This window comes from Brachyhypopomus gauderio, chromosome 1, assembly GCF_052324685.1.
Source record: "Brachyhypopomus gauderio isolate BG-103 chromosome 1, BGAUD_0.2, whole genome shotgun sequence".
NCBI classification, from domain to species: Eukaryota; Metazoa; Chordata; class Actinopteri; order Gymnotiformes; family Hypopomidae; genus Brachyhypopomus; species Brachyhypopomus gauderio.
The window spans coordinates 19,662,810-19,734,898 of record NC_135211.1 but is presented as its reverse complement, the minus strand read 5'-3'; the positions used below and the strand labels follow the sequence as shown (position 1 = coordinate 19,734,898).

The window sequence follows — 72,089 nt, the reverse complement described above, 5'->3', positions numbered from 1 at the left end:
TGATTGTAGGCTTATTGTGTAAATCTCTGTTTTTTTTCTGTTGATTGCTTATTGTGTAAATCTCCATGTCTTTCTCTATTGATTGTATGCTTATTGTGTAAATCTCCGTGTTGTCTCCGTGTTGAATGTATGCTTAAATCTCTGTGCCGTTTCTCTGATGAGTGTATGCCTATCGTTTAATTCTACATGTTTCTTTATTCTTTTGTAATGTTTCGTTGAGCATGTTCCTAGTCTGTATGTTGGTTATGTGACCCTTTTGTTCTGACCATGATAATGTAGTTCCCTGTTTGTTTAATAAACCCCTGTTTAATAAACCCCCCACTCTCCCTGCATTTGTGTCTGCTGCCCGCCTCACTTGACCGTGTTTCATTACACATTATTGTAGTTAACAACATTACTGTAGTTTACAACATTGGGGTTAGGGTCATTTCTAGGGTTAATTACTGTGACATTACATTACATTACTGTTGTTAACATTTTTGTAGTTAACAGCATTACTGTAGTTTACAACATTAGGGTTAGAGTTATTTACCAGGATTAACAACTGTAATTAACATTACTGTTACTATTATTAGGGTTAGGATTATTTACTGGGGTTAATTACTGTATTTATTAGATGTACAGTATTTTACAAAGTGCACTCATCATTTCTTTCCACAGTTCTTTCCACAAAGACAAGATACAATTTCCTCATTTTGTTTTGTTGATTTATTTATTTTTTTATGAACCTGAAGATTTAAACGAACTGAAGCCCAACAGTTTGTTAATATTAATGTAAAATAAACCATCAATCTGTCTAACTTGAAGACAAAATACAAACCCCCCAAAAAAGTCATGGTCCTGTGTTAGGGAACTGGTGTTGTGACCGGAGGGTCGTGGGTTCGATTCCCAGGCCTGAGGCCATGACGGAGGTGCCCTTGAGCAAGGCATCTAACCCCAACTGCTCCTCGGGCTTCAGGCTAGGGCTGCCCACCGCTCTGGGCATGTGTGCACCACAGCCCCCTAGTAATCACAAGTGTGTGTTTGTGTGTGTGTTCTAATTGCATAGATGGGTAAATGCGGAGGATAAATTTCGATTGCGGTGAAAAATCACAATTAACAAAATATGAGAAAAATAAATAAATGCTAACACTTTACATTGTGTTGACTAACCAACGTGAAGTAATGCATTAGTTAACATGAACAACACATGATGTAACACATTAACAATAATTAACTAATGTTAATTAAACATGTAACAGTTGCGGCTCCTGATTTGGCTCTTTGTTGCTCACACCTTTTTAGAGCTTTAGTTTGGTGCAAAAGGGACTAAAAACAGTATGGACACACTTCAGTTCCTATGCTGATAGATTCTGGATATTTCCAAGTTGCCCATTACTTATGTATGTAAATCAGTACAATGTAATATATTCCTTTAAGTTCGCACACAACAAGGTGCAAGCAACAAAGAGCCAAAACAGGAGACGCAAGTGTTACATATATACTTAACATTAGTTAATTATTGTTAATGTGTTACTTCATGTGTTGTTCATGTTAAATAATGCATTACTTGATGTTAGTTAGTCAACGCTTAATGTAAAGTGTTACCAAATAAAAAATAAAAATGTAACGTCATATTTGACTAATCAGGCAGAAACAATGTCAAACTCAAGATTTCTGTGTTATTGGGCAGTGAGTTTTGGGGTCACGGACATATATTCTAATATTTCCATTAGTTTAGCACTGTCCTCTCTTTCCATGAAATTGTTAAGAAGAAGAAAATCACTCCAAATATCAAGAGACAAGTGGGTTAATTTCTTATTATGTGAATCTATCAGCTGAGAATGTGTATGTTTATATGTGTGTGTTTTTGTGGTGTGAATGCGTGTGTCTGTGTGTATGCCTGTGTGTGTGTTGGGGTGGAGTGTGTGTGTGTGTGTGTGTATATGTGTGTGTGTGTGTGTGTGTGTGTGTGTGTGTGTGTGTGTGTGTGTCTGGATGTGTGTGTTGGGGTGGAGTGTGTGTGCACGTGTGTGTGGGGGCAGTGTATGTGTGTAGGGGCGGGGTGTGTCTGTGTGTTGGGGAGCTGGGCTGTGTGTGCTGGGGTGGGGTGTGATTGTTATAGACTTCATATAGACAATCATATATGTAGTAGATTGCTGTGAATGTATTTATGTTTGTGTGTGTGTTTGCGTACTTTGGTACATATTATACATGGCTGTTAGTGAATGAGGGAGAGATAGATAGATAGAGCGAGAGAGAGAGAGAGAGAGAGAGAGAAACAAAGGCCAACCTACTTTTGTAGATGGTTGTGTATGTGTACAATTTGGTACTTGTTGTAGATGGCTGAGTGTGTGAGTGACAGAAATAGAGAGAGAGAGAGAGAGAGAGAGAGAGAGAGAGAGAGAGAGAGAGAGAGTGTGTGTGTGTGTGTGTGTGTGTGTGTGTGTGTGTGTGTACATTGGCACTTGTTGTAGGCTGTGTGTGTCTGTATACTCTGGCACTCATGGATAACTCTACGTGTGTGTGTGTGGGGGGGGTGAGAGAGAGAGTGTGTGTGTGTGTGTGTGTGTGTGTGTGAGAGAGAGAGAGAGAGAGAGAGAGAGAGAGAGAGAGAGAGTAAGAGAGCATGTATGCATGTTCTTGTAGATGGCTGTGTGTGTGTGTGTGTGTGTGTGTGTGTGTGTGTGTGTGTGTGTGTGTGTGTGTGTGTGTGTGTGTGTGTGTGTGTGTGTGTGTGTGTGTGATGGCAAATATGACTGTAACATATTCCCCTGCACTCAGCAGTGGTGGCTGCGTAGGTTGGGACAGTGTGTGAGTGTGAAACTTGAATTGTTCCTGGGGCTTAGAGGTCACTCGGCAGCTTTTACTGTGGTATTAGTGGTATATGGGCTACAAGAGTCTTAATAGTGTTATTGAAACAGACATGAGCTCGGAGACACTCTGTTCTCCTTTATGGGATTATGTGTGTCAGACAATACTCCCTTCCACAACCAGAGAACAGAAGATTCTGTCTCACCAATCAGTCAGTAAAATGTTCACATTCAGTAAAATGGTACCATGGATCTCAATGTTTAGCATGTGTATTTAGTGTGTTCAACTTGACCACCAAAGGTAAACAATGATAATTTTACATATATAATTATACAAACAGACATTCACATATACAGTTTTTTCCTTAAAACCTAACACTTAAAAATCATATAGAAGTGTATTGTATTCTTTATTACCTGAACATTTAATTTATTTGTGATGTATGAACAGTAAATACCTGCCTGAGAGAGAGAGAGAGCGTGTGGGAGAGATTGTACCGATATTTTATCTTACAATAACCTATTTTATGCAAAGAATATGGTAATTAGTAGTGTCTCATAGAAAATGTTCTTACAATAGTTCAATTTACCCTACTTTTATCGTACGCAAAGAAATGATAGCATAGCATTCATTGTCTCATAGAAAATGTGCTCACAAGACTCAGAGAAGATGTTGACAGGCACAAGATTGGAGACAGAAGATGTACATATATGTACAGTATACATTCAAGTACGTGTTTACATGTACATTATCTTACTGTATGTACTTTATAGACTTTATAGTACAGTACTGTATATGTTTACTTTTACCTGTGAAATTTTAAAGGGTTATGTAAAATATAACATCAGTTTTTTAAATGAATTTGAAGTGTTTGGGGAACATATTTAAGGTTTAACATATGAAGATAGGTATATATAGGCCCTTGTCAGTTGTCCTTCCAAAATTCCTTCCATTTTTAAAATTTGCAGGGGATCTAGGGAAATAACCCCCATGAATTCTGGGGTATTACTGTACATGCATGTATCTGTGAGTGTGTCTGCAGCTCATTAAAGTGTGGATATGGTGCTGTCTTATGAATGGAACACTCTGAATGACAGGGAACAATCACTTTATCATGTCCTCGACAAGGCCCTGCTGCTCTGCACTCAGGACACTAATGAGAAGAATGAAGGCATAGAAACAGCTAATGTCAGGAGTGACACTGCACATTAGACACAGCACACACAGTTTGGAGAGTGGAGGTGATACAGGGGTGACACAGCAGACACAGTGTGGAGAGTGGGGGTGACAGCATACACAGTGTGGAAAGTGGGGATGACACAGGGGTGACACAGCAGACACAGTGTGGAGAGTGGGGTTGACACAGGGGTGACACAGCAGACACAGTGTGGAGAGTGGGGGTGACAGCATACACAGTGTGGAAAGTGGGGATGACACAGGGATGACACAGCATACACAGTGTGGAAAGTGGGGATGACACAGGGGTGACACAGCAGACACAGTGTGGAAAGTGGGGATGACACAGGGGTGACACAGCAGACACAGTGTGGAGAGTGGGGTTGACACAGGGGTGACACAGCAGACACAGTGTGGAAAGTGGGGATGACACAGGGGTGACACAGCAGACACAGTGTGGAGAGTGGGGTTGACACAGGGGTGACACAGCAGACACAGTGTGGAGAGTGGGGTTGACACAGGGGTGACACAGCAGACACAGTGTGGAGAGTGGGGGTGACAGCATACACAGTGTGGAAAGTGGGGATGACACAGGGATGACACAGCAGACACAGTGTGGAAAGTGGGGATGACACAGGGGTGACACAGCAGACACAGTGTGGAGAGTGGGGGTGACACAGGGGTGACACAGCAGACACAGTGTGGAGAGTGGGGTTGACACAGGGGTGACACAGCAGACACAGTGTGGAGAGTGGTGTTGACACAGGGGTGACACAGCAGACACAGTGTGGAGAGTGCTCAAGACAAGCTGCTCTCTCATAGATTACAAATGTCAATAGACTTTATTTTTAGTAGGAGAGAAGTGCTATCTCAAACAGCCAAGACTTAGAAGCGGGGAGACTGCATCACATTAATCAAAGCAAATGCTTTGAAATTAAACATAACTACTGGATTTATTAAAAAGGCTGGTGAAAAGTGATGATGGCCCTAAACTAAATGAAATATAAAAGTCTAGACTGTAGAGTTCAATAAACTGTAACATAGAAACCTCAACCTACATAATCTATGTAACAGGAATCTATAGTTGTGACGGGCATGGTGAGCAAAACAAAATGGAAGCGATCATGCCAAGTCTCAGGGAAAATGTATGAAAAGTGCGCAAACCAAAAACCTGTGACTTGATCCAAATTAAGGATACATATATATATATGACCAGCGGTCAACTGGTACAAAGACAAGACATATATAGACAAACAAACGATCCTCAGGTGAGACGGATCGCGGGCTCCACCCACCTGAGGGATGAACACCACAACAACAACAACAACTTCCGCTGTGGACAGAGGCGACCGGTAGGGGGCTGCCGTACCATGAAAATAGTTCCATGACATAGAAACCTCAACCTATATAATCTGTATATACAAATGTAGATCTACAGTATATTTGCTATATAATAAAAACTGGGAAATTAGATTTTCCAAAAATTATTTAAATTTATTTAATAATTTAAGATATTTAAATGGACTTATTTTAATATCATTTGCATTCAAATCAAATGCATAAATTTTCTGTATGTCGTGTAACCCTTAGGTTGTGTTCCTGACCTTCTCCAGTGTAAAGGTTAATGTATATCCAGACCTGCTCTAGTGTAGAGGTAAACATATAGTTGCAGAAAGTAAGAATTCACATAAACTTTGCAAAAGATTCCAAATCAAATAGTTAGAAAATAACTACAGTCATGTGAAAACACTACAGTCATATATGTCAGTGTTCAGTGTGTAGTGTGCTGTAAATGTCTATCAGAGTACTCCCATATACATGTATATTCACAAATATACAGGTTTTTATGCATATACAGAAAATTTACACCATAAAGAAAAAAACACAATTACAAGGGGAAGATGTATTTGGTTTTGCATGAACACTACAGCAAAACATGCAGTATATACTGTAAACACATGAATAAGAAAAACTACCACCCCTCTTATGCTTCTCATCAATGTCACCTCAAGCTCCCTCCATTGCCTGCTTGCATCGGTGGGGTTGGTGACCACCTCCATGCCAAAAAGAACGGCTGTTCAGTGAACCAGTTTGTGCTTTGAGTAGCTCGGTGCTAACTTACATTGTCCCAGATGACAACAAACCAAGACTGTTCTGGTTCATCCCTCTAGTGATGGAGAATGAGTATGTTGTGCTCTGTGTTGAGGAAGGTGATCATGTGTGCAGTGCAGAGTGGTATAATGATGAACACCACCACTTTAACAAATGGATGTACACATTATGATCTTGCTGCCAGGTACTTTGACAATGGCATGGTGTCCTATGATGTTCAAGTATTGTTTGACAGTATGAAATAGGAATAAAGTTGTCAATGATGTGTGGCACAGGACACTGGACCATGAGTGAGTGGATAGCAAACTTGTGCAAATTCATAGCGCAGTTGTTTCACACTGTCACTGGCCCGATGCTGATAGCCTCACTGAATGGATGTTGCTGATGGTGATGTTGTTAGTAATGATGTGCTGATGTAGTTGTTGTAAAAGTATGCAATTGTTTGATCTGACCATATTGACCATGGCCTCTTTCTGTTCTGAGGTGGATAGCCATCTTTGCCCCCCAGTGGGTAGTCTAGTAGTGCTAAAACATGATATAGTATGAGGATACATCTACTTATCTATTCTCATTTTGAAATGTCTGGATGATTCTACAGTGTAACAGCACAGATTATGCTGGACATATGTGAGAACTCTGACAGACCTTAACAGCAGACTACAAGCTAAACACTCAAACACACGGTAGTAGTGTTTTCCATTTGTCACATCAGTGTGTAGTTGTCATATGGGAAAGAAATTGCGTTTTAGCGCCTACAAAAAATTAAACAGGGATTAAGCTCTAAAGATTGTAAAAAAAAAAAATAGCTAAGTGGGTTACAGTAATCTTTGAGGACTGGGTTTGGGTTTTGGTAGGTGGGCGTAGCAGTTGTGTGGCAGTGTTTTCTAAAATAAATACATGGTTTTCCGTTTTGAATGGCGTGTCTTATGTAAAGAACTCAGTTTAATGTTTTGCAAAAAATGTGTTTTAGAATTTCAAAATGAGTGTATGACAAAGAATGTGCTTAAGGTTAAGTGCACCAGGTTAATAAATAGGCAATATGGGTTAGTGGTTTCCAAAACTGTGCTGTAAGTATGACTTTTTTAGGTCTTAGCAGCTGCAAAAAACTGTAAGGTCATTATACTTCCCTATGTATCGGCCTCAATCATCTGAAGCGTCTGAAGTGTTTGAGGAAGCAGCGTCGACTTCGCTTGACGTGTCTCGAGCGCGGTGACGTCGTCTCGAGCGTGGTTCGCGCTACAAGGTCGCTCTGTCCGCGAGCTGCTCCCGCGGTAAACATGATGTCCGTTGTTACTCGTTCGGGGACGTTTTCCCCGTACCTGCAAGCTACGAATTTTGCCGTGGCCGGGCCACTAAAAGCTCTAATCCCAGCTGTTGTTGTGAAGAACGACAAAGTACTGCTGGACACAAAGAGGCCCTTTCTATGCCGAGAGTCTTTGAGTGGCCAGAGCCCCCGCACAGGGCCTGCGGTCTTCGCCGGATTAAGTGGTGAGTCTGCCGTTCTGGTTTCACTTGAGCGTCCCGGTCTCGAAGGCCTAGTTAGCTAACGTAATACTCAAGGACACTCTGTGTTCTAGGGTTATGTCGCAGGTACTTTCAAACTTGTATTATTATTTTGGTCAAACTCACTTACACCAATACCTTTTATTGAGTAGGTTAGCTACCACGGTTATCCATGCGTTATTTATTCTATTACGTTTGGTAGCATGCTAACGCTAGCTGTATAAAGCCGGTACTGTGAAGCTAGTTGACTCACTAGCATTAGCTAGCTTGCTAATCTTGTCAATGTTAACCGCAGTATTGGGATTGAAGATTGATATGATCTGTTAAGAATAATTTAATAGGGGTTAGGCCTGCTGTTTTATATGCCGACTAGCTGTAGCTAATAGTTCCCTCTCCAAAGTTAGTTACCTATGCTAGCTAGCTAGGTAGTTAGCTGGTGAAATCTTAAGTGCTAATAATGTGGTAATAGTCTTGTTATTGTAACTTATTTTAACAGGTAAACGAAGTTTAGCCTGCCACAAACCGTTATGCATACGATTCTCTTGTATCTTTTTGAAACTTGGCTGCTACATTGGTTGTTTTTTATGTAACCTTCAGCAATGGATTTTGTTCCAGCATTCTCTGTATACAGTTTTTGTAAATACTTGTTTGCGGATTATTGTCACAACTTTGTGTTTCTTCTTAAGCTTCTGCAGGAGTCCGTTTTGCCCACACAGACATCAAGGTCCCAGATTTCTCAGATTACCGTCGACCTGAGGTGATGGACCCAAAGAGGTCAGCACAGGACAGTAGCGATGCCAGAAGGGTATTCTCCTACCTGATGACGGGTACCACAGCTGTAATATCTGTGTACGCAGCCAAGACAGTTGTGACACAGTTTGTGTCTACCATGAGCGCTTCAGCAGATGTGCTGGCCCTGTCAAAGATTGAGATCAAGCTGACCGACATCCCAGAAGGCAAGAACGTGACCTTCAAGTGGCGAGGGAAACCCTTGTTCATCCGCCACCGCACAGAGAAGGAGATCGCTACTGAATCCAGCGTTGACCTGTCTGTTCTCCGGGACCCCCAGCATGACAAAGATCGTGTGATTAACCCTAAATGGGTTATTGTCATTGGAGTGTGCACTCACTTGGGCTGCGTGCCCATTGCCAACGCTGGGGAATATGGGGGCTATTACTGTCCCTGCCATGGCTCGCATTATGATGCATCGGGTCGCATCAGAAAGGGTCCTGCTCCTCTCAATCTGGAGGTGCCCTACTACGAATTCCCTGATGACGACACAGTGATTGTTGGTTAAAGAGCTCGTGTGCTCCTGTTTATTTTCAGCATCTTCTGTTTGAGATCTGTTGATCATGATTGAAGGCTAGCAAAGGCTGAAATGTAATAAATGTATATTTTATTGGATGAGAAATAAAGGTGTTCCTCTAACCTTCCTCTTCCTCTCAAAGTGGTTCACTTACCATAACTTCTATAAATCTGTCTCTGAAATAACACTGGTTTTAGATCATTGTGTGATTATTTTGGGGACAGTTTTCCAGTCACATGTGAAAACTTGGTCTGTAGCTTAAGATTCTGTTTAATCCAGTTCTGGCATAGCCTGAGCATGGAACAGGAGCAGGATTGAGCCTTTTGTCAGTTTTCATTGGATACAAAACTCATTCAAATAAATGATTTGTGTCTGGGAATCTGGCTCATGGACTGTTATTTGTATGAAACAACTGGAATTATTAAAGTTAGGATATTTTGGTTAAATAATTTTGAACTGAATGCTTTAGTGGATGAAGATATTTATGTTGTTAAAGAAATGTGCCATGTTGCTTTCATTCATAATTAAACGAGGATCTTTTAGGCCACTTAAATGTGTATATCCATGGTATGAATGCATTATTGAGCATATACATTATTGCTGAAGGTGTCCATGGGAGTGTAATTTCAAACTATGAAAATGACTGTGAGCATCATGACAGTGGCTCAGAATTGAGATGCTTTACTAATGCTTACACATGCAGAGTTTAGCTTTCTAATGTATGGATAAAGCATAATCTAATTTGCTATTGTGTTTGAAAAACCTTTTATGGTTTAAAAGGAATTGCAGCAGTTGTTGCCTGAAGGAACCAAGTAATAACTTATTAGATTGATGGCTTTGCACAGTAGATGCTGCTAATGCAGAAGCCCTACACCAGCTCTTCCTGATTCCAGACATGCAGCTCTGCCCTCCTGCAGGGTGTATCCAACACAGTTCTTCTAATGAATGCTTTCATTATCATGTGAACATGGCGTATGTTCAGTGGGGTATTACACAGAGTGTGTTCAGTGTAAACACGGTGTAGCTGTTTATCTTCAGGACCTGCACACATCTGGCTTAATCAGTATGCCTTTGACAAAGTCATCATTGGGGTGACCAACTTAAATTTGAAAATGTAAATCATTCTGAGGAACAATTAAACTTTCTTAGACAGTATTTAGCTGTGAATTGCCAAACAGGTGTACTAAGGAACAATCTGTAGTATTCATCTGAGTATGTTTTGTTCTTGTACTAGCTGTTTGACTACAGCTGGAGTAAATGTTACTGCACTTACAGTGATGAAGCTGAAAATTTAAAATAGTAGTGAAGTCTATAAACATACCACTATAATCACATATGCTAAACACACATGCAGAATATTTGTCCACAGATAAATTCTCAACACCAAAATGCTCTTTTGTTTTGTTTAGAGATTAAAGGTCTGTTTAGTTTTAACATCCCCAACAGTAAAATCCGAGGTGGAAGGAAGGCCATGCTGAATATTTCTACAGATATTGAAGCATTACTGCAGTGTCCAAACAAGCATGGAGCCATGAGAGAAGTTCCGATGGCATTGTACATGGTTTAAGAGTTCACTGCTCCTATGGTGTTACACTTAAGACGATTTACATGCAGGTGTAGAATCTAGCATAACCAAGCTCCTTACCCAGAACCAGATTTCTCAGTACTGATACTTTGTTTAATATTAATAATACAGAATATTTCAATTTATAATATAGTAGTAGATTATAATTTGAAGTGCTAGACAGGATTTATAAATTGACTTGCAAAAATGTTATGCTCCGTAACGATGTATGGAACATCACATTTGGCTTCAGATGAACTTCAATGCTGTGACTATGTACAAAACATGATTTGTTAAATCTTTTAAAAGGCTGACCTTAAGCTATAAGCTTAAATAGTAATTTTGTCATTTCAAGCTCAAAGTGCCAGTGTACCAAGTTAAGACTGCAAATAAGTGTGCTGGCAGTCTTACCATGGCTCTCTGACAGTAGCGGTGTTCTGGCTGTAGCTGCTCAAAAGACTTCATGTCATTGTCCCAGTATGCAGATGAATGGTTTTAATGGCTGGTCAAGTTGTCTGCCTTTCCCACGCACCACTGAATAATAACATAAGAATACAACTACATGTTCTGCTTCTGTCTCTGGCCAAAGAAAATCCTACACATTGAATTGTTTCTGAATCAGAATATTGTGCATTCCTGCACAGTAGATGGGTTAGGCATGATATGATAAACTGTGGGTCACTGATTTGCTGAGACATCCAGTGGAGTCTATAACTTGTTTTGACAGCCAGATAAAAGGACCACACAGAAAACAGAAAAAGCTCCCCTCCTGATTTTAATCTGACATTTTTGTAAAAAAAAAGTGCTGTACTAACAGCTCAGATAGAGTGTACTGGTGATAGCTGTACTAACAGCTCAGAAAGGGTGTACTGGCAGAGCTGGAGTGGCTAATCGGGAGATTCGGGAGGATTCCCGATGGGCCGGCTCATGTCAATCTCTAGTTTGGGCCGATTGGGAGGGAAAAATAATTTTGGGCCGGATTTGGACATGAAATTCCCAGACTGAAAAAGTGGCCCACTCCGGCCCTGTGTACTGGTGATAGCTGTACTAACAGCACAGATGGGGTTTACTGGTGATCTTACCATATGTTTCACTTCTCTGGGTTTAATATACTCATACAGTTGTGGTGTTGCGAAACATGTCCCCAGCTTCATACACAGTAAGGTTTTCACTAAGTAGCATGTATACTGCTCAAAATAACTAAAATAACACATCCTAGATCTCAAAATATTCCAATTGAAAATCTTTATTAGTGGATTTAGTTGAGAACAAAATAACATAACAATGATCAATGTAAATCAATATTATTATCCCATGGAAGTTCTGGATTTGGAATCATACTTAAAATCAAAATCATCATGCCCCATGAGGCCTAGCATTGTTATGCATCAGAAGGAACCCACAACAGCAGCATATGGTCTTACAATGGGTCTGTGGATCTCATCTCGGTACCTAATGGCTGTCAGGGTACCTCTGGCTAGCACAAGGAGGTCTGTGCGACCCTCCAAAGAAATGCCTCCCCACACCATTACTGACCTACTGCCAAACCGTTCATGCTGGAGAATGTTGCAGGATGCAGAACATTCTCCACGGTGTCTCCAGACTGTCACGTCTCCAGACTCATGTGCTCAGTGTGAACCTGCTCTCATCCGTGAAGAGCACAGGAATCTGCCAATCTTGGTGTTCTCTGGGAAATGCCAATAGCCCTGCATGGTGTTGGGCTGTAAGCACAAGCCCCACTGGTGGACGTCGGGCCCTCATACTTCATGGAGTCTGTTTCTGACAGTTTGATCTGAAACATGGATATTAGTGACCTGCTGAAGGTCATTTTGCAGGGCTCTGGAATTGCTCTTCCTGTTCCTCCTTAATAATCCTGCTACTGGGTTGTTGCCCTCCTATGGCCCCCTCCATGTCTCCTAGTGTACTGCTCCATGATCAGGACACTGCTGACAGACACAGCAAACCTTCTTGCCACAGCTCGCATTGATTTGCCATCCTGGATGAGCTGCACTACCTGAGCAACTTCTGTGGGTTGTAGACACAGCCTCATGCTACCTCTATGGTGAGAGGACTGACAAAATGCCAAAGTGACCAAAACATCAGCCAGAAAAGATGAGACCAGAAAAAAGGTCTGTGGTCACCACCTGCAGAACCACTCCTTTATTCACCGTATTTCACCACGCCCACTTTCAAGTGTGTGTTTCTTCCGCCTTTGTGTTAGAACTTCCGGTCAGCTATTTTTGCATTAGTGTACACTACTACATTTTAATGATTTTTTTCATAAAATAGGCATTCTTGTCTATTTACTTCTTTACTTAACTACTTAAAATTACAAAATGAATGCAAGGAAAAGATGTGGCCACTGATAAAATAGTTACTTATCTGATAGCCTCACAAGCACCCAACGCGTTTGCTTCATCGGAGCTTCATAACCGAGCCATTTCTCAGGATAAGGATGATCTGGTGTTGGTTTTCCCTCCACAAAATGATAAGAGCAGACGTATGGACGTTTGGGTGGATGTTTTAAATTTAGCGCCTTCAGCCTTAGACGCAGGTCCTCTTCTTTGGAAGGCGGTGGATATAAGTTATAAGGTGCCCCACAACACTCAGATCTTTTCGAGCTGTGTTCGTAACACTGTTGGTCAAGCACTGCTACATCTTCATGCTGCGCGGTTTGTTTACAAGCCCAGCGAGCCGCTAATACTTTTAAAACCGGCGTAGTGGAAAACTGGAGACTAGCGGTATGAAGTATCTGTGATATTGTGATTGTGATTTGAGTCTCGTTGGTGAGACGCGGTTCTTCTGTCACACGTTTGGAATAAACCACATACGAGGTTCAGCAAAGGCACCGCACACGACTGAGGGAGGTTTAAAAACTACTGACACTGTCTGTTATTTTCTTCCTAAAAGTGAGCGCAGGTCAGTGGCGTTGTAACGAGTGTTGATAACGGAGTTTATCCACTTTTTACCTAGAAAACAACAGTTGTGTACATAACAGAGCTCGTAGTGTGCTCCAAACGTGACAAAGTCCTGAAGCATATCACAACTTATGTTTATATCGAAGTTTGTGCTTGTTTTAGGGCTGTCGCGGTGTAAGAATTTCCACTGCGGTAAATTAACAGGGCTCCACACCGCGATATGCGGTATTATCGCCATTTTTGTTGTTTTCACAAACATATCCTGATTTAAGTGCTATTATAAACACGTTTTTATTGCAGTTGTTATTAAGAATATTATATTTTTATAACAAAGCCGACACAGTTGTAGGACAAATTAAACAGTCCTTATTGTTAAATGCAGAGCACGTAAGGCTAATGACGCGCAATAAGAACGCTCCTTTACTCTTTCATGGAAACAAAGTCCAGCTTATAGCCTACGATTGATCTGCGCTGTGCAAAGAAGGCAAAAAAACTTGAGCACATGAGATCAGAATTCGTTTAAAAAAAGAAGGAAAACGAAACCCTTCCTTTAGTAATAAAGTCTAGGTTTAGTTCGGCGTTATCATGTCCTTGTTACGTGCTAGGAAACCAACATGTTCACCTTATGTGGTTTCAGAGAGGATCTAAGTGGGGTAACAATGTTTCCGGCAGCACTAAAAACTCTCTCTGGTGGTGTGGTCGTTGCACAAATACACATGTACTTGCGGGACACTTTAGAAAGCAGAGGAAATCTAACCTGGTTGTCGCGCCACCAGGCGATGGGATCTGCGTTAGGGCTCGTGCAGGCAGCTCGAGCTCGGCATGTGCGCGAGCTCTCTTAGTTTCCCCGTTTCACAACAACCTTTCGCGCACAGATTTTGCATATTGCCTCGTCTAAATTGTCCGGCTCTCTCTTTTCATTCGGTTGAAAGCCGAAATGCTCCCAAACTGGCGAAGTCACATTTGGTTTTGCGACCAGAGTAGCCGCAATTGTTTCCATAAAAAGGCCACTCAGAAGCAACGGATACGAAAGTTTTTAAATAGTAATTAACATCCACCACACACGCAGCGAAGTGGCTTACGTGTAAAACAAGAAGAACCTTGTGGAAAAAAAGAAAACACGAACATCGCGGTGTGACGGTTGCTTGGAATTCCCTGCGGTTGGCAGGTGAATATCGCGGTATTACAATATTGCGGTTATTGCGACAGCCCTAGCTTGTTTTTTTACTTAATACTTAATTTGTGTCCATTTTACATCCCCCCCCCCCCGCTAATAATTTACACTCGCCACCCCCCCTCTTGTGGCTCTTGGTCTCTGACGGGTTGGCCACCTCTGCTCTAACTGAACATATTATGCTAGTCATTTTGTGTTTTTGTCGTTTTGCTTGTAATCGGTATCAGCGTATCCGTAGCACCGGAAGTTCCAACACAAAGTCAACCAAGATGGCCCTGCCCAGCGTTGTCATGGAAAATAGCGTGAATAGGAGGTGTTTTGCTAATCGTTAAAATTTGAATTTCAATAATTACACAGGCTTTGAAATATAGTTCACTTTGAAATTGTTTCCCTCTTTTACTCTTATCTATGGTTCAGATAAATGATAATTCTATGGGTAATGCCATGTCATGCTACCTGAGCACTCCCATGAGCCTATGGGGCTCCACTGCAGTACCACTTAATGCTCTGCAATGTTTACACCATCACTCCACCATTACTGAAGGACTTCACCACATGGTCTTGGATGTAAAAGCAGTCTCTCTTATAACTGGGCAGAACTTTTAGGGGGCATGACATTTCTCAAAAACTGTAAAACAGTTCCTCAAGTGCCCCTTTCAGTTCAGAATATTCTACCAGGTAGATACTACTGGCCACATTCTGGTAAAAGGCCAAATGTCCAACCAGTGTGTCCTGCATGTTTTTCATTCACAGGAATGGACAATTCAGCCTGAAAATTTGTGACATGTGTAAGTCTTTTCACAGATCGTTTGTCAAAGGTAGATGACACCAACCAGGTAAAAGAAAGTTGTGTGTTCTTGTGCTGGACTGAAGATGTGTAATACAAAAACTAATCCTGTAGCCTCAGGCGTCGAGGATTGAAGATGTGGACACGAATGCTGAGAAGAGCAAGATTTAATAATCCATAATCAGGGTTGTAAAGGCAGGCAGTGGTCAGATCATTAAGGGAATCCGAACACGAAACATAGCCAAAACGTACAATACAAACAATGATCAGCACCAGACAAGACCAAACATAGGGTTTAAATAGACCAGACGAAACGAGCATCACATGAATATAATAACAAGGGGGCTGGCTACAAAGCACGAAGAGGAACAAGAACATGCACATGGTTAAATATATATATATATATATATATATATATATATATATATATATATATATATATATATATATATATATATATATATATACACACACATGTATGTACTACACAAGTATATATTTGTGTGTCATTCCTCAGGATTGGGTTTATGACACCAATGTCTAAGACCACACACTCAGACAAATACCTCAGGAAATACCACACAAATGTCCCATACACAGGTTCCACACAGTTTTTTTTCTGAAACTGAACATAAAGTGATGCTCATCTTTCACTCCAGATGGCAGGGAAATCACATATTTAAAACTACAAACGTTTAATTTATTGAAGCTCTTTGGCTTGTAATGCACTTAACTTTCGTACCTTAGGTGTAACCGAGTGGGAGGGTTACTGCTTCTTGGACAAAGGATAAAGTAATTGTTTGTTTTTAAGATTCTTTTAAATAAGCTTTCTATGTGCATGTGTTTTAAAGGCATGGTGATTTATGGAGACCAGGTGCTGTGCAGCACAGCTTTGTGAGTCTTTGTGCTGTGCTCTGATTGCTCTGTATGGAAGTGAATAGATGTTAAAGGAGGAATCATATGAAGTCTGTCGGGTCATTAGGGGACATTGATGGCTGCTTTTCATATCAGACTGCAGCTGGATCTTTCTAAAGCAGGCCCCTCCTGTACCGTCCCCATCACACACACACACGCACACACACCCCTTCACACACACGCACACACCTCTTCACACACGCGCACACACCACTTCACATGGTGCCAAGAATGGAATCAAAACGACTCTTCACTTTGGAATTAAGCGAAGAACTGAGACAGATATGGAGGACTAGAGAATAATCAAGCCTTTTCCTGTGGGTGTAGATACGTAAGTGTCTTTTCCTGTGGGTGCGCTGGGATGTTTTGTGCTCTAACAAGCAGCCGTTGATGTATACTTAGGGCTGCGTGACTCCCGTAAAGGGCTTCATTATGCCCGTCAGTCAACAACAAACAGTGCTGCGTCATGCTCTCCATGTCGAGCAGAGGAGAGGCGTGACGCCCCGGGTCACCCTCAGGCCCGCACATCACTGAATGAGCAATCACTGCGCCAGGCTGCTCCACTTTATACAAGTTTATTCTCCTATTCATCTCCCTCTCTCCCTCTGTCTCCCTCTTTCTCTTCCTCCCTCTCTCCATGTCTCTCTCCTTATTCCGCATTTATCTCCCACTGATATACGCTGGGTTATCCATGCGTCCTGTCTTTCCTTGTTCTTGTCCTATTGAGAACCTGCTCTCATCTGTCTGTGTGGCTTGACTCTGTCATTTCAGTGTTATTTCTTCTTTTTGCTCTCGATCATTACTCCTCATTCTCTAGCACTTTCTGTCCATGGAGGAAGAGGGCAGCGTTTGCTCTGACGGGTGGGGCCATGACTCCCAGCAGGGCCCATAATCTCATTTATATCAGAGTAATTAGCACTTCTTTGAACTCACTGCAGATAGCACATCCAATTAGTCGCCTCTCCCGTTCTTCAAACATCATATAATGTATTTCCGCCTGTAGACTCATAAACAATGGATTCAGCAGGCGTAGTTTAAGTGGGAGGCATAGCCCGTGTGAGACAGGGCATATGAAGCAGGGCTGTGTCACATTCATCACACCCTCCAGCTGATGCTTTGATCTTAGCCTCTGTGAGGCGTCTGTGTCTGTCATGTGTGCTTGTAATTATTGTCCATTTGACAGGAGATTCTGAAATTCACACTTATAATAGTAAGTTAAATGTTTGCTTTGTGAGGAATTTTTAGTTTAGTTTATTAAATTCCTGTACATAAGTCATTAAGTCAGTCAATGACTTTATAATTAAAAATAACAAAAATAGTTAAAACTGGAACCCATGTTGTTAATCACTCTGACTGATGACCACTGAGCTGAAAAGTGATGTTTGCCATATTTTACAGGCTAACAAAAACATTGCTCTGTTAGTTGATAATCCACCTGGTTGTATATCCTCTTTTAAAGCCTTGTTAGGAAAGGTAGGAAAAGCTGAATCAGTGGTGCAGATACCCCAGCAAAGGCCCAGCGTTACAAACAGATTCAGACTTTGTCTGTGGTGACCCCAGCTAGTTCAGATTAAGAACAGATCCTTTGGGGCACAAAGCAGAGTTTATCAGATACTTTGGTGAGCCCAGTTAATCCTGGTTTTTGTATTCTGTTACAGTTCTTCCACAGGTAATCAGGAGCAGATATTTACCTGGTGTAGCTGTGCTGAAAACTGCAGTGGTATTGAAATCTGGACCTTGAATCCAAATCTGGTCCAGGATTTTTGCAATCCCTTACAGTAGATTACATGGTTAACATAACACTAACATCACACTGAAGTCCCAGGTAAAGGGAGAGTGCAGGTCCTGGACCCAGAGCACTATGACCTAAAGAGTTCAGTTTAATGGGGGGCTATCTGAAATGACATGTTCTACCCAAATATACATTGTTTCATATTATAGTTTGTCTTGCTTATTTTATAAAAAAAAATATTGATGTGATTAGAGATGAAAAAGCTGTGCAGAAAAGAAACAACAGATACAACAGATACAACAAACAACAGACACAACAAACAACAGACATAACAGACAACAAATACAACAGAAACAACAAATATAAAATATACAACAGAAATAACAGATACAACAACAGATGCAAACAGAAACAATAGACACAATGCATTAACCACATTATATTACAAGAATATATGTAATAAACACAAACAGAACATTTGTACATTATCTGTTTTTTTCTAAGACACATTAAATAGCATTAATGAAGTTCCACACCAACCCATTACATCTGAAACAGATGTCACATTTTTTGGCCTTTTATGGAGTGACAAATCAGACCCAGCTCAGGGGACCAAAGAGACAGAATGACTGTGTAATGTCAGTCATGGAAGCATAGCTGAGGTGAAGTGAATGAAAGCTGTGTGGGAGTGAACCTTTGCCCTGGGTCGATAGAGATCAGGGTTAGGGTCAGCACGATCAGCTCTGATACCCTGGATGCACTAAAACCTGACGTCCAATTTTCTTTTGCTGGCCAGACAGAGCCAGGTTTACAACCACTGAGAGAGCAGCCCAGTGCCTGCAGACCTGATGCCGCTACCAGCTCAAAACACGGCAGCTGGACAGGGTCAAAGGGGACAAGGGTAAGATGAATGCAGGCGTCAGAGGGAAACCCACAGCACTCACACATCTGCTGGTTCTACAGCAGTGTCTGCAGTGTAAAATATCTCCCCATGAATGAAGGCTGGCAGAGCCGATCTACCCTCTATGATCTGCAGTGAAACCAGCCAGATTCATCACAGGAATGGAGTATTCTGTTCATGGCATCTCCGACAATCTAGAGCACAGAGACGCAGCAGACGGTTCTCCAGACAAGCAGACAACACTGTCCTCCTCCCGTCCCGGTGAACAGGACATAGCATTCATGTGATTGTATTCAGTTTGTCTTCATTGTCTCATTAATGAAAATCAGTACATCCTGATCAGAAAGAGGCTTACTGCTGAAACTACTTTGCTATTTCTTGTAGGAGAATTCAGGTTTACCATATGCAAGTGCTTTTATATCTAACAAACATACGTATGCTACTAATTCAGTTAGTGGAGACCAGGTCATTATTCTGAGTACTCAATCTGGTCAGTTGGTATGATTAGTTTGTCTTGTTATATGAGTTGCTGTTGTATTTCAATCAGCTCAAACCTGTCTGTCCATTCTCCTTTGACCTCTGGCAAAAAAAGTCATTTTCACCCAGGGAATATAAAAATCCAGATAATATATAAGTGTTATAATCTGGGATTATGGTGGTGCCTTATGTGCTTATTTGTGTTCTCTTTGAGTATTCTAACAAATGAAGTAGAGGAGAAGTACATACTGAAAGCATGACTGGACAGTGATAGTCTGACAGTTTAGTCATGTGGGGAAAGGGGTTCAATTTGCAAGTGCTTTGATATCTGAAAAACATATTTATGCTACTAATTTAATGAGTAGAATATCATTCTGAGTGAAGTGAACGAGTAGTCTGGTCAATTGGTCTGATTAGTTTAATTAATTTGTCTGCTTTCATCTTTTGCAGAATGAAACGGAGCTAATGCAAGATATGACACATTTTTCACAGATTGTCCATAGTTTTGTAGTGACAACAGGTGTGAGAGGTTCCCCATGATGCTTCACTTACTGCTCAAAACACAAAGACAAGGAGTGAGAAAAGGGAACACATTTTCAAACAGACTGTTACTTAAAAAATGTAGAACACAAAAAGTTTAAAGTGCATTACAGCAGTCAGACTGTCATACCAGTAAAACACAACAAACGTTATGCTGAGAGAGAAATATGGCTCCTCCTGTCTGTACGGCTATGCATCCCAGCATCAGCGGGTCTGACGTTATCAGTTATACTCTAATGGAATACATGCTGCGGTGCCCTTTGAAAAACAGACATGATATTGATCAATTCAAAAACCTTTTACCACAAAATGATTTAGTCTTTTTAGCAATAATGCAGATGATCATTTGCTCTGGTCTGGTCATGTCTTACAGTTTTTGACGACTGCTAACGTGCATTTCCCAATACTTGTGATACATTGTCAAAACTCTAAACACAGCAACACATTGACCTCACACAAACAGCCAAATAGTTTATATTGTGTTCAAAAGCGCATTTTCTTAACTAAATAACAACTCTGCATTTCACAATGCAAACAACTTTGTTAAAACACAGCAAACCTGGTTTAGTATCCAATCATTCTTTCAAACACTAGCACATATTCTCTTTTCGAGATGAACATAGTCAATCACTGCACAACCACTGTAAAAAAACTAACATTTGATGGCAATACAGAAACAGTATTACATGTAATATTTTACCCTCTCCCAACAAACAACAGACATTTTACAGTAACATCTGTTGTTTTCTTAGTCAGTTCATGTTTACTGTAATCCGATCTATTTGGACTTTTTTTTCAAATGTGTGCAACATACTGTCTACACAATGAGTGATATTTACTGTTAGGTACTATATGGAATGTAGATTAGACAAAAAAGGAGTCAGTAACAGTTTTGCAGTAAAGGGTATATTTTACTGTATTAGGGACATTACTGTAAATTGTGGCCTAACCTAAAAAATAATTATCGTAATTGTAAACATAATTAGCCATGGTCCCATATGTGTAAAAATACACATATACAAAAAAAGCCACACAAGGGGGAAAAAACAGAATACAAAACTGAACAGTCTTGTTATGTGTAATGTAAGTGGTCTTCTGCAGTTGACCACATGTTTTCAGCCACATCACATCTGATGTTGGCCCTTGCCATGCACCTGGGATAGAAAAGCTTGGTATGCCTTATTCACCCCTGGCAGTCTTCAGCTGAAATGTCTCTGCAGTCGGGATCCATTGCATCCAGGAGGGACATTTGGTCATGGGACCGATGATCATACACCTTCAACCTCCAGACTGAAAAAAGTTCCTTAGTGGTGTTGAGGAAAGGTGAGATGGGCGGGAGGAAAAGGGACATCACTCTTGGATGGTCTATAAACCAGTTTGTGATGACATGAGAATGACAAAATGCTACATTGTCCCATCACAAATGTCCTCGTGTTTCCTCCCACCTGTTCCATTTCTGCTTCTGGAACCAGTTGTTGGTAGAGTTCATTCAAAAACGAAAGAAGGAGGTCACTGTTATAGGGACCAATCTGGCATTTGTGAAGGACCAAACTAGCACTTGAGATTGCAGGACAAATTGCTATATTTGCTCCTCTCTGACCTGGTACATTACTGTACTTCATTTTATTTCATTGATCTATATGTGCAAAAAAATATGTATTACAGTAATAGCTTTTCAGCTCACTTTGTTTTTGCAGAACTTTGCATTTTACACAGTATTTAAGGTTTTGAACCTTAGGTTTTCATTTTTGACATGCTGTGTGCAAGCAATTGTAAATAAGGCAAAAATGATCCAGAATTTTGTTATTGGATAACCTTGTGTGTATAGAAAATTTAAGCATTAATAAAACATGTAAAATTACTGCATTTTGTGCCATAACAACATGAATTGAACTAATAGTATAGCCACTGAAGACTGATGTTGTGTTCAATGTGTTTAGAGTTTTGAAAATGTGACTACAGATTGGACAAATGCACGTTAGCAGTCGTCAAAAACTGTAAAGAGTAGAGTAAAACTATTCCCTTCATGTCCATTTGAACCAGTGTGCGCACACACCAATACAAGCTGACCACATTCTCAGTTCTCTCATTCTCAATTTGACTCCTTATTGTATAATTGTCTAAAGTGAGGGAAACATCTGTATGACTGCTGCAGGTTCTGTATGACAGCTGCAGGTTCTGTATGACAGCTGTAGGTTGTGTATGACAGCTGTAGGTTCTGTATGACAGCTGTAGGTTCTGTATGACAGCTGTAGGTTCTATATGACTGCTGTAGGTTCTGTATGCACGCTGTAGGTTGTGTATGACTGCTGTAGGTTCTGTATGACTGCTGTAGGTTCTGTATGACAGCTGTAGGTTCTGTATGACAGCTGTAGGTTCTGTATGACAGCTGTAGGTTCTATATGACTGCTGTAGGTTCTGTATGACAGCTGTAGGTTCTGTATGACTGCTGTAGGTTGTGTATGACAGCTGTAGGTTCTGTATGACAGCTGTAGGTTCTATATGACTGCTGTAGGTTCTGTATGACAGCTGTAGGTTCTGTATGACAGCTGCAGGTTCTGTATGACTGCTGCAGGTTCTGTATGACTGCTGCAGGTTCTGTATGACTGCTGTAGATTCTGTATGACAGCTGCAGGTTCTGTATGACTGCTGCAGGTTATGTATGACTGCTGCAGGTTCTGTATGACTGCTGCAGGTTGTGTATGACTACTGTAGATTATTTATGACAGCTGTAGGTTCTGTATGACTGCTGCAGGTTTGGTACGACTGCTGTAGGTTCTGGATGACAGCTGTAGGTTCTGTATGACAGCTGTAGGTTCTGTATGACTGCTGCAGGTTCTGTATGACAGCTGCAGGTTGTGTATGACTGATGCAGGTTCTGTATGACTGATGCAGGTTCTGTATGACAGCTGCAGGTTGTGTATGACTGCTGCAGGTTCTGTATGACAGCTCCAGGTTGTGTATGACTACTGTAGGATCTGGATGACAGCTGTAGGTTCTGTATGACTGCTGTAGGTTCTGTAATTGATCAATGCCTCAGATGATCTGAAAAGGTCAGTAAACCAATTACCAGTTATTGTGCAAACAGAGTGATGCAGGGCTGTAAGCTCAGGGACTTTCACACACCTCAGCCTGCTAACACCTGCTCACACTGCTCATTATGAAGTAACATCATTAGTCACCTGCTTCAAACTCAACTGCTCTTAACTACCACCCCCCCCCCATGAACATTTTTAGACTAGAAACTGTATTGTGTGTTCCAGCTGTTGGAGCAGTTTGGTGTTAAATGGTGGCAAGTTATCATGACGCCCGTGTCAGCAGCACATGTTACACATTTAATAAGGCCCAGCGCTACACATTTATTATTTGCACATTTAATAAGGCCCAGCGCTACATGTGTTTATTAATTACATGTTTAATAAGACCCAGCATCTACTGTTCATAGGAGTGTTTGTTTGCTTTGTCTCTCTCTGCTATCTTGTGTGGTTGTTACTGCATTAACCTGTTCTCGTACCTGTTTGGTTTATTTCATTTAATTGTATATGAATAAAAGAATCAGATTCAGATGAAACACTGTCACTGTTTGTCCACTCCTAGCAACTGGTCCCTATAGTAACCTTGCTCCATTTGGGTTTTGCTGTATTTGAAATGTGCCATATTTGTCAATTGTGAACTTACACCCCAATCGAAATTTGTCCTCCGCATTTACCCATCTGTGCAATTACAACACACACACAAGGTCAGGTGTCCATGGCTGTTCTCCCGTGTGTCTGTTCTCACTTGTCTGTTATCACCTGTATCTTATTTATTATTCATCCGTCAGTAGTTCACATATTTAAGCCCAGTGTGTTCTTCCTTAAAGTGCTGCTCACTGCCTGTGTTTTAGCCTCTGTTGTTTAATGCTGCCTGTGTCTTACCCTCTGTTGAGTAACACTGCTTGTGTTTAGTGTCCTAGTCCACACCATAGAACATGTTTAAATGTTAAACCTTATAAATACAGAAGTCTGCCCATCATGAGAAAAGCTTGTACAGGAAAATATTATTTTTCCTCGAATTGATTCCATTTTTATTGGAGAAACCTGTTCAAAGTTTACATAGATGTTTTTGCCTTAAAAGATAAGGCCATTACCGTAAATACATTAAATCTCTGTTGCCATGTAAGACACAATTTGTGGTGTCTTCAGTTTGGATTGTTGCCTCATATTTGGTGGTCCATGACAGTCCATTACACATGTGGAAAAATTTGAGATTATGAACAAGGCTATAAGGAAGTGGTTAGAGATGAGAGAAGATTATGAACAAGGCTATAAAGAAGTGGTTAGAGATGAGAGAAGATAATGAACAAGGCTATAAATAAGTGGTTAGAGATGAGAAAAGATTATGAACAAGGCTATAAAGAAGTGGTTAGAGATTAGAGAAGATTATGAACAAGGCTATAAGGAACTGGTTCAAGATTAGAGAAGATTATGAACAAGGCTATAAAGAAGTGGTTAGATATTAGATAAGATTATGAACAAGGCTATAAAGAAGTGGTTCGAGATCAGAGAAGATAATGAACAAGGCTATAAGGAAGTGGTTAGAGATGAGAGAAGATTATGAACAAGGCTATAAAGAATGGTAAGAGATTAGAGAAGATTATGAACAAGGCTATAAGGAAATGGTTAGAGATTAGAGAAGACTATGAACAAGGCTATAAGGAAGTGGTCAAAGATTAGAGAAGTTAATGAACGAGGCTATAAGGAAATGGTTAGAGATTAGAGAAGATTATGAACAAGGCTATAAGGAAGTGGTTATGTGTATTATGTTGTCTCATTTGTGTGGCCTGTATGGTAAAGGAATACAAGAGCTTGAAAATGAGAAGGCAGGATTTGGCTCAGGTGATTGAAGGCATTAAGAAAGACGGCCCTACCAGAGAAGGAGGGTTAGAGTTAGAATTAGTATTAGGATTATGGTGGTTACTAGCTACACTCGAGAGCAGGAAGAGATGAGCAGGTGGGCAGCAGCAACCCTGTAATCCAGTGGCTGAAGTGTTAAGTTGTTGAGAAGCTAAAGAGACTTGGGTAATAAGTAACAAACCTAAGTCACATCAAACATATTAGGTCGGTGAAGGGAATTGCAGAATATAAGTGGGCAAACCCGTTAGCCGTAGATGGGATAAAGCATCAGGCAGGAATTTTGTAGTGGATGTACAAAACGGATTCCAAAAAAGTTGGGACACTAAACTAATTGGTAATAAAAACTGAATTCAATGATGTGAAGTTGCCAACATCTAATATTTTATTCAGAATAGAACACAAATCACAGATTTTTTAAACCAAGTTTAAACCAAGAGAACGTATCATTTTAGCGGAAAAATATGTTGTTTCAAAATTTCATGGCGTCAACAAATCCCAAAAAAGTTGGGACAAGGCCACTTTAACCACTGTGTGACTGTCACGGTACAGCCCCTGACCCCTCCCCTTTGGGTGTGTTTATGACGTCTACATCTAGACGTCTGCGTCTGTGGATCTTTGTGGGTGTGGTTGTGTCCGAGTGTGTTCATCAGTCTCACCTGTGGCTCGTCTCATGATCACTCGGGGCTTATGTGGTTTGTCTATTTAATGTGCGTTTGCGCAGTGTCCCATGCTCATCTTTGCGTTATTCATACATGTGTAAGTGTTATACGTGCGCTGTCTGCCCTATTTTGTATATTAATAAAGAGATGTTAGCGTGTGCAAGGTCGGACTTGTGCCTCGTCCTTCCCTCAGCACCCATCGTTACAATGGCATCCCCCCTTCTTCTTACAACACTCAACAGACGTCTGGGGACAGAGAAGACCAGTTTCTCAAGTTTAGAAATAGGAATGCTCTCCCATTCATGTCTAATACAGGCCTCCAACTGTTCAATCATCTTGGGCCTTCTTTGTCGCACCTTCCTTTTTATGATGCGCCAAATGTTCTCTATAGGTGAAAGCTCAGGACTGGAGATTGGCCATTTCAGTACCCGGATCCTTCTCCTACGTAGCCATGATGTTGTGATTGCTGCAGAATGTTGTCTGGCATTATCTTGTTGAAAAATGCAGGGAATTGAAAAATTCCCTGAAAGAGATTACATCTAGATGGGAGCATATGTTGTTCTTGAATCTGAACAGTTCTCTGCATTAATGGTGCCTTTCCAGACTTGCAAGCTGCCCATGCCACAAGCACTCATGCAACCCCATACCATCAGTGATGCATGCTTCTGAACGGAGTGTTGATAACAACTTGGGTTATCCTTGTCCTCTCTGGTCCGGATGACATGGCGTACCAGTGTCCCATAAAGAACTTCAAATCGTGACTCATCTGACCACAGAACAGTCTTCCATTTTGCCACACTCCATTTTAAATGACCCCTGGCCCAGTGCAAAACTCTGAGCTTGTGGAGCATGATTAGAAATGGCTTCCTCTTTGTACAGTTGGGTACAAAGCGGATGGCATGGTGGATTGCGTTCACTGACAATGCTTTCTTGAAGTATTCCTGAGCCCATTCTGTTATTTCCTTGACAGGGGTATTCCTGTCTGAGGTGCAGTGACGTTTAAGCACCCAGAGATCATGACCATCCAGTAGAGTTTTATGGCTTTGACCCTTACGCACAGCGATTCTTCCAGATTCTCTGAATCTTTTGATGATATTTTGCACGGTTGATGATGATAACTTAAAAGTCTTTGCTATTTTACGCTGGATAACACCATTCTGGTATTGGTGCACTATCTTTCTGTGCAACAATGGTAGAATTGGTTATCCTCTTACCATCTTGGCTTCAGAGAGACACTGGCACACTGACAAGCTCTTTTTATACCCAATCATGTCAATTGATGTCAATTGACCTAATTAGTGTTAATTGGTCTTCCAGCTCTTCATTATATGCTCAATTTCCTTTTTCCAGCCACTTATGGCTACTTGTCCCAACTTTTTTGGGATTTGTTGATACTGTGAAATTTTGAGTCAACATATTTTTCCTTTAAAATGTTTACTCAGATTAAACTCAGATTAGCCACATCTATGAGTGAATGACTGAAAGTTACACTTATATAACTCCTTTCAAAATACCCAAGGTTACAGTTACCTTTTACATCTAATTACCCACTATGAGCAGAGTAATGCACTCCACACACAGTACTTACTCCTCATGCAGCAGTGACTCCTCATGCAGAAGTAACTCCTCACGCAGTAGTGACTCCTCATGCAGTAGTGACTCCTCACGCAGAAGTGACTCCTCACGCAGAAGTGACTCCTCATACAGTAGTGACTCTACACACAGTAGTGACGAGAAGATGGAAAGGTATGACATATATAATGATATGATAATTAAGCTATACAGTCATGTAACTGCAAATGAAATGTCATTTTGATTTCACACACTGCCTGACACAGTAGTGAGTCATCAGAATCATGGTGAGGCCATTCATGTCAGAGCCCAGCCACTCTCAGCACCTCCAGAAGACTCTTTAATTACATCAACCCGCTGTGCTTTATAAAGAAAACAGCACTGTAGCGTGAGTTCTTCCTGTGGATTCCCTTCTCCAGTGACCCAGCTGGGGCAGTTATGCATACACACTGGGGCAAAGTTACGCATACACACTGAGGCAGAGTTACACATACACACTGGGGCAGAGTTACGCATACACACTGGGGCAGAGTTACGCATACACACTGGGGCAGGTAGTTGGTACAGATGACTGAATAAACAATATTATATTTGCTTTAATTCCTTATTGCAATATGTCTGGGGAAAAACAATATTAAGAGTTTACATACCACTGGCCTGATATCTTATGGGTGCTACTTGATGTTATTGGACTGTGTTGTGTTGTCAGAGGATGTCATAGAACATCCTTCTCTGGAAAGTTCTTCATAGGCAACAGAGACTGAGTTTCTCTACAGCCAATCAGAAGATCATTTAAAGACCAGGCTAGTGTTAGAGGCTCAGTGTGCCAGTGGACAGCTGTGACTAGAAGGAGTGCAGCTGAAGTGTATGTTGTTTAGAAGTAGAAAAGACTCATAACAACACAGACATCTGCACACTGTGTGGCAGTGCCCACCACAGCATACTCAACCCACAGGACCCAGATCAGCCCTGCATATAATGAACTAGCTAATACTGTGTTTGGTTGTAGATTTGTTGCATTGCATTATGTTGTGCTGTGTTGTGTTGTGTTTTGCTGCATTGTGTTGAACTGTGTTGTGTGAAGTGCATTTTGCAGTGTAGTAAAGCATTGCATTGTGATGCATTGTTATGTTCTGTTGTATAGGCTAGTTGTGTTGCACTGTGTTGTGATGTGTTGCACAGTGCACTGAATTCTGCTGTACTGTGTCGTGTGTAGTGCTTCTTACAGTGTTGTGTGTAACACTGCATTGTGCTGCTTGGGCTCTGCTACTCAGACTACTGTCACAGTGGGGCCTCATGGACGTCTCATATTGGATTAACCTGAACAACTCCTTAAAGCTGCTTAGATCTGCCCACAGACCTACACAGCTATAGTGGAGAGTAAGAGTGAATGTGAGAGAGAGAGAGAGAGAGAGAGAGAGAGAGAGAGAGAGAGCAAGAGTGAAAAAACAAGCAGAAATATAGCACTGTATTGGAGAAGGACTTCCAGACAGGAAAAATGTTTATATATTGCATCATGTAAAATATCTGTAGATGACTACTAGCAGAATCTTCTATTCCTCTGATATATACACAAGTCATATTTGCTGTCTGTACACACAGTGTGGTTACATTGTTGACACTTGTGCTTTGTTACAGTGTAGTTACATTGTTGACATTCACATGTTACATTACAGTGTGGTTATATTGTTGACACTAATGGTTTGCTAGTAGGCATTTTAAAACCTACTGGCAAAAGTACTTGAATATGTTTGTAATGACTATGATTATGTAATGATTATGTTGTGTTGTGTGACTGTTTTGTTGTGTTTTTAAGACTTTTGTTTGATGTGATTTTTTGTGTGATTGGTTGCATTGTTGTATAGTGACTGTGAGGTTGTGTTGTTCTGTGACTGGTTGCATTACTGTATTATGTTTGTTGTGTGACTGGTTGCATTATTGTGTTATGATTGTTTTTGTGTTGTGACTGTTGAGGTTAAATTGCTGCAAAGTGCATTAAATGTTCATACTGCCCAAACCTCCTCCTAATGTGTGTGTGTGTGTGTAGGTGTGTGTGGAGCTGTGTATGTGTGCACTTCACAGCTATAAACTATTAAACAAATGTTTGTTATACTGGAGCATTAGCATCTCTTTAGACATGCAAAGATAATCTGCACTTCCATGATAATCTGCCACTGCCAACGTGCCCTACAATTCAGAACCCTAATTTTCCAGTCCTGAACCCTAACTCTACATCTCTAACCCTAACCCCACATCCCTAACCCTAAGACCATTCTTCTGCGGGATACCATGGTGCTTCCAATTTTCAGCTTTAAGAGATATGCTAAGCATTTAAACTAATTACTTTATACAAACACACCATTGTAATGTGTTTATTTTAATATATGAATTAGTAATGCATTGGAATTCCATGAGAGAAGAGTGAATGTTGAAGGGGGAAGTGGAATAATAACTTAAGGGTGCTTCAGTTGGGATAAAGGAGGGGCTTTGTCCTCAGCCCATCCTGCAGGCATTGGATTAAATCTTCTAGAAGGAAAATCAATACAGGGACACTTGTTTAAGATCATTTGGAGAGGTGGCTGATCTTTTTGAATAGGACACTGGGAGGGCAGCAGCTCTCCATGTATTTTAGTCTGCATCTGGTTGGGAGGGGTTTACATCTGGTTGGGAGGGGTTTACATCTGGTTGGGAGGGGTTTACATCTGGTTGGGAGGGGGCACGTCTGTGTTGTGAGGGAAATACACTAATTACACTTTAGAATAATACTTTACAGTAGAGTAATAACATTTCAGAATAACATTAGAGTAATTACATTAGAGTAATTACACTTTAGAATAACACTATACACTAGAAGATTTTTCTTTAATGTTTTTTTATTAAAAAATAAATAAATAGGGAAACAGTTGTAGCAGGATGTACAGAAATCTGCCCATGTGTCGGCAGTCTGCCTGTATGTCAGTATGATGCAGATATTACTGTGTTGAAACTGGTTTGTTTTGTTTTGTTTGATGACAATGAGAAGAAACGGATATGTTTTCTTGGCAAGAAGAGGAGACCCATGCCATCGAATACCTATGGGTTAAATCAGGAAGCTTAGCTCAATCATTATAATCCATCATATTTACTAAAGTATTATCATTTCCCATGCATTGTTTTCCCCATATGTTAAGAAAATATATTAAAATATATTAAAATATGTTAAAATATGTATGAATGAATGCCAGTGAGACAGGAGAATCTTGCAACACTGGCTCTTAATCGCCAAGGAAACGCTCCTCTGCGCCAGCATGTGTATGAATCACAGGACGCAGGTTTCTGTCCTCATCTGAGTGTGTGATGTCTGTCTGTAACGCATTGTCCTGCCCCCCCCGTCAATTATTTTCATTCTCCTTTTGTTTTAGTGTTTTTTCTTTCTCCGCCAGCCCCCGTGTGTTAAGTATATCACCTGTACCTCATTTCTTCATTTGATCTTCCTATTTAAATCCTTAGTTTACACAAAGTCCTTGCTGGTTGTTGTTTTGGTCTTTGCGTGATTCAAGGCTGTCTTAGAATTCCCAGACCCTTGTCCCTAGCCAATCGTTATCTTGGTTCTTTTGGGTGTCCTTGTTTGAGATGTTTTCTGTCACCTAGCTGTGTAAGTTGTTCTGTTATTGTCGTTAGATGAGGGTTGAAATGTACAGCAGGTTAGTGTGTTTGGTTGCTTTACTGCTCGGTAGTCATATGTTGCAAGGCTGAGTTTATTGTATCGATTGTCTTTTTGTGTTTTAGTTATACTCAATTCTATCCCCATATCTGTTTCCCTTGTCTTCCCTAGGGCCTCGCGCGCTGTCGATTCGCGAGGTCGTGCACCTCTCGAATTTTGTAACTTTGTAACTAGCCCAGTCATGTTTGCTGGGCTCATACACCTTAATAAGGTGGAATTAAAACACTTGTACATCACTTTCAAGGTCCATTTCAATATTTCCCAGCACGATAAACTTAATTATGTTAAATATCTATACATATACTCAAAATTATTCGAAATAATTGGCTTTTTATTCACATTACTTAATCGTTTATTTTCAAAACGCCCAATCTTAACTTCTTCACGTTCTCTCATATTTTGCCCTGGAATTACAAGTGGTTTGTATTTGTTAACGTAATACAAGAGAACTGTTCAGTCAGACAGATATTTGTTGTGAAACGAAGTAGTTACAATTTCAAGCATTTTCAAGTACTTTAGCCTAAATTTCAGCACTTTTTAAACCTTTATTACTTTATTCATTTAATATACAGGACATGTTTTCTTTGAAGGAAGTTTGTTTTTATCTGTTTGCTTGTTGAAAAATGTTTTCATTTGAAATTACTGACAGATCCATACAAAAATATTGCTTTATTCATTTAAGCATTAAATAATATACACTGTGTTAGGTCTTGGTTCAATAGGCTATGTGAAATCATTTAGAGCCGGAGTGGCTAATCGGGAGATTCGGGAGGATTCCCGATAGGCCGGCTCATGTTTGGGCCGATTGGGAGGGAAAAATAATTTTGGGCCGGATTTGGGCACGAAACTCCCGGGCGAACGCACATTAAATAGGTGATCAACCCTCATGATCTCGAGACAAGGCACAGGCGCGACTACGAACACGCTCACAGACAACCCACACCCACGGAAGTACATACATGGACATAACGACACGCAGACGTAGCGGCACGCCCACAGGGAAGGGTCCAGAGCAGTCACCGTAACAAGTACAATATAAATACAAATATTTTTTAAAATACAAGCCAACTCAACCCTTAACGAAAAAAAAGCAATAATTATGTAATGCAGTGTATGCTGCAGAGTGAGGAGGCGGACACAAACACTAAGGAGAGCGAGATCTAATGAAGGGAATTCCAAAATCAGGGTCAAACAGAAAAGCATTGGTCAAATCCGTTAAAGAGTCCGAACAAAAAACATAGAGAGACATGACAGAACGATATACTGAAATAAAACACGGGTAGAATGTAGAACAAACAAAACAACCAGGAAACTGAAAACACAGAGCGACTGGGCAGCGAAAACGGGAAGTACTCACGAAGGCAGGGAACACGGAATCAGAATAACACTGGAATGAATACATACATGAACACAATCACCGACATTGAGGAGAATTACTAAGGGGTTTAAATACACAGGACTAAACAAGACGCAGGTGAAGACGACGAAGACAGGTGTGGCAGATAGGGGAAACCAGGGCAACAGACAAGCTGGGTGGGATCAAGGAGCAGGGAACAACACAGACACAAGGAACAGGGACACTGGAGTGACAGCTAGGAGAGGGGGGCGTAGCCCTACGTGACAAATTCCTAATATCCCCCTTTACTCTATACCACTTAGAACCTCCCATGAAAAAGGCATAATCTCCCATGGAACAGGCATCTGCCCTGTTACATGACCTTCCCCTTCTGGAAATGGTGAATACCAGGCAAACCAGCAACTACCAAAAAAAAAAACAAAGCAAAAACAAAAACGAAAATCATACAGGAAGGTATCGCCTTCACTTTGCAGACTTGTGGGCGAACCTGTAAGCTGTTACCTGTGGGAAAGTATTGTTCCACTGGATCTTCTTCCTCCTCCACAGCTCTCACAAACAGCTGCGTTTCCACTGACGTCGATCTGGGATGAAATTCTTTAAGCAAATTCACATGATAAATTGGTTTCTTTTTACTTCTATAAGGCATCTTAATTTCATAGGTCACCTTCCCCACTTCACGGAAAATTTCATACGGACCATGCCATTAAGTCAACAACATATTGTCACTCGTAGGTGAAAGTAACAGTACCTGTTGACACGGAGCGAACTATCTCTCCTTGGCACTACGATCGTACCATGTCTTCTGTCTCTTTTGCGCCTTCCTCATATTTTCCTGGGCTAGCGATGTCATCTGCTCCAGCTGTTCTCTCATCTGAATCACATACTGGACCACATTATTTTGCTCATTTCATGAACCTTCCCAGAGTTCCTTTAGTAAATCCAGGGTTCCTCTCACCTGTTCCTCTCATACAGCAACTCAAATGGTGCAAAGCCCATCGACGCTTGTGGTACTTCTCTATATGCAAACAATAAGTAGGGCAATCACTGGTCCCAGTCTTTTCCCAACTGTGCAATGAACAAATTGTGCAAATTTGTTCAAATGGCGTTTCCATGACCAGTAAATTTTGCAACTGCGCAGGTGAAACGCCTCTCCCTACCGTTAACTGACATTCGCTACGCACTTTGCAAAATTCTGTTACATCCGTATATAATAATGGCCAACTAAAACAACTAGTGATTCTCGCCAATGTCTTGTATTTCCCCAGATGTCCTGCACATGGGACCGAGTACACAAGTGTCATTATAGTATGTCTCAAGGATTGTGGCACCGCTAATGCTTCCACTTCCCCTTTTACTTGATACAAGATGTAATTTCTTATCCTGTTTCAACTTCGGCAGCATTTTCCTTGGCCTCCCGTCACATAGATGATCTCCAGTATCTCTTGTCCGTTTTATTCCTCTACCAGCAGTTCTGACACCATTTGTTACAGGATGACCGCTGGAGGGATTGAGACGGGAGCCATCAGGATAATTTACGCACCATTATTGTTTATTAATTATTGCCCAGGTCTCCAAACACACTTTCCACTGACTTAGCACCAAAATAAATCCAAATAAAGAATATAAACTACTTACTAAATAAACAAAATAAAGAAAACAAATATACTAGAACTTTCTTCATAAAAATCTTAAGTCATGGCCCTTTGTTTGCAAAGCTGGCCTACACAGCACTTTAATAATAGCTCAATCAGCAGCAGCTCTGGTCAGCCCTACAATAAAACCATGACCTATGTGAGGGTGTAAGGTCACCAACCACATTTTACTGGTTAATCCACTGTGGGATGTACTACCTCAGCGGAATTATTCCACACTAAGTGGATCAAACTAACTTGCACTACTGTCTGTTCAAAATAAAGCAAATGAATACTAGCCTTCATATCTGTACTGAACCGTGACGTCCAAACCGAACATTCTGCGTACCCTTACACAAAACCCAAGTCTAATATGTATACATATGTGTAATGTTCACTGTACATGCACCTGCTTTGATTATGTAGGTAGTTGTTTTAGTACTAGGAGTGGATTACTGATTATGGAGGGTAATTAACTGCATTACAGAGACTGAGATGAAAATAGTCTAACCAACCCAGATATAACTGCTCTCCTGGATTTCCCAGCATGGCACATTACTTCCTGATCTTTTATGGAGGAATGGGAAGACACAGATGCAGTTAAAGACAGAGTTAAAGATTTAACATTGTGTCAAACATGGATAAAACTGTGTCTAAATATTACTAATGTAAATTCTCACAATAATATCAAAACCTTTACATCAGTGGTTGCACCAGCTAGAAGCACACTGTCCAAAAAGGTGTGTGTGTGAGGATGTGTATAAGTGTGTGTGTGTGTGTGCGCGCGCGCGCGCATGTGAGTATGTGTGTGTACACGTAAGTTTGTGTGCTGGGTTGCTTGTGGACACTTGGCAGTGCCTGCCTCAGGGCTTAATGCTTAAGCATTATGGCATCACCTGTGAATCTGGATGTGGTCCAAGTGCCTTGTTCCTGCAGGGCGCTCTCGTATAGGGCCTGCACTGAACCAGGCAGGAGCGGCGACCCTGGGCCTGCTACCACAGAGAGCTTACAGGGAGTACGTCTGATTTCATTAGCACATTAGCACATGCACGGCCACATGCAGCGTGACGAACCCTGCCCACCTTTAGCACAGAGGCTGCACAGCAAAAAGATGAAAGGATGGAGACCAAGAAAATAATCAGATCCATTTTAAAAAATCAGACTAAGAAAATCATCAGTAAACAAATGCACCTTGATTGGCCCTACTTAGAAGAGGTCAAGGGGTCAGAGAAGTCAGAGAGGGCAAAGATTCCACTGACTGCGGTTTGTATTGTATAAAGAATTTTTAAAATAACAAGACTTGGATCATATCCTGTGTTTCATTTGCATTTTGACAATGTCTTTTCACTATGACTCAGAATGAGAATGCACAGTAGAAGACTGTATAGATTAAACAAATAAGAAAAATTAACCCTAAAATAGGGAATCTAAGCCTTTTTATCCTCATAAGCTCATTTGAAATCCAACTATCCAACTTCCAAATTGTCAAATGCAAAAGAGCTTGTGCTATAGATACTGACATCTTACCCCTCAGAAATAGTTTGGGAAGACAGGTGCTAAAACGCTTTCCATACTGCTCCATGCTAATGCAGTCTATGCACATGTAGTCTTGCTGCTTTCTGAATTCCCTAGAGGTAGGCATTTTGAATGAAACATTTTAAATAAGGTTTCATCAACAAGCTTTTTACTTAGTTGAAAGGTGAGCTGTGACTTGGCCTGTAAATGTAGCCACAAAGTGAATACAACTGATCAAACCAAAGGCTGAAGAGGCTTAATAGCCACAATTCCTTCATTGTGCAGACTTTTGATGATTATTCCATATGCGACTGTTTAACTCTACGGAGAAACACTTCCACTGAAACAGTGGAGTTCTTTGTTGTGCTTCCAGCTTACAGATAAATCAGATTAGTTGGCTTTTGGAGCTAAAGGGATACCCACAGTGCTCAGTGCCACCAGTACAGTCAGTATGCTACTCATTTCAACAGGCCCAGGAGCCAGGAGAGAGGGTGAGTCAGCCAAACCTGAGGTCCTGCACCCCCACCTACACCCCCACCCACGCCTACACCCCCACACACCCACCTATACCCCCACACACCACCTATACCCCCACACACCCACTTATACCACCACACATGCCTACACCCCCACACACCCACCTATACCCCCACACACACCCCTACACCTCCACACACCCACCTACATCCCGCACACCCAATACACTCCCCCACACACACCTACATCCCCCACACTGAATCTGACTCATACAGCAAAGCAAAGGAGTACAACTTATACACATAAACACTGTCATTTCACAATGTTATTTTATTTGCTCTGTGAAGATCTGTTGAAGGAACTGTCTTAAACTCGGAACACATACACACAAGCACGGACGTAATGACACTCAGACAAAGACGAGCACAGGACACTGCACGAACGCACGTTAAATAGACGATCAACACATACCCTCGTGATCTCGAGACAAGGCACAGGTGTGACCATGAACACGCTCACAAACAACCCACACCCACGGAAGTACATACATGGACACAACGACACGCAGACAACGTAGCGGCACGCCCACAGGGAAGGGCCCGGAGCTGTCACCGTAACAATATATACACACACACACATATAAATCTTCTCCTGCTTTTACAGAGTGGACATTTTCATCACTAATCACAGTGAATCACAGAGAAATGATGCAAATCTTAGTCACTCAGTTTCTGCTCCCTGTGTACCCTTCGTCACCTCATCTTCCTCTGTTTACATATTTTTGTAAGCTACTGTAGATAAAAGCATCAGGCATATAATTATAAATATAAAAATAAGCATAATAGTAAAAAAAAAAAACCTGAGAAATATAGATTCAACAGAATCTATTCAACAGAGAGAGGTCACTTAACAACTGCTGAAATAATGCAATATTACATATTTCATTTTATTAACCCAGATATAGAGCAAAGTTGTTTGTATGCAGTTCTTTTCCAGTAAGTGTGAACTCTGCTACACTGAAATGGAGAGGATTGGGAAAAAAATTTTCCTTCAATGTGAAGAAATGCACCAAAGTTTAGAATGTGATCACGTTTTTCTATAGAAGCTGGTTTCATGAAGATGAATGCGCTCACCTTACTGAGATGCATGAACAATCACTTTACTGTATGGAAGCCTGAAATGATGGTTTATATATAGAGAGTATAGCTATATATAGAGAGTATAGCTGTCATATGTAGAAAATATATGTAGAGAATATAACATAACACAAGATGTCCTGCTATATGTATTAAACTGTTAATTTACTTCAGATTTGCTCATTTAATGCATTCAATGTAAACTTGTTAACCTCAATTCACCAAAATCTCATTCTAATAAGGTGAGAAACAGAGTCAATGACAGACATGGCTCCTTCATTCTGTACAGGTTAAACAGAACAGCTGAAGCACATTCAGTAGAACAGGGAGAGACCCGGCCGCCACGTGAAGCATTCCTTCTAGCCTTTCCCCCCCCACACTCTCCCTCCCCCTCTCCCGCCCCCCTCTCGCCCCTCTGTCTCCCCCCTCTCCCTCCCTCTCTATGCTGGTTCCTTCTTTTTTACTTTTTCCTCTTACTGTCTTTTGTCTTGCATTCAGTGTAAAAGTCACATTTACTGCTGAACTCTGTCTAAGTTTACTCTTAAAATACATTCAAAATGTCTGGAACATTAATGTACCATCACAAAAGGACTATTACACCCTTTACACTAACACACATCCTGACACAAATTACAGTCTTTACACTAACACACTTCCCCACTGTCTCCATCAACAATAACAGAGTTTAGGATTCTCTTTGTCTGTGTTAGACAAACCCACTGGCTTCTGTATTTTATCTACATAATGGACCAGGGTTTTTTCAATTTATGAACAAGAAATGGAGGGTATAAATGTGATTGGAAAAGTAAGAAAAAAACATTATTCGACTGCCTAAAAAACCAAAGGGTCAAAAGAATGAAAGTGTGATTGTATGACAAAAAGAAGCATAAATGGAGGTCTGATTCAGCACAGCAAGGAGCAACATTTCTGCATCGATTGAACCAGTGGCCATCTCAGACTGATACAATGAAGAATGCGACACTGCATGTGCACTATCGCTCAAATGGTTCAGCAGTTATTTTCTTGAGAAAATAAGACAGCTCTAGATGTTGGCAAATGCTGTATTGAGACCTGACATATGTAGAACTTGCTATGGCATCAGAAGGGTTAGCTGGCAAAAAAGGTTAGCTGGTTAGAACAGGGTTAGCTGGTTAGAAGAGTGTTAGCTGGTTAGCTGCTTAGCTATATTTCTATACACAGCATATACAGCGCACTCCATAATTATTGGCACCCCTGGTTAAAATGTGTTGAATGCCTTATTTTTTTTGCAGAAGCATAATCTCACTCTGAAAAAAAGACAAAAAAAAAAAAACAATGTTCAACTCAAGTAAAAAAAATAACAATAAAGAAAAAATCCTGACTAAGAAATAATAACAATTTCCCATAAAGTGACCTGTTCCAAAATTATTGGCACCCTTAACAATTTATTAGAAAATTTTTTTTACCATTTATGTCATTTCTACTATAGCTTATAAATTGGACCAAAGTATCTAGGAACCTTTTTCCCTTGGGTATAAATATGGTATTACACAGATGTGTGACGGGGGCATTGAGGCGGCCGGAGGCACTGGTTGCAAATCAGGGCTTTTATTCTCCATACTGAAGTACAACAAAAACGAGCACGAAGCAAAAATACAGAAATAGCAAAGCTCGTGTAAGAGCTGAATTCTCTGAGCAGAGTAGGATCTCCTTAGTTGAGCAATGCAATGCGAAGGAGACTCTGGTGTCCTCGAGGGAATGTGCAGCACTGGACTGCACAACCTGTGGGGATAAAAGGAGTGCACACTGATGACCTACAGGTGTCAATAATGTGGTGATGAGGACCTGGGTAGTGGCCTAGTGCTAGGGGGTGTGTGCAAGGTGCGTGAGCGGGTGAGGGCACCCACCCTCTGGTGGCCTCCTGGCCGACCCACCATAACAAGATGTCTATTTCTCTTACTCACACTTAAACATGGGAAAGACAAGAGAACACAATACTCTAGTAAGGTAGATGTGTGTCGACCTTCATAAATCCGGCAATGGCTCCAAGAGAATCTTATCTACAGTCAGAGCAATCAAAAAGTGCTAATATATATTAGTGGCGGGACTTTACCGCGTTAATTTCGATTAATTAATTACAGGGAAATTACCGAACTAAAAAAATTAACGCATTTAATGCATGAGACACTTTTGCACCGTGGAATGTTTCTCAGTGCACAAGTTCCAGGCAAAGTTGCCAGGTTCGTGGTTTTCATGCCAAATTGGGCTTGTTTGAAAAATTCTGGGGTCGCGGGGTATGGTTTTTTGGGCTACTTTTGAGTTGGGCTACCGTGGGAGTTACAAATCAACACTAAGAATCGATCGCGATATAATACTCAAATTGTCTCCATTTTACACTCCGCGCAAGGTGGGCGGAGTCGCGCGTTACGGTCACTTGCGAAAGTATAATCCAGGCTTTACAAGAAGTGCTGCAAATTGCGTCAGCTGATGCAAGTTACGAACTGCCGTCCAGAAAGACAATGTCGAAGAAAATCCAGCAGCTGTATGATGAGGAAAGGGAAGTAAAACAGGTTATTGTTAAGAGCGCCACAAATGTGGCTCTGACTGGGGATCACTGGACCTCTGTTAGCAACAAGAATTATCTTGGTGTGACAGCTCATATTATAGATGATGAATGAAAGATCCAGTCATTTGCTTTGAGCATGCAGAAGACCACTTCTAGGCACTATGGAGATGCCTGTGTAGAGGACTTTATGGCTGTGGCAGAGGCCTGGGAAATTAAAGAAAAAGTCTACCATCTTAAATGGTATTAAAAAACATCTTCTGATTTACTTCAGTTCTTCTTATTCTTCCAATATCCTGAGCAAAACTCCCAAAATAAACTTTTTGTCAGAATTTCCAGTGTTCTGAAAACTGTTTGCTCTGTTTTCTGCACTCATCTATTGGTCTTTGTAGTAGACTGATGGAAAAATAAACAAGATGTTGAAGTTTATGCTTATGTTCATTGATTCATTCATCATTCAAACTTAAATTAATATTTCTCATGTTAAATATTGAAATGCGATTATGTCACGGTGAGGGGGCCGGGTTGCCACCAGAGGGCACGCATCCCGGCCAGCAGCCGATCCCAGCACACACCTCCGAGCACGCAACCACTCCCACAGTCACAATTACTAGTATACTAGACACCTGTTTCTCGTTACTTTGCTCTTTCTTAATCCCGCAGGTCGTCTGGTCCAGTGCTGCACATTGCCGCTACACTAGCGTCTCTGATCCTGCGTGTTCTTCTCTACGTTGAGTCCTGTTCACGCGTCAAGATACTGGTGTGCACTGCGAGCGTTACTGAGCATCACTGTCCGTGTATGCGTTAAGAGCTTTACTGTGTGGTTACCATGGAGAATAAACTTCTTGCCGTTCAACCCACGTCTCCGGCTGCCTCTGTCCCGACGCCATCGGTGTCACAGAATGTGCAGCCTGGAGCAGCCGGAGGCGAGGGAGCCTCACCTCTGGAAGTACTGGCCCACCAAGGCATCATCCTAGGGAAGCAACAGCAGGAGCTCCAGGAACTCCGCTCGCTGGTGACCACCCTGACGACCTGCATCCAGGCTTTGATGGTGCAGGCGTCCACACGCCCTCCGACACCGCGGACGCCGATTCCTCCTCCCGAGCCCTATGGCGGAGACCCGGAGCGCTGTGAGGGCTTCCTGGTCCAGTGCCAGCTGTACTTCACCAGCATGCTCCACATCGAGGAGAAGGAGAAGATCGCCTTTATGGTAAACCGTTTGCAGGGCAGGGCACTGGACTGGGGAGCAGCCCAGGTCAGCGCAGAGACCCCCTGCACCCGTGGTTACGACCAGTTTGTTCGCAAGCTGCGGGCGGTCTTCAACCACCCCAGCCGCGGGAAGGTTTGCGGCCAGAGCCTGTTGCAGCTACGTCAGGGAAACCGTAGCGCCGCCGATTACGCCCTGGAGTTCCGGACTCTGGTCGCCAGGACCGGTTGGGGTGAAGCCGCCCTGACAGACATCTTCCTGGCGGGGCTGAAGCCCGACCTCAGGGGGTGACTTGTCGGCCCGAGGGACAGGAGTTTAACCAGGTGGTGCACCTGGCGATAACCGTGGACAGGCTGCTGCAGGAGCGAAGAGGAGGAGCGGCGCTTCCTACTACCCCGCAGGCTCCCGTGCACACGCCACCTCGTGAAACCAATACAGCCAAGCCCATGGAGATGGGTGAATCCCCCCCCCTCCCCCCACTCGGACTGCTGGCCCAAGGAGGGGGTGGGCTAGGGTAACATGGGAGGTGTCTGTGTTTTACGGGGCGATGTCTGTCTGTGTTCGCTCTAGTGGACTCGGGAGCCTTGGGGAACATAATGAGGAGTAGCGTCGCTGAGCAGCTGAGGGTGCCACTGATTCAACTGGAGGAGCCGAGACGCGTGCAAGCACTGGAGGGGCGGCCTGTCACTGTACACGTTCAGGGCCAAAGGGAACATAGTTTTTTTGTACTCCCTTCCACACGCTACCCCATCACGTTAGGTCTCCCATGGTTCAAGCTTCACAACCCCGTTATCGACTGGTCCATGGGTAGGCTGCTGAAGAGGGTAGCGCCCCTCCAAGGCACTCGGTCTCCCTCCCGTGTGTTCTCGCAATCCACCAGCGTAGAGAGCGCTAACATCAGCTCCACTCCGGTCATTCCCGCTCCATACCGTGATCTAGTGGAGGTTTTCAGTGCTGCCAAGGCCACCCAGTTGCCACCCCACCGACCCTGGGACTGTCACATCACCCTCAAGGCAGGTACTACGCCACAGCGTGGTCAAGTCTATCCACTTTCTCACGAAGAGGAGCGGGTTATGGCTCAGTATGTTAAGGAGGCTCTCGCTAAGGGCTATATAACTCCCTCCACCTCTCCCGCCTCAGCCAGCGTATTCTTCGTAAAGAAGAAGGACGGTGGTCTGAGGCCATGTGTAGATTATCGGGGGCTCAATTCCCTCTTAGTGAACTTTGCCTACCCGCTGCCGCTAGTGCTGTCGGCACTGGAGCAGTTAAGGAAGGCTAAAGTATTCACTAAACTGGATCTACGCAGCGCCTACAACCTTATTCGCGTACGCGAGGGTGATGAATGGAAGATTGCGTTTAGTACCTCTACGGGTCACTATGAGTATCGCGTCTTGCCGTATGGCTTGGCCTCTGCTCCGTCGTTCTTCCAGGCATTCATTAATGAGGTCTTAAGGGAGTATCTGAATAGATGCGTTGTCGCTTACATTGACGACATCCTGATCTATTCGCCCTCCTTCGACCAACATGTGCGTGATGTAAGGCAGTTCTGGGCACGCTCTTGCGCAATCGTTTGTATTGCAAGCTCGAGAAGTGCGAGTTTCATCTCAATGAGGTGAGCTTCCTAGGTTACACCATTAGGCCAGGCTCCGTGCACATGCAGCACAGGAAGGTGGAGGCAGTCGTGAGATGGACGCAGCCTCACACACGGCGTGAGCTTCAGAGGTTTCTGGGCTTCGCGAATTTCTATAGGTGGTTCATACGCACATATAGCCAGATCGCAGAGCCCCTAACTGATATGCTGAGAGGGGGAGGTATCAAGCTTCGCTGGACAGACAGGTCTAAGAGAGCGTTCAACCAGCTGAAGCAAGCGTTTGTCGACGCGCCGGTTCTGCACCAACTGGATCCCAACCGTCCCTTTATAGTGGAGGTGGACGCGTCGAATGTGGGAGTAGGCGCGGTGCTTTCCCAGCGGCTGAAGAAGCATAGCTCCCTCCGTCCCATAGCCTTCTACTCCAAAAAGCTCACCGCTGCCGAACGCAACTACGGGGTGGGAGACCGTGAGTTGTTGGCGATGTGCAAGGCATTCGGTGAGTGGCGGCATTGACTGGAGGAGGCTAAGCATCCATTCACCGTGCTTACGGACCACAAGAACCTGGAATACATCAGGACCACGAAACGGATGAACGCCCGTCAAGTTAGGTGGTCTCTGTATTTCTCTCGTTTCAAGTTCCAGGTGACATACCGGCCAGGAGAGAAGAACCAGCGTGCGGATGCGCTATCTAGGTCCTTTCCTGGCAGCACGGAGTCTACGAGCGAGGAGCTGGTGCTTACACCCGAGTGCGTCGTGGGAGCTTTGGAGTGGAAGATCGATCGGGAGATCGAGGCAACGAACCCGCATCCAGGTTGCCCGCCGCACCATAAGTACGTTCCACCCGCGCACCGTAGTGCCCTCGACATCTGGTTCCTCTTCACCGTAATACTTGGTTGGGGCAGAGTAAACGGATGGAGAGGGGCTGATGTCTTCACCCTCACCCTCACTATAGCACTCCGTGGGGATGGAGCCTACCGAAGGCGGAGAGTTGACCTCTTCAGTCCTGGGAGAAGCGGAGTGTTCGGATGGAGCGAAGCTGGTTTCGCTTTCATCCTCCGAGCCCTTTGAGGGAGGAAAACTATCCTCCTCTTTGGACTCGTCACTCTCAAACTCATAATGCAAAATTATTTTTAAAATGATTAAATGGAGACCCTGTATGGTCATTTTGGTGATGCAGGGCTCTAGAGTGCGACGCGCGACCTAATTTCTCAATGATGCGACAAAAAAAAAATCTGAGGCCGCACCGGTGCAACTAGCTATTCAACGCGAAAAAGTATTTGTGGTCCATGTGGTTCAACAACTGACCAGTGTTAATTTCATTGACAAATACATTTTGTCATAGTTTTCGTCAACGAACATTTTTTTCATGACGAAAACTAAAAACTATACGAAGGGGTGAAAACGTTGACTAAATTAATGGATATTTTCGTCAACGAATAAAAACGAGACGGAAATATTGGCCAACAACGACATCCAATCAGACCTGATTTATTTTGAAAAAGGTAGGGATAAGTTAAGAAGAGATCCAACCGTAACTACTTTAGCGTACACGGAGAGGTGGGACAAACCGGGTAACCGTCCAATCAGAAATAATGTCTTCACATCGCTCAGAACCCGGGAAGACCATACCAGTCTGTGAACTGTGGTCACTCATGAAATTCAACTCGAAGTTAACTCGACAATATCAGCAGGGAGAAAGATGAGCGGCGATATATGGACACATTTTCTCCCAGAAGTCGGTGTGTAAACCATGTGGGACGAAGACGTCGGGAAAAATACGACAAATGAAACGACATCTGCGGGCTATGGCATTGCTGTTTTTATGGCACACTGTTTTATATAAAATGTAATATGTATTGCTTATAACAAACTCCATGTTTTTTCAGGTAGAGCAGGCCTACTGGTCATCAATGTTTTGTTATTGTTATGCTCAATAACTAGCTAAGTTCAGGGGGGTATTCCAGAAAGCAGGTTTAACAAACTCTAAACTTAACCCTGAACTCTGAGTTGTCTTACCCCGATCTGACATACTCAAAAATGGCTGATCAGAGTTAAAGTAATCAGGGTCGCTCAACTCTGAGTATGTTGACCCAGACAGAAGCATGTTCACGCGTAACTATGAAAGGCATTCTTAATGGAACACAGATAAATAGGATTTATCATGGACTTAAACGCAAAAATCAGCCGAGTGTCGTATTTCACACCACTGTAGCTAAACGTAAATGTAATACTGCGGTAGCTGCTAGAGAAAGGCATGTCAAAAAATTGCCAACAGAGTTAATGCGTGAGTGAAAATGATATTTTTATATTTAGCAGAAGGGTGCAATTATATTATTATTTTCTCCACCTTTATAATACTGTATTGAGTTTTTAAATATTTTTTTAATTGAACACTTACTAATTCCATAATTAATGGTGTGAAACACATGGCATCAGATAAAAATGAAGTGGTATGGCTGTACATAACTATCTTATTCTTAAAATATATTCTAAAATATATTTATTTACAGGAAAAATGAAATAATGAAACATTACAGTGAATGTGACTAATGTATATTAAAAGTTTACAGGGTGTATGGTGGGGTGGGTGGTGGTGCATGATTTAATGTGGAAAGCAGTGATTGCAAATGGAGTCTCTGACAACTCCACCATCTCTGTTGTCAGCCACATGCATTTAAGGTTTCTCATCTGTGGGCATGTCAGAGATGGTAGGCTGTCGCTCTTCCTGGATTGTTGCAATGTTGTGTAATACCACATATGCCATTATTATGTGGCACGCCCTATAAGGGGTTACTCTGAGCACCTTCAGGCACTGGAAACTGGCCTCGAGGATTCCTAGGGTCATTTAAATTCTTGCCCTGGTTTTGCTGTGGGCCTGATTGTAGCGGGACTGTGGTCCAGGTGCAGGATCTGAATAGGGAGTCATAAGGTAGGCCTATAGGACAGGGATACCCTCTGTCTCCATGAAGGAGGCCGTCATAGTGTCCTATACTGTTATCTATTTTACATTTTTTTTTACCTTGCTTATTTAATGTCTATTTCCTGGCTTGCACCATGACAGTCTTGCACTATGCCAGGGGTGGCCAACCCGCGGCTCTTTGCCTGGTTTCATGCGGCTCCCCAGCCGGTCCGCGGGCTCACCTGCACAAACGGGGCGACACACTGCTACATTTTCGTGGTGCGCGGTTAGTTTACAAGCCTAGCGAGCCGCTAATACTTTTAAAACCGGCGTAGTGGAAAACAGGCATTTGACTGTCTTCACAGCTAATAATTTACACCCCCCCCCCCCCCCCTCAACAATCTACACTCGCCCATGTACGATGTGGCTCTTTGCCGTAACACAGTAAGAAAAGTGGCTCTTGGTCTATGACGGGTTGGCCACCCCTGCACTATGCTGTCCTGCACTATGTTGTATGTAATTGCTGCTGTGATATTTTGTAGTATGTATTGCACTGAGGCCTAGCCTAAAAGTGTTTTGTTGTGCTGTACAACCCTGTTTCAGCATACTGACAATAAAGTTGAATTGAATTGAACTGACCGTTCTCCCCATCAAGATCATATGTGATGCTTCCCACTTCATCACAAATGTTGAAGCCAGATGGCCAGGATCCGTGTATGATTCCACACTGTACAACAAATCAGAATCAGAATCAGGTTTATTGGCCAAGTGTGTTCGCACACACAAGGAATTTGTTTCCGGCTGTTCGTGTCTCCCGTGTGCTAACAGTTCACAGATATTTTACATATACAGGCATGAAAATGGGTCAGGGGTTAAAAAGGTGAGAAGACCGGGGGCGGGGCATGTGACGTCATGGGGATACGGCGACGGGGCGTTGACATGTGACGTCATGGGTATACTGCGACGACGGGGGGGGGGGGGGGGGGGGGGGGGGGGGGTTGGGGGGTTGGGGGTGGCTGCTGGTGTACGGGGATACAGCGACAGGTGATGCCAAATATTACGGAGCTCGTAAGGTGACGTCATGTAAAAAATATAATAATAACGCGTGGCCACGACTTACTAACGAGTGCGAACAAGATAATTAAGTATTACTTTATATAAGGCCAGGTTTACCTTCCTTGGGCAGTCAGTTCGCAAACATCCCTGGGATCTGCTTGCTTTGCTGTGAAAAAATAAACTTTGTTGCCGCGTGTGAAAGGCAACTTATTAACGCGTTCCCACGCGTTAAGTCGTGGCCACGCGTTATTTATTTATTTTTTACATGATGTCACCTTACGGGCTCCGTAAAATATAGTAAAATCCATTAAAAAAATTTTTTTGACTGTCATGTCAATGGATTCAATGTAAACGCAATCCGTAAACGCAAGAAGCCGCTTTCGCCATTCCAGATGGCTCAGTCAAAACCATTACGTCTTAATGAACCAATACATACATCAGCGGCGAAAATTTTTGTAAAAATACCAGGGTTCACGTGTTTTTATTTTATAACATGAGCTAAAGCACAGGGTAGACTCAAATGACAAGAGTTTACAACTTCATCTTCAACCTTTTCAGCCCTGGTGCGAATGTGATCCTCACACGTCCCTGGATTCACCAGTTACAACTACAGACACACTAGAAAAAAAATCTTGTTTCTTATTTTATGTCACCGTTAACTACACGGGGTTGACGCGAACTTAAATAGGTAGATAGATGGGCCTATTATCACAAGAGCTTGTGGTTAGATCTGACAGTGTTCAACGCTGTAGCGAACGGCAGTAACTTTGTTTTACCGCAAAATATGAAAACGATTGAAACCATTAATAACCCAATTAAATCCACCCAATTAAAAATGTACGATCTGGTAAATGTAGTGGTAAATGTACGATGTGGTAAATGTAGTGGTAAATGTACGATGTGGTAAATGTAGTGGTAAATGTACGATGTGGTAAATGTAGTGGTAAATGTACGATCTGGTAAATGTAGTGGTAAATGTACGATCTGGTAAATGTAGTGGTAAATGTACGATCTGGTAAATGTAGTGGTAAATGTACGATCTGGTAAATGTAGTGGTAAATGTACGATGTGGTAAATGTAGTGGTAAATGTACGATCTGGTAAATGTAGTGGTAAATGTACGATGTGGTAAATGTAGTGGTAAATGTACGATCTGGTAAATGTAGTGGTAAATGTACGATCTGGTAAATGTAGTGGTAAATGTACGCTCTGGTAAATGTAGTGGTAAATGTACGCTCTGGTAAATGTACGCTCTTCTGACTTGTCCGCGGTGTAGCACTAGGTCCTGCTTCTCGTCCCGCTTAGCAGTAAATGAATGACATGAATGAAGAACGTTCGTATGATTGAAACGCTATTTGGCCTCTATGAAGGTTCTGGGCGGAAACTGCTGGCCACTGTCATTGAAATAGCCAATTTCGGAAGTGCTCTGTTTGCTAATTAAGTCAATATGATAATTAAAATATAATCTCCCGACCCCCCCCCCCCCCCCCCAAACAAAAAACTCATCGGATCTACACGATTCACGTAGGTCACCCTTTTCAACTTCAAAACGGCGAATTTCGCCGAAAGGTGACAGATTTTCATGCCTGCATATAATTTACAATACACAATAAACAAGAGTATACATGGTATACATAGTCTAAGGACATAACATAACAGTGTGCTTTAAAGTGGTCACATAACAATGTAAAAACAGTATATATAATAACTAATGTAACAAGCAGTGCAAACATGAATGATCATGAATGATCATGGATAAGGTGCAATAGTGCAGTGGTTTTAGAATAAGAATGCTAATGGTTGTTTATGGTGTATATGGTCTGGGTGATGGGTGTCTGGTGATCAGTTGTTGATGAAGGTGATGGCCTGTGGGTAGAAGCTGTTCTTGTGTCTGACGGTCTTAGTGGACAGCGTTCTGTAGCGTCTGCCAGATCGGAGGAGCTGGAACATGTGGTGGCCTGGATGTGAGGAGTCTGTGATGATTTTCTCTGCCCGTTTCCTGGTTTTTGAGCAGTACAAGTCCTGGATGGAGGGCAGAGAAGCACCGATGACCTTCTCAGCAGTCCGCACTGTTCTCTGCAGTCTGTTCCTATCCTGCTTTGTGGCTGCTCCAAACCACACTGTGATGGATGTGCACAGGATGGACTCAATGACTGCAGTGTAGAATAGGATTAGCAGCTCCTGAGGCAGATCTAACTTCCTTAGCTGGCGTAGGAAGTACATCCTCTGCTGGGCCTTTTTGAGGATGGAGGTGATGTTGGGCTCCCACTTCAGGTCATGTGAGATGGTGGTGCCCAGGAACCTGAAGGACTCTACAGTAGACACGGGGATGTTGAAGATTGTGAGGGGCAGCAGTGCTGGGCGGTGTCTCCTGAAGTCCACTCTCATCTCTACAGTCTTAAGCGTGTTCAGCTCCAGGTTGTTCTGACTGCACCAGTACATCAGTCGTTCGACTTCCTGTCTGTATGCAGACTCGTCGTTGTCCTGAATGAGTCCGATGACTGTAGTGTCGTCAGCAAACTTCAGAAGTTTAACAGACGGGTCGTTAGATGTGCAGTCATTGGTGTAGAGAGAGAAGAGAAGTGGGGAGAGCACACATCCCTGAGGAGCACCAGTGCTGGTAGTCTGTGTGGAGGACATGACTTTACCCAGCTGCACCTGCTGTTTCCTGTCTGTCAGGAAGCTGGTGATCCACTGACGCATGGCAGGAGAGACATTGAGCTGGGAGAGCTTGGTGGACAGAATGCCTGGGATGATGGTGTTGAACGCCGAGCTGAAATCAAGAAACAGAATTCTTGCGTACGCCCCTGGGCAGTCCAGGTGTTGCAGGATGAAATGCAGACCCATGTTGATTGCATCATCCACTGACCTGTTTGCCCGGTAGGCAAACTGCAGGGGGTCCAGCAGGTGTCCTGTGACATCTTTCAGGTGGGCCAGCACCAGTCGTTCAAAGGACTTCATGACCACAGACGTAAGAGCAACGGGCCTGTAGTCATTCAGTTCTGTGATGGAGGGTTTCTTGGGGACTGGGATGATGGTGGAGCGTTTGAAGCAGGAGGGAACTTCACACAGCTCCAACGATCTATTGAATATCATTGTGAAGATTGGAGCCAATTGTTCAGCACAGATCTTAAGGCAGGAAGGTGAGACACCATCTGGGCCGGGTGCCTTCTTGGTCTTTTGTTTCTGAAACAGTCGGCTCACGTCAGCCTCACATATTGTGAGTACAGCTTGAGTGGTGGTGGGGGGGAGAGATGGAGTAGGTATTGTAGGTGGTGGGGTGAATGTAGATGGTGCTGTAGGGGTGTGAAGAGGTGTGAATATGTCCTGCTCAAACCTGCAATAGAAACTGTTAAGGTCCTCAGCCAGGCCTTTGTTTGTGTCTGCAGGGGGGGATGGTCTTCTGTAGTTGGTGATGTGTTGAAGGCCTCTCCACACTGATCCTTGGTCGTTGGCTGAAAGCTGTTTTCTCAGCTTTCCAGAATAGCATCTGAATAGAGTAGGCCTGAGGTAGTCATGCTAGTTATTCGCATGCAGTGTAATAGTTAAATCATTGCAAACCCTAGTGTGATTATAAGGTATAAAATATAAAAATATAAGTACAGTATGTACAGTGTGTGTGAGTGGGTGTGAGGTAGGTAAATGGGACAGGGATAAAGTGCATGGTGCATGGTGCCAAAGGGCTGGTGGACTGGTCTCTGGACTGGTGGCAAATCTGAGATATAGTCAGGGGGAGGTAAGTCTATATATGTCCAGTTTGAGGGAAAGTGGCTGGTGACAATAGCTACATTATTTGTTACCATTAAAGATAAGTACATTATTCATTAAGTATTATAAAGGTTAGTACATGTACATTAATGCTATCAATGGATTTTCTGTTTATGTAATCCCCTTCATGTTCTAATGGTGCTGGAATAGGTAGCATATGTAGGTTCCATCAATGCAGCCAATCACTCTAGGAAATCCTTAAAATGTAAATGGAATGAAGTTTGTTATATATTGCTTCTCCTTTGCTTAATTTCTTTATTGTCCGTGTGAATTAAAGACAAACGATGCTGTGGAATTCCTCTTTGATGTCCATAACTGGCTTATGCCCAGGAAACACCACAAAATTGGGCACTAGTCAATTTAACGCCAGACATAGTTTTCGGACAGACCGACATACAGTAGCTTTGCTGACAGATCCCGCATCTCCTACACTATAAAAAAAAACTTCCACTAGCAAAAAACGAAGAGCGATGTATAACAATCTGGAAAGAATTTAGGGCTGATCCGCGATGTGTAATATTTGAAATGTGACGCTTAATAATTTTATTGAGGTAAGTAATGAATTGTGCTGAAAAACGATAACGTTCATTAAAAAATAATCCAAAAATGATAGGCCTATGTCTATTCGGGGTTTTATAAGGTGTTCCCGATGAAGAGCTCGGCGAATAAACTGAGCTTCAATATCCACATGATCCTCGAGGAAAGGACACGTCATGACGTGTTTGTAACTCTGGTTCAGGTCCAAGGTAACCTGCCAGCTAGCAGGTTAGCTTCAGAGCATAAGTTGCTATAGTAACTGACTCAGGTTCTCTTTAAGCTTGGTTTCTGGAACGGAAAACCTCGAGTTTTCGTGAGTTCTGAGTTAACTTACCCGGTTTTCTCGCTTAACCCGCTTCTTGGAATACCCCCCGGGTCAATAAAGTTGTTTGGAAATCTGTTTTTGTAAATATTGCACATACAAACGATAATATTCTGTAACTGGTTAATAAATTTAATTTTGTGCAAGTGTATATAGGCTAATGACCATTTATATTTTAGTCAACTAAATTCTAATGATAATTAGTCGACTAAAACCAAAAACAACTACAATGACTAACTTATGACCAAAACTAAATTACATTTTAGTCAAAAGACTAAGACTAAAACTAAATCAAAAATTGCTGTCAAAATTAACACTGCTCCCCTCTGCCTTTCACCGGCAGGCAGCAGCACACAGATCATCAGATGAGGCAGAGATGATAATCAAGTATAACGTTGCCTACAGTATTGCAAAAGAACTTCCCTTCACTAAATTCAAGTCAGAAATAATTCTTCAGAAGAAAAATGGCTTGAACGTAAACTCAACATACAGCAATGATGCAAATTGTTAGTTAATTATATACAAGTCAATATTGTCTATATCAGGGATACCCCAGCGTGGTTAGCCATAGAGCAGAATATTACAGGTGCTTCTCTTCCATTTTTGTTATTTGCAGGTAGAAAACCCCTTGGGCCTATTATGAAGAAGAATCCCATAGTAGCAAATACAGTAAAAAATTTGGTATCAAATCAAAAACGTACTTGCTCTTCCTGAAACCTGTATTATGGCTCCAATTGCTTATAACCATGCTTTCCTCCCATTGCTAACAGATAAAGTTTTTCAAATATGGAAAGCAAGAGGGATTATAACTTTAGAAAAAATAGTATGTTGATGGTACTTTGGCTTATTTTCTCAACTTAAACTCAAGTTTGACCTGCCCGCATCTAATTTTTTTCAATATTTACAACTAAATAGTTATGTCAGAGCCAACATTGACGGTTTTGAAAAATATTGCCTCCAGAATAGTTTTTATTCACTTTTCACATTAGACCCAGACAGTAGGGGTTTGGTTTCAAGGTTTGTTGACCATTTTCAAAAAAATGGACACTCCGTCCACCCAAACCTTGAAAGAGCGGTGGGAAGAGGATTTGGGAATAGGGCTATCAGAGGACCTTTGGACAAAATCATTGCAGAGTATTAAATCATGTTTTATAAATTCAAGTTATCAGTTAATTACAAAGTATTGCATAGATTACACTACTCCCAAACAAAATTACATTCTATATATTCAGATGTGTCTTCTCTATGCAAGACGGTACCCTAGCCCATCTATATTGGTCCTGTTCTAAATTACATATTTTTTGTGTTTTATTGCTATGCCAAGACATAAAATCCCCCTCTATCCGGATCCAGTTGTTGCCATCTTAGACTGGTCGTCAGATATAGAGCTGTATGACTATTTTACAACACAAGCAGGTATGGTGATAGCCAGGAAAACAATTTTACTGGTTTGAAATAAAGAAACTCTACCCAAATATGAAACTTTGCTTAGTGAGTTATTTAGTACACTGCATATTAGGGGTGGGAATCGTTTACTATCTCACGATTTGATTCGATTCCGCACACACAATTCAATTCAAAAATTGATTTTCGATTCAAAACGATTTTTGATTAAAAAAACGATTTGATTTATAAAAATGTCTGCTTCAGTCTATAAAATCTGCATGATCTACTACAGTCTGCTTTGCAAGACAGAACGACAAATACATAAAATTAAGTGTCTTTCACATTTAATTAACAAAAATTAAGTGCTTTGGTAAAATAAAATGGTTTTTGTTGTTACCAAAATTCTTGAGCTTCATTTTGCGAGCTGTCAGGGCTGGCTCGGATGCAGTTCCCCCAGCCGTCACTAGGGGCACCAGAGTCAGTCCCAGACTAAACCGACGTAACCGTACGTTCTCAGCCAGTCTGCTTTCTCTGTGATTGCTTATCGTTTAATGGTGTCTCGCCACCTCTCTCTGTTATGCTTTCTCTTTACTTATTCGAGTATCTCATGCGTCGCTTCCTGACTCATCTCAAGTTTTCCCAATCCTGTATTTCTCCCTATCCGTTTTGCCTTTATTTTTGAGAAGGGTTTTATTTTGCTGCAGCGTTTTTTGCCAGTTACTTCTGCTGGTGTCCTTGGTTTCGTTTTCGCGTTGCATTTATCCGCGCTGTTTTTTAGTTACTGTTATTTTATTTCTTCCTTCCATCTCACTACGGTTGAGTGTTATTTTTCACGCGTTGTATTTTCCGCATTGGTTTTTTGTTTCTATTTACTCCGTGCCCTCACGGTTTTGGTTTCTATTCTCTTGCGCATCGAGTCTTCCATGTTGTTTTGTTTGTTCGTTCTGGGTCGCTGTGCATGTTTCCCTCTCGCTAATACATTTGACGTGTGTGAAACGTCTTGATCTTGCGAGCCAGCACTTGGGTCCATCCTTCTCTATATTATTTCTCACCCTTCTCTATATTAACGCTCCCGTGCTCACCGCATTCCCTGGCATTCGGTAAAAACCAAAATGAACCCATATTTTTGCCTTAAATGAAGACCGGACAAGTTGAATATCTCTTTCCTCCATGTGTTTTGAACCTTTTCCGCGCATGAGTGTGTCCCAGAACATGCTGCGTAAAGTCTCGCGTAATTTTGTAATTACGTAACGTGAGACTTCACCACGACTTAGAATCGATTTTGGGACATTTAAAATCGATTCTGAATCGTAGTAAATGAGAATCGATTTTTGATATATGAATCGATTTTTTGGCACACCTCTACTGCATATGGAGGAGATCAGACATGAGCGTAAGGGGAAACTTGAAATTTTTGGAAAAATCTGGAATCCCCTTCTTGTGTACATAGATGACCAAAAAGACCAAACTAGCAATGCCTAAAGGATAAACAATGATAAACAGTTAACAAGTGTGCTTTCCTTTTTAATTATTTATTTATTTATTTTATTATAAAGTTTTTTATTGCTATAATTTTTTTATTATTATTGTTGTTACTAATTTGTTTATTTATTTTTGCTTTCTAAGAGTTGGTGGGTGGGTGGGTGGGTATTATATGGCTTATTTGTATGTAAAGTTGTAAAATTTAAATAAAATAATAATAAATAATAATAATAATAATAATAATAATAATAATAATAATAATAATAATAATAATAAAAGAAATTAATCTGGTCCTTTAAGATTCCTGCAACATGAAGTGAAAAATGCTAAGACCATGACAATAATTCTTATAACTATATTATGGGATAGGTACTGGATTCTAACCACTGTTAGAGGAAGCAGCTCTTGCCCCAAGTAAGGCACCTTCATTCATCATGCCGCTTTAATGCCAATCTTGTTTGCTGCTATTTGTAACGATTGGCAGCAGAAGACAGAAGTGCAAGAAAATGGATATTTATTAAAGAAGAAACAACAAAACGCTACACTACAACATAGGAGGCAGAGGGGAATGACACTAAGCACAGAGGGGATAACAAAGTTAGATGGGAGTACGAGACAACTAGATAAAGATAAGTACGGGATCATAAACTAAACACGTGACTAAAGGCTAAGGGGAGAACCATAAACAACAAAGGGAGTAGCGATTAAGGGAGAGAGAAACGAATAACAAAACCAGGCTACAGAAGGTTTTGTTAACTAGAGTAAAACATAGCATGTGGAAACTAACAACACAAAATACACTTTCAATGAGTCAAAACTACGTGGGGTGGGGAGAAGGGCAATGGGGAGAAACGTAATACCATAAGAACTAGAGACACGACAGAGAACCAGAATGGGCAGAACAATATGCAGAGGATCACGAGAGAGCAGGAGAACAAGGAGGGACTCACGTACAATGACCGACGAGTGTAGACAGGGCAGGGGAAACTAAATACACAAAAGGGAAGTAAATGAGACACAGGTGGAAACACTGAGGATGGGGCGTTGCAGACAGAAGGGAAACCAAGGAAATGGGGAAGCTAGATGGGACAAGGGAGGAGGGCGGAGCTGGACGTGACACTATTATCATTTATATTCACTATAGGATTAGCTTCTCTGAACAAAGTAGCGTGATACATACATTTTAGCCAGTTCTTAGCTTGCATTTCAGACCTAGCTTTTATCTCATTTTAGCACCGATGTAATACACACCATTATCTTCCAGTTAATGGTTTCCTCCATAAGGCATTTTCCTGCATTTTAATTTACTTTCATCATCATAGCTATTGGGTTGGTTAACATTGGTTTAAATGGTCTGCGGAGTTTTCTATTCCATAGTTAGCTTAACTTCAGTTGGTTTGTCCTTCCACTGATGCAGTTAATAACTTGATTAACTCCCTGAAACTAAACCAATTTTTCGACCTCATGCATCACATGCATTATAACGTTAAATTCGATAATGAGACTGATCATCATTTCATCTATTCCAGTTATCAAATACATATTTCCCTGAAATTCCAGGGTGGTGCCCCTTGTAATTATTCATTATTCAACCAATATATTGCTACAGAGGTTTGATAACCCATACTGTAGAGCAGTGGTTCCAAAACTTTTTCTGCTGTGCCCCCCTTTAGTAGATGAGAATATTTTTGCGCCCCCACCCCTACACCCCCCCTCCCATATTGACACATGTGCACGTTTTACTTCCAAGCTCCGCGCCCCCCCTGCAATAGCTCCCACCTAGGGGGCGTGTCTCCCACTTTGGGAACCACTGCTGTAGAGGAAGACCTGCAAGTAGGGAGTTGCAGTAGTCCAGCTTTGAAATGACTAGAGACTGTACAAGCACCTGAGAAAGAAAGGGTTGTTTTCTCCCTATGTTGCAGAGAAGAAATCTGCAGGATCTGCAGGAGGGAGAGAGAGAAGGATAGAAGATGATGGTCTGACAGGTGAAGGGGGTGACTTTGATGTTCAATGTTCTGGTGGTTTGTGCAAAGACCAGATCCAGAACGTTGCCTGCTCTGTGAGTGGGTGGAGACAGGTTGATAGCAAGATCAGTAATGGAAGGATGCAAGACGAATGTAGTTTGCCGGATGTAAGGTTGAAGTCACCAAGGAGAATTACTGGGTTTGCCTCAATAATGAATTGACTGAGGAGGGTATCAAGCTCATCAATGAAGTTCTCAATAGAACCTGGATGGCGATAAAATCACAATGATGTGAAGATTACTGGGGTAGGATACAGTGATAGCATGAAACTCAAAGAAAGAGATTGAAAAAGCTGAGAAGGAAAGTTGGATGAAACGCCGTTCTGGACATAAGCAGTATACCTTGGTGTATGTCGGAGGTCTTCTCCAGTCAGTACATTTGTATACTAAAATGATGGCTGGCAATCAACATACTGTCTTTCTGTAGTGTCAAAGTCGTAAAGCGATAGTGAAGGAGTAGAGTGATAACGAAGGAGTAGAGGGATAATGAAGGCAGTGGGGAACCGTCAGGGCCCTCTACACCCTCTCAGAGGGCCTAAAATATTCTTAAAACAAATATATATAATTTATCCAATTATTTTATCTAGTTTGACAATCAACATCTAAACAATTACAGAAATATAAGCAAATAAATTATTCAACCGTGTCTATTCAATCTGTGTTGGAAGAAGAGGTTAAGTGGAAGCCTGTGAGCCTGTGTCTCTCCCTATTAGCACTGTGATGCCTCCGCAGAATGTTGGTGATTGGTGGGCCTGCTGTTCATTTACAGAGGGCCAGGCAGTTATAATTCAGTGCAATACCAGTTTAAAATGATATCTTTCCTCTTAGTGGGCGGGCTTAACTGTATGATAATTTCCGCCCGCTGTGGTGACGCTAGGTAGCGTTAGCGTACCACCGCTAGCTAGTTTCGATTCATTCCTTTGATGCCCTCCTGCGCGTTGTTTACATATTTCGCTTCCGAGGAACACGGATCTGTGAACCTTATCTAGTACAGATATTATTGTTTATTGCATTTCTAAAGCTGTACTGTCGTCTCAGTTTTTTATTTTTTATTTATTGCAGTTAATTAGGAAAGGAAACAAATTTTATTCGGGGGGGGATGGGAGCGGGCCCAGGTTTAATGGTCACGGTTCGCTACTGAATGAAGGTGTAGAGCGATAGTGAAGGTGTAGAGCGATAATGGAGTAGAGCGATAACCAGGTGGACGCATTCGCTGAGTAGAGCTTGATTCATTAGAGGCAAATTCATGAGGTCCGAGGTCTTATCACGAGGACAGTCAGAAACAGAAACAAGGTTTAGGGCTAGCCCTAGCCCTAACCCTAAGGTAGGGCTGAACGATTTTGGAAAATAATCTAATTGCAATTTTTTATCTATAAATTGCGATTGCGATTTAAAATCGCGATTTTTTCCCATTGTTCCATTTCAGGAAACTCTGTTTCGGCATTTTTTATACAGCTCAGATACAGGGTTGCGGGAGGGGGGTGTAAACAGAGGCGGTCTTTGCATAGAGGCGTTGCTAGGCAATTGCCTTGGGCCCCTCCCACTGTAGGGCCCCCTTGTCTAGCTAAAGCCAGGTTCACACTACACGACTTTTCAGTCATCAGGTTTTTGTGCCGTTCGCACTACACGACTGGTTGTGCTGTAATCGCAAGTCTTTCAGTTGTTGTGGCTTTCACACTACATGACTGATCGGTGACGTGGGCTCACGAATTACACGACTGGGGAATCACCGACTCATCTGGCTGCCGTCCAAAAACACGAGAACACGAAAATGAAACACTCGCGAGAACCAGCAACACCACGAAGAAAATAAAAACAACGTACATGTACTCCACATTTTCGTTATTATTATTATTTTTTTTACCGTTTAACCACTCCATAGTCCCAAATTGCCAGAATTATTTCATCTCTCCGTTGCAGTGAACATAGATAGGCTATAGTCAATCGCACTATTTCTCCAGTGCTGTCACAATAACTTAGGGCGTACTCACACTAGGCACGGTTTGCTCGTTCCGTGCTGGGGCCCGGTTATCCCCCCTCCCCACTCCCCCGCTGGCCTGCACTCACACTCGCTTCAGCAACCCGGCCCGAGCACGCTTACGTCATCACAACGCCGCTTTATTTGGAAAAAAACGCGCTCGCACAACACTATAGAGTTCACGATTCTCTTTTTATTGTATTTTTGGAGTCGTTTTGGGAGTGCAGAAACACGGTGCAAGCACAGATTTATCGATAATTTAACATAACGATTGTCTGCTAATCGCTTTGCCGCTATGACTGTTTAACGTGAGCGTCGCATCACTGATGTCATGTTTGAGTTCCAGCGAAATTAACCAATCAGACGAGGCACCAAGCGGGCCCGGGCACGGATAGCGCTCACACTAGAAGCGAACCGTGCCCGAGTCCACATGAATCGTGCCCTGGCCCACCTCTTCAAAGCGGGCCCGAGCACGGTTAACTGATCCGGGCCCGGGCACGGTTGGAGCGCTCACACTAGCCAAACGAACCGTGCTTCGGCAGGCAACCGTGCCCGGGCCCGGATCACAGAGCCTAGTGTGAGTACGCCCTTAAACACAGTCTTGTAGTAAAGTTGTATGAAGCTAGACGCTGCTGTTGACTCACAGTCGCCAACTGGGCTAGATATGAATCATGCTAGATATTAAACATGCTAGATATCTGCCGGTCGTCTGCGATGAGTTGGCGGCCACTCGGCGAGCGTCTTTCAGCAGTTCACACTACACGACTGAGCGAGCGCCGAATGATCCCCGATTTGCGTCCGACCACAGTTTCTGTCGGCGATCTACAAAAACAGTCGGCGACTGAAAAACCAGCCTAAAATCTTGTAGTGTGAACCTGAACTTATTTCTCGCATATTAATGTTGATGGGCCCCCTAGCTAAATTCGCCTTGAGCCTCCAAATTGCTATGTCCGCCACTGGGTGTAAAATGGACTAAATTTAAGTATTATTATTATATCGTGATCGATCGATCGCCTGTGGTTGGCGCCAGAGCGAACTACTAATTTTTTAGTCTAAGACGCTCAATGCGTGAGAGTTGGCAACCCTGCAGGTAGGCCTATAGCAACTTGGCTAAAATATGTGCGTGAGGGCGTTTGGTAGCGCATATCCAGTGTGTTTAACAAAGCCATGAAGCCGGGCTTGTTCACTATATTATCGGGCATCATGTCTTTCACTATGAACTCCGTTACTGCCTGAGTTATTTCAGCATGCCGCTTCCAATTACATCCATAAGGAGTTACACTTTCAAACGGTTCGGTCAGTGAACCCTGTCTGCTGGACCGCGGTCAAGCTATCCGCGTTTTCGCGATTCATCCGTGCTTTAAATCTTATTGCACCTATATGCGTGATTTTACGGTATTTCGCTGCTCACCGCATACTAAAGCTGTATAAGCGCAGAAAAACACTGGCGTATTTGAAGATGCAGCACTGGTCGTTGGCATTTTAGCCTTACAAATATCATACGAGGCTTTGTGGTGTTTTTTAATGCTGAAGGTTTGTAGTGTTACCTCGCATCGTAGCAACAGTAGCAAGGCATGTTTTGCAGGGTACCTGACGTTGAGCAGCATCTTTTTAAAAGCCAAAGTAATTTCACACAACTTATGTGCTGCCCCTCTTTGGTATTAGACTTTCAGTTGTGTCAGCTTCTGTCGAGCCTGAAGCCATTGTGCAACAAGTTAAAGTGCGCTGTGTTAACTTCACTTCTCCACCTCCCTGCCTCCTGCTCGGGTTTGCTCCGTTCGTCCTCGGCTCGGCTCGCTCCCAAGTCACGTGACCAGTTTAAATCGCAGCCTGTGCGATTAGACAATCGCGTTTTTAAAAATCGCGAAATTATCGCAAATGCAATTAATCGTTCAGCCCTACCCTAAGGGACATGTTATAATAAACAGCCCAGCAAACAAAGCAAAACTAACAACAATTATGTTGTCATGAGTATCTTACACAATTCATAGTGACACACATAGATGTGTCACTACACATATCAGCATGCCACTATGATAACCCATGTCACTACACAACATCTACATAACTACTCCATCAGCTGTATGTGACATACAGGTAACATGTTGTGACGTAGGTAATAATGTGTAGTGAAATGTTGATGTTGTGTTGTGTCATAGGTGAGAATGTGTAGTCAAATGTTGATGATATTGTATAGTGACATGTAGGTGATGACCATGTATTTTTGAATGTGGGTCACAGTTGTAGGTTGCTAAACATTATTGATAGAAAGCTCTCAGTGCCCAGCCCTCTACAGGTGGCCTCTATTTAGAAGAACTTTGAACGTGGTGGTAAACAAGTTTAAGTAGAGTTAAGCAACACCTGTACCTGCTCTTATATGAATTACTGCATTATTGAGCATCAAAACAAAACAAGGCAATAGAGCTACATAAATTACCCTTGAGTATTGTGTGTTCAGGTCAAACTGAAACACAACACTGGGTGTGATTATAATGATAATTCAGACATTCACCATGGTTTGGCTCTAAACATACTTTTGTCTCAAGGTACAGTTAACATTTAATCTTTACCAAACTCAACATATGCGTTTCTTATTTTGTTCTTATACATGTATTATTTTAATCTAACATATTTTGGAGTACAGTAGTATCCTACCATGAGTTCCACACACATTCAGTTTGAGAATCCTATGGTGTGAGAATTCTGTGACTATGGTCCGGTGAGTCTGAGCCCTCTTTGAAATCCTTTTGTTACCTATTCCAGGCTTGCCCAATTCATCTCCTAAGGTCTGAAGCTCTGAAATCTATTTTTATATTATGTTTAGCTGTACCACTGCATATTACAAACATTGTACTGTGCTGTGTGGTTAAGCAAATGTGTAAGGCAAACCCACAGCAGGACTGATTACAACGCTGGACTCCAATTTACACTTTCAAAAACATCATTATATCATTTGCTCCATGCTGATACCTATATTACAGGAAATATAAGTAAATATATGCTGCGTGTTTTTTTGTGAAGATCATATCAGATAATATCAGATCATATCACACAATATCAGAGGGATGGCGAAGTTCTTCCTCACAACTTTTCCACTGCTCAAACCACTCAATGAAAATACATAATGATGGAACCTCATTTGTTCCTAATAAGCTAAAGCTGTTTGTAAAAATTCCAACAGTAAAGAATCAACATGATGAATATCACATCCTGTATATTTGACAGGCCAGATGACCTACAACCTCCAGAAAGCTGATTACACTTTGTACTGATCACTGAATGGCTTACCTGTGTAACGCGGTGGGAGTTGGGGTCGGACACATTTGCGGTGAAGAGTGGACTGCTACCGCTAGTCTCCTTTAAAGAAACCGCGCCCACACGGAGAGTGCGCGACTTACGAGGCATACCAAACTAAACTGAAACACTAAAGCTGGGCGTACATACACTGTGCGATTTTTGGCCCACTTCAGCCGATTTTTCACTCGTGCGACTATTTTTGCGATCGGGCCGAGTTTCGGCTCAATCGCGTGTCGTGCATCGTATAGTTTACACAGGTAAACGAGGAGCGATTCACACCTCACGACCAACTCCCGATCAGAAATCGCAGCGTCGCAAGAATATCAAACATGTTTGAAATTCAAATCGCTCCTCGTGAGAGTATCGCACTGTTGAAGCAGCTCCACGAGCCGACTCTCCGCAACCTCTCACACTGCGCATGCGCGAACGGCAGAAGAGGACGTAAAATCCTCTGTGTGTGCGCGCGCATGTGCGAGTGAATTTCTTTTTTGATGAAATCATTAAAATATTGTTTGATTAGCAAGCAATAATTGCTAGTTGCAAATATGTCATAAAACACAAGTTAATGTTACTTTTTCAGTGAATGAGGTGAAAACCCGCATCTGCCCAGCCATTTTTTTTGTTCATGCACGTCGCCTTTTTTAGGTGTTTCTAGACACAGAAATGGCACAAATTGCCAAGGCAGCGCGTTTTTTTTTGTGGACATTTCAGATGAGCGTTTTTATGATGCAGTTCCGGATACAACAGTATGATATGTGGTGTAAGGACGTAGCCTATAGTGTGAGCAGTCAGGTCGCATAGTGTGACTATTAATCGTGAGCTGTGAACTTTTAAACCCTGCGATTTAGTCGTATAGTTTGAACTGGAGCCGAGTACACGATTTAAAATATCGTACAGTGTACGCCCAGCTTAAGGAATGAATACAACGAACCACAGCGACTATGAAAGGAAAATAAGTTTATGTAAATAAGAATTCTGAAATAATACAAGGTACAGAGAAACACAGCAGAGACTAAAGTAAACAAGATATACAAAACCACAACGACCAAATACGCCAGACCACTAAAACTTATACACGGGGGAAAACCATCGGGAACTCAAAAACGCAGAAGCTAGCCCTATCCGGACGGGATTAGTTTCTCAGGGGGTCCTGGGGTAATTTTCTCTTTTACGGGGGGTCCTCTGGGAGCATGTCCGTGTTTTTCTCAGACGTCCTCAGAGAAAATTACAGGCGCAATTACCTACTGTTTTTCGCTGTACTCCGTGGTCGTCTGGTAATTTTAGTCCCGTCCGGATCCACATGTCTGAGTTTATACATGCAGACATCACCTCGCGTTTAATAAAACAGCTATATGTCCACTGCCACGCACCGTAGTTACACGTTGGGCGCGCGTTTTCACGGAGATCCACGTAAAGACAGCGGCGAGCGAAAATGGATTTACTGGATTTTTTAATGGATTTATTTTATTTTATTTAACGGATTTATTTAACTATTTACATTCATTAGCGATTTTTTTATAATGTGTTTTCTGTATTGGTTTAACAAAATAGCTTAACTTAAACGGAGATCTTAAATGCTGAACTGAACAGTAGTAAAGTTAAAAGTTAAAAAGGAATCATCAGAGTTGGCAGTGTGACATTATTAAACATGCTATCACGTGACAAGGCGATGTCATGTGACCGAGAAAGCCAAAAACTCGCGGGTCCTCCTGTTTTTTCAATTGCTGTCCGGATGCAAGAGTTTTATCACTGAGTACAAGGGTGAAATATTTTTCACAGACGTCCCCCTGAAAAACTAATCCCGTCCGGATAGGGCTAAAGACACGAACGCTAAGACAGACAGAGTTAGACAACGTAACAGATCACAAAGCAAACACCAGGAATAAACTAAGAATGAACAGGGAATTCACTACTAGGAGTAACTATAGCTAAAACATACAACGGACAAGGAGACTAAACTAACCAAATGCAAATACTTACAAGGCTTTTACACAAAAAACTAGGGCTAACAATTAGAGTAACAAGAACTAAACCACCAGGTCAAACAAACACACACAATAACCCACCATGAGAACACAGAAAACCAGGAACTAAATACCAGAACAATAATGAAACAAACAAGAAACAGGTGAGAAGACAGGAGGAGGGCGGAGCCAAGCGTGACAACCTGTAGCTCTTTACACACAGTGATATTCCTGAGTTATCTAAGCATGACCACTGCCTTGGATATGATTACTTCATACATTATATTCATATACATATATAAGTACTCAAATGAAATTAATGTATTGATTACATGTGTTTCATCCAAACAAAAACAACACAAAAAAGCCAACTGAATGAAGAGGAAATTACTTGCCCCTCATACATACAACCATACTACCATACCAGAGCCGGAGTGGCTAATCGGGAGATTCGGGAGGATTCCCGATGGGCCGGCTCATGTCAATCTCTAGTTTGGGCCGATTGGGGGGGGGGAAATAATTTTGGGCCGGATTTGGGCATGAAACTCCCGGGCTGAAAAAGTGTCCCACTCCGGCCCTGTACCATACTATCATACTACCATACTGCCATACTACCATACTCCCAAATTGTCATACTATACTACCATACTGCCGTACTACCGTACTGCCATACTACTATACAGCCATTCTGATATACTGCCATGCTGCCATATTACTATGCTGCCATATTGCCATGTTGCCAGACTACCATACTGCCATAATACCATGCTGTCATATTGCCATACTGCTATAATACCATACTGCAAATGCAGCAACCATGACAAATTGTTACAATGCACTTAACAATAACCTGTTAAGTGGTGATAGTGAATGCAAAACCAATGATGTCTGGGTGATGCACCACTGACCCATAAAGACCTGCTGCCACGGGCCTCCACGGGCCAGACTAGTGCCTACAGAGAAACTCTAAATATTCTCATCATCCCAAAATTACAGGCCAGTTTATATTGGTTAAACAAATTACCTTCTGCTCCAGAACTGCACAGCCCTTTTCCATTAGAACATTTTTTCTCAATTTTTTATTATTTTATTTTTCACTATAAAACCTTGGGCTACAACAGCAATTATCCTCAAACCCCTTTATGTTATGAATTGCACAGGCTTTCAAGCATGAAAGGTATAATAGTAACGAGAGTCAGGGTTATTGGGTGGCAGGCACAGCCTGGATGAGCTATCAGGGTCAGAGCAGTCATATAGCCCTGTTCATACAATATCTGGAACAGACTTGTGTTGGAATTTGCTCTGGAATCTAGCATGATTGCTAATGCAAGAATGACTGTTTAGAACTGTTTTCGTGATACAGGTTAAGTTCAGCTGAAGGAGATGCACTGCTGTGATGAATACATCAGACTATAATTATGGTTGTGTATGCTGCTTAGGGGGAGGGGTCTCTACCTACAGGGACAACAGTGCTGTAGACTGCTTTTAAGAACTTGAACAGTTTACTTTAATTTTTTTTTGACTAAAGGTTAGCCCTAATGGTACATTTACATTACAGCAACAGAGTTTATGTTTGCTCTGCCTGTTTACTTCTATGGAGAGAGGTGACACTCCTGCATAGAGGATTATGGGAGTGAGTGCATTGCAAACCAAGTAAAGAGAACATTGAAAAGTTGAGCTTTTTTCAACTTTATGCAAATGACAAGTGAGTCTGGAAGTCAGCCAATGAGCACCATGTGGGGCATTTCTGCATGTCACATCAAGTGATTTCATAGGATGGAGAGGATTATCACTGCTGTGTCAGGTTTTACTGTACATTTCAGCAGAACTTTGTAGGAATATAGAGACTTTCCAAAAAACTAAATAAAATGAAAAATGGAATAAGGTGTCTGAAATTGTGTTTCTGGACCAATACACTTGCTTGCATTTTTAATGGCCAGCTGGAACAAAGGGTTTGCTTCGCTGCAGTGTAAATGTAGGGTACGGCTCACAAGGACAAAGACTAAAGATAAGAAAACCCAAAGATAAGCCTGCTAAATAACACCAAGTTAAACACCAAGATAAGTAACAGAGTTATACACCAAGATAAGTAACACAGAGCTAAACACCAAGATGAGCACAAAGATAAACATCAGGATAAATAATACAAAGTAACACCAAAATAGACACCAACCAGAAAGGGGAACACCAATCAGAAACAAACACCAAGTAAGAACATTATTAACTCTGAGAGGTGTCCTAGAAACACAGGACATTTTTCTAACAAGACATTGCTGCTTCTGCAAACTGCACAACATATCAAAGCAGAATGTATTGCAACCAAAAAACTGTACATGAGCATGAAACATAACGGTTAGAGATCAGTGCAAGACTGTGCATGAGACTACATTTTTGTGCATAAGACTGCATTACTGTGCATGAGACTACATTGCTGTGCATGAGACTACATTACTACTGTGGAAGTGCAGGACCCATGATAGGAGGCAATTAGCTTAGACCTGCTCAGGTCACTGAAGCTAATTGCCTAGTTTTGATTTGTTCCACTAAATATTTTACTCTAATTAAACTACCAGGGGTACAAGTAATCAACCACACAATGACATTATTGTAGTGGTGGTTGTATAATTACCTTAAATCACTCAGTTTTTTTTTATTTTAGAATTTCACTGGATACATCATTAATTTAAAAAAATAATAATAACAGGTAGGTTACTTAGCATCGGTCAAACTTCTAGTTAATCTGAACCAATGCTATATTGAACACACAAACTAAATACGTAATCCAAGAGTTGTACAAAATGAGGCCACAGTGTATCCACATCTCCAGCAGGCAGCTCATATGAAAGACTCAAAAACGCAAAGGAATAACCCCCCAATAAATCAATATTCCAGTATGGTAAATGATTGTGAAAGACCTGAGTAATATCAGTGTTGATTTAGTACTATTGTCATGAATTATGATTAACACCACTAGACACCCAACATAATATTTTACAGCAGTCCATTGACTTCTAACAGATCAGCTTCATTACACAAAAGTTCCATGCTGTCAGTAATCAGTAATACAATTTATTGCTTTGCATATGTGATGTTAAGCAAATAACAGTGATATTAGTGCATTTGCAATTAATAATGTAATAATGTTTTCATTACTTTTATCTGAAACACATAAATCAGTTAGATAATATTAATATTCAATTATTATTGTATTTACAAAGGCATATACAGCAAAGTCTTTCCTACACTCTGCTCTCTTTTTTATAAGCTGAAATTCTTGCTCAGTTCAGGGAATCACCAGTTTCACCTAACCAGATCCTCCTGATACTGATATTGATTGATTCCACCTGGCCCACATTATCCCCAGTCTATAAATACCTGGACATTAGGGCTTTACCTTTGAAAACGGTTGCCAACCACCTCTACAGTAGTTTCCAACCAAACGGTTTCTGCTGTGATATCTTTCTGTCTACTCTGAGTTTGTTCGCCTGGTTTTCACCCTACGTTTATTCCTTTGGGTTTTAGTCTCCTTGTATGTGAACATGGCCTGTTTTTTTTTCTGTGTTTGATGCTGATTTTGTCATTATTTTGAACCATTGGCTTTGACCCAGATCTGGATACTGACCATGATTTTGATTGCTGTTTATAAAACTTATTATAAGATCTGCAGTCGCCTGATGTGTTCCAAAATGTTACACTTACACTCACCCTTAGACTCAAATTCATAATTAGTCTCAGATCTCAAACTCATTCAGTTTTCATATTTAGACTCAGAAACAAAATATGTTTGTTGAGGAAACTGGACAAGCCTTCAAGACAATTTGTGGAATTTAAAGACAAGACTCCTACTACATTTTACTTATTCTTGGTTGTTACATTTGCATCTAATGTTGAAATGTTCAAAGCAAAACCTTGGTATGAAAGTCTGAAATGTGCAAAAATGCCACATTTAGAAGTTCTCCATCCAGCTTGCATCCTGTGTGTATATATTTGTGTTTTGTGTGAAAGTTTGTGTGTGTGAAAGTGAGAGCATGCTTTCTGAAGGGCTGAGGAGGAGACAGTGGTAATAATGACTCAAGAGGGTCTGGTTCCTCTGCAGCCTGTGTGTGTGTGTGTAATAATGACTCAGGAGGGTCTGGTCCCTCTGTAGCTATGTGCCGTCTCAGACTCCTCAATGGGTGTGGGTGTGTGTGTGTGTGTGTGTGTGTGTGTGTGTGTGCTCACAGTGAGCGACAGCCAGAGCCGAATCCACATTTAACCCGGAAACAACCACAGCCCCCCACTAATTAGCAGAGACACTTGAGCGAAGTTGGATGAGAATTTTGTTTGCGTGGGTGAAACGGAGTTCACATATGGCCTATAGAAAATAACTATACTGTACTTTGGTCATCAAAACTGTTTAAATAACCAACATATATACTTCCCCTCCATCTCTCATATAGTATTCCTTATCTGCTGAAATGTGAAGATATAAATTAATTAGGAATGGCAAAGTTAAAACTTTAACATACACTTAACTTTAAAAAGCATTTTGATTATGTGCAAATCATGTTCTTTTTCCAATCTGGCTTCCATACAATGAACAGCACTGAGGTACTACTCAACATCACACTATACTACAACACACAACACTACATCGCACCATATTACATCACTCCACACTACATCACACCATACTACATCACACCACAACACACTATACTACAACATCACACCACACTACAATACCACACCACACTACCACATCACTGCATACTACATGACGCCTTGTGCCATAGTTCTGTCTTCAATAATCTCCTCCTCTCCACTGATTCTTGTGCCATTAGTATCCTTCTCCTTCTATGTTTAAGTTCTGCGTTTGACACAATTATTGACACACCTATCTCTCAGCTATTGGAATTACCAATACTTGCTGTACTTGCATGGTTCACATATATTTCTAACAGATCACTCATTGGTGACCTGCTACTGAGTCCACTAGTAAGGAGTGCCCAGGGTTTAGTCCTTGTTACTGACACCTTTAGTAAGGAGTGCACCAGCCCCAGGGTTCAGTACGTGGCCCTCTCTTTTCCATTGTCTATATGATACCCATCAGATCATTTATATTTGTACATTCACATATTACCACATTATTGACTCCATTACCCCGAGGCCCTCTGCTATACTGTCTTGCATTCCAGTTCACTGGAACAGTGGATTAGCATAAACTTCCTCAACTTAAATCCTGCCAAAACTGTTTAACTCACTGGTCATAAATGCTAATCTCTCTGATCTTATTTTCCTCCCCAGCTGTGTCCTGGTCAAACCCTCATCAGCAGTTCATACTCTTGGCATACTCTTTGACTCCTAGCTTTTCTTTGAACCCCACATCAGGTTGCTGGTTAAAAACACATTTTTCCACCTTTGTAATATTGTTCGACTTTTGCCCACCAGTCACCAAATTAGAGCTGAAATGTTGCTTCATGTGTTAACATCCTCCTGTCTTGATTTGTGTAACAAATTAAATCACCCACTCACTTCAGCATATCCAACATTTAGCTGCCAGTATTATCTCACAACTGCCCACATCACTCCAAATATGTGTTAGTTACCATGGTGGTCACCTTTACATTAAACTCCTCCTGCTCACACATCTCTACACTCACACCTACTACACAGATGTTACACTGTCCTGCCCGCACACAGATGTCAAACTGTCCAACCCACACACAGAGATCACACTGTCCTGCCCAGACACAGAGGTCATAATGCCTTGCCCACACAGAGGTCACACTGTCCTACCCACACGCAGAGGTCAAACTGTCCTACCCACACACAGACGTCAAGCTGTCCTGCCCACATGTTGGTCCTCTGGTCTTCTCTACCTTCCTAAATTAGCACTGTTCTCTTCATTCTTCTCCTTTAATACTGAATTTAAAAATACATTTTTTTTACTTTTTTTCTTCACTTGTTGGACAGACTGGAATTGGCACACTTGCATAAAATAAAGTTCTTTAAATGTACCAAAGAGAAAACACAGCAACTACACCAGATGACAAAAAACAAAAACTGACTACCAACTTCACCTGCCTGTATGCCTGTATGACCTCCCTACAATGCCTGGGCATGCTCCCGATCAGGCGGATGTTCTCCTGAGGAATCTCATCCCAGACCTGGATTAAAGCGTCGGTCAACTCCTGGACAATCTGTGGTGCAACGTGGCGTTGGTGCATGGAACGAGACATGATGTCCCAGATGTGCTTGATTGGATTCAGGTCTGGGGAACGGGCAGGCCAGTCCATAGCATCAATGCCTTCATCATGCAGGAACTGCTGACACATATCAGCCACATGAGGCCTAGCATTGTCATGCATCAGAAGGAACCCAGGGCCCACTGCACCAGCATGTTGTCTCACAATGGGTCTGAGGATCTCATCCCAGTAACTAATGGCAGTTAGGGTACCTCTGGCTAGCACATGGAGGTCTGTACAACCCCCCAAAGAAATGTTTCCCCACACCATTACTGACCCACTGCCAAACCGGTCATGCTGGAGGATGTTGCAGGCAGCAGAATGTTCTCCACGGCTGTCTGTCACATGTGCTCAGTGTGAGCCTGCTCTCATCCATGCACAGGGTGTCAATGGCGAATCTGCCAATCTTGGTGTTCTCTGGCAAAAGCCCTGCACGGTGTTGAGCTGTAAGCATAAGCCCCACTTGTGGATGTTGGGCCCTCATACCAACCTCATGGAGTCTGTTTCTGACAGTTTGAGCAGAAACGTGGATATTAGTGGCCTGCTGGAGGTCATTTTGCAGGGCTTTGGCACTGCTCCTCCTGTTCCTCCTTGCACAAAGCAGGAGGTAGCGGTCCTGCTGTTGAGTTGTTGCCCTCATACGGCCTCCTCCATGTCTCCTGGTATCTGTTCCATGCTCTGGACACTGTGCTGACAGACACAGCAAACCTTCTTGCCACAGCTCGCATAGATGTGCCATCCTGGATGAGCTGCACTACCTGAGCAACTTCTGTGGGTGGTAAACACCGCCTCATGCTACCTCTATGGTGAGAGAACTGACAAAATGCCAAAATGACCAAAACATCAGCCAGAAAGGATGAGAACATAGAAAAGGTCTGCGGTCACCATTTGCAGAACCAATCCTTTATAGGCGATGTCTTGCTAATTGCGTCTCAATTTTACCTGTTGTCTGAACCATTTGCACAACAGCAGGTGAAATTGATCACAATTAGTGTTGCTTCCTAACTGGAATCTGGACAACCTTATACTGATAATCTTTAATAATCTGTGTAATGGACAGTTAATTTCCTCAGGTCAAATATTAAGGCATGTATAACTCCGCCCTCTGCCCAGGTCTGGGTTGCCTGCCCTAGTCATGCCTTGTTTTATTGGTTTCCTTTCTGTCTTTCACGTCCCTGTACCTCGTGTCCCTGCTGTAGTGATTGTCCTGTTCAGCTGTGTCTTGTTTCATTCTTCGTTTAGTCTGTGTTATAATCCTCATGCTTCCCCGGTCCCATTGTCAGTTATTTGAAGTGGGTATGTTCGTTGCTCTTGTTCTTCTCCTTGTGATTCTTGTGTCCCGGTCTGTTCTGTGTTTCATAGTTATGTTACATGTATGCCTGTGTCAGTTTTGATTCCTGCCCTGTCGTGTTGCTCCTAGTCGATGTCTGTATTCATTTCTAGTTTTGTTCATTTAGTGTTTCTCTCTTGGTGTTAGCGATTTATTTAGGTTCTGTTTGATCATTCTCTCCTGGTCTATGTATCCCATTAGTGTCTTGTTACTTTTGAGTTTGTAGTTGTATCACTGTTCATCTGTGTTATTTCCATGTTGCTTACGTTCTCAATTAAAACCATCGTCTCCTGCATGTACAATACGTCTACTCCGAACGTTATTGGGCAGATGAAGATAATAGCCTAGAGATTTCCTCGCACTCTCATTCTCATCCATTGTGGTCATTTAAACACTAGTTGATTAATCAAACATCACAGCTAATGTTATACACAAGAGTCTTATCACAAGATATTGCAGAATAGCATAAATCCATCAAATACCTACTTCAGTTGGGACTGGGTTGAGACCTTTTATCAGTGTTATTGGCATGGACATCACCATACTACATCACACCGTATTACAAATTAAAATATCCACAGCACATTCTTTCATCTTTGGTGTTGCTTTTCCAAAACAACTAAAATTTGTTTAATTTGCTTGTCACTTTGCAACAGAGACCATGCTGTAACTAAAAGTAACCTCCTTCTATTATGCAAATTCAAATGAGTTTCCCGTGAGTAAAAATTCTCAGTTTCTCTGTGGTGTATTATATCTTCCTCCTCTGTCTTATATGATGATTTAGAATGTAGCAAACGTGGAAAACACTAGAAGAAATCTGAACTGGTGATAAAAGGTTTGCAGATTAACCAAGTTGAAATAATATTGGCATCCCTGATGTTGGACACTAATGGTCACCCCTCTTACATTAACACAGATGGTCCTCTGTGTGTGATAAAGACATCATGGATTATTATGGAGTCATTATGAAGTAATGGACAGACTCCTTCAGTTTCAGGATGTAATTTACTGCTCTTAACTGTCAGAGTTGTTCATTACTATGGGGTGAGTGTATTAGGGCTTAAAAAGCCCATCAAGCAAAGTACATTTTACAGAGAGGCTCTCACCCTGAGTATTATTTACAAAGTGGCTCTCACCTTATTATTTAACTATTGTTTAAAGATTCTTGTCAGAACATATTAGTCAGTTAAAGCAATAATCTATTAGATGATGAGAAGGTTGTGTGGAAGATGTTGAGTATTAGCGAATAAAGTGGTGTCATTATCCCACACGCACACACACACTTGAATGCAAAGCAAATCTTCATTATTTTTCATTGTTTATAGTTAATTGAGACAAGCTGAAGTTGTCTGATACTTTTCTAACTGTACAAAAATCCCTTTCCACTTCACACTAATGCAGTCACAGGATTCGGCATACAGCTAATTAATTTATGGCCGTTTGTGTCTCTTATCCACTGTTTCCTCTCCCCTTGTTGCCTAGAAACCAGACAATAACAAATTTGAAGAGTGACGAAGAGCAGATTAGCCCTGTAGCTAAACTCAGGAGCAGCAGAAGCCATAGTGGAGACAGCTGTGACATTGGTGACGTACTCAGACAGATGCAGTGTCAGGTTGCCCGTCTTAGTACAAACAAGAA

The 72,089-nt window shown here is 41.9% G+C and overlaps 1 protein-coding gene and 2 long non-coding RNA genes across 3 annotated transcripts; 1 reads left to right on the top strand and 2 right to left on the bottom strand.

The window, feature by feature from the left end:
* Positions 1–7,278: 7,278 nt before the first annotated feature.
* On the top strand, positions 7,279–9,269 carry uqcrfs1 (ubiquinol-cytochrome c reductase, Rieske iron-sulfur polypeptide 1). The gene is made up of 2 exons (XM_077000934.1): positions 7,279–7,569; positions 8,271–9,269. Exons 1-2 carry the CDS (start codon positions 7,359–7,361, stop codon positions 8,879–8,881), a joined length of 822 nt encoding a protein of 273 aa, XP_076857049.1. The 5' UTR covers positions 7,279–7,358; the 3' UTR covers positions 8,882–9,269.
* A 16,024-nt stretch (positions 9,270–25,293) lies between these two features.
* Positions 25,294–33,750, bottom strand: LOC143526907 (uncharacterized). Its single transcript, XR_013133988.1, has 3 exons — positions 32,833–33,750; positions 32,586–32,678; positions 25,294–27,167 (listed from the first exon to the last, which is right to left on the bottom strand). It is a non-coding gene; the product is annotated as an uncharacterized LOC143526907 (long non-coding RNA).
* Positions 33,751–45,719: 11,969 nt separating this feature from the next.
* Positions 45,720–61,352, bottom strand: LOC143526902 (uncharacterized). Its single transcript, XR_013133987.1, has 3 exons — positions 60,922–61,352; positions 49,475–49,627; positions 45,720–45,809 (listed from the first exon to the last, which is right to left on the bottom strand). It is a non-coding gene; the product is annotated as an uncharacterized LOC143526902 (long non-coding RNA).
* Positions 61,353–72,089: the final 10,737 nt, after the last annotated feature.

What these genes read in the sequence shown, in the direction of transcription:
- uqcrfs1 (XM_077000934.1), top strand. Translation starts at nt 7,359, where the DNA reads ATGATGTCCGTTGTTACTCGTTCGGGGACGTTTTCCCCGTACCTGCAA. An exon ending in GGTCTTCGCCGGATTAAGTG is followed by an intron (nt 7,570 to 8,270) that starts GTGAGTCTGCCG and finishes TTTCTTCTTAAG; the next exon opens with CTTCTGCAGGAGTCCGTTTT.